Source organism: Thalia democratica, chromosome 7, assembly GCF_965202585.1.
Source record: "Thalia democratica chromosome 7, ktThaDemo2.hap1.1, whole genome shotgun sequence".
Lineage (NCBI taxonomy): Eukaryota > Metazoa > Chordata > Thaliacea > Salpida > Salpidae > Thalia > Thalia democratica.
Genome location: NC_139171.1, coordinates 31,812,221 through 31,884,309, shown reverse-complemented (window position 1 = coordinate 31,884,309; position 72,089 = coordinate 31,812,221). Strand labels below are relative to the sequence as shown.

At 27.7% G+C, this 72,089-nt stretch overlaps 3 protein-coding genes across 3 annotated transcripts; 1 reads left to right on the top strand and 2 right to left on the bottom strand.

The window, feature by feature from the left end:
- The first annotated feature begins 18,853 nt into the window (after positions 1–18,853).
- On the top strand, positions 18,854–37,617 carry LOC145840172 (uncharacterized). The gene is made up of 22 exons (XM_082947324.1): positions 18,854–18,898; positions 20,114–20,225; positions 20,728–20,785; positions 20,841–20,881; positions 23,217–23,277; positions 25,807–25,942; positions 26,478–26,532; positions 26,884–27,038; positions 27,233–27,311; positions 27,831–27,936; positions 28,502–28,805; positions 29,099–29,602; positions 29,784–29,936; positions 30,174–30,257; positions 31,419–31,499; positions 31,924–32,084; positions 32,510–32,622; positions 33,062–33,256; positions 33,540–33,742; positions 34,068–34,181; positions 34,685–34,753; positions 35,909–37,617. The coding sequence occupies exons 1-22, from the start codon at positions 18,866–18,868 to the stop codon at positions 36,470–36,472; spliced, it is 3,381 nt and encodes a 1,126-aa protein (XP_082803450.1). The 5' UTR covers positions 18,854–18,865; the 3' UTR covers positions 36,473–37,617.
- Positions 37,618–47,756: 10,139 nt separating this feature from the next.
- LOC145840168 (lariat debranching enzyme A-like) lies at positions 47,757–60,587 on the bottom strand. The gene is made up of 11 exons (XM_082947320.1): positions 60,296–60,587; positions 55,913–56,115; positions 55,202–55,314; positions 53,196–53,347; positions 52,533–52,623; positions 52,067–52,218; positions 51,294–51,470; positions 50,505–50,682; positions 49,790–49,886; positions 48,647–48,685; positions 47,757–48,386 (listed from the first exon to the last, which is right to left on the bottom strand). The coding sequence occupies exons 1-11, from the start codon at positions 60,569–60,571 to the stop codon at positions 47,882–47,884; spliced, it is 1,983 nt and encodes a 660-aa protein (XP_082803446.1). The 5' UTR covers positions 60,572–60,587; the 3' UTR covers positions 47,757–47,881.
- A 109-nt stretch (positions 60,588–60,696) lies between these two features.
- On the bottom strand, positions 60,697–61,547 carry LOC145841772 (ADP-ribosylation factor-like protein 2). Its single transcript, XM_082949128.1, has one exon. It carries the CDS (start codon positions 61,521–61,523, stop codon positions 60,969–60,971), a length of 555 nt encoding a protein of 184 aa, XP_082805254.1. The 5' UTR covers positions 61,524–61,547; the 3' UTR covers positions 60,697–60,968.
- Between the last annotated feature and the right edge of the window lie 10,542 nt (positions 61,548–72,089).

The window sequence follows — 72,089 nt, the reverse complement described above, 5'->3', positions numbered from 1 at the left end:
AATAACTTTATATACTTTATTATCAATACAAAATTAAATGTTTAACACCAAGTTTGTTGATATGACAGTTTCAAAAATTTAAAAAGCTTATATAGCTATTGTAGTTAAAGTTGATAATAAAAGTAGTAAGCTTTTAAAAATACAAGAACTAGTATCAATAAGATATTTAAATGCTATAAAAAATGATACATAATCAATTATTTTTAAAGCTACGAACTTTACATGAAGAAATAAAACATTATTTGTTTTTGAAATTTCATATAAGATATAACTGATAAAAATAAATACTTTTGAAAATGAACTTGCTACTATCGACATTTAAAATTTTGCATTTTGTACAGTCAACAGAAGTATATATGTATCTTACTGTATTCATGATTTGAAGACTTTAAGGTCATCAAGTAGAACAAGGTGTTTATTTCTACAAACAAGCAAAAATCCTGTTTTAATCGAATGTTCAATCAATACTTTATAAGACCAAACAGAGAGTTTGAAATCAAAACAGTTTAAACTAATTTAAATGACATATTTCATATTTATACGAGCATTTTTGAATACTACTTTCAAATTTTTTGACAGTTGTTCATTTTCATCAATTTAATTTTTATGATTATCAAACTTGAAAAAAAACATAGATGTAGAACTTTTAAATTAAGTTAACTTAGTTTTTATTTTTTAATTAAACAAATTTCTAGATTAGTTACGAATAAGTTCGCAAGGCAACGTAAAATAAATAGATACACTTATCTGATATATTTTGGTGTTTCTCTATTAACTTATTTGTTTTGCAAATTCAATCTCAACTTATTTAAATTAAGTGTTGTTAAATATAGATAAAAAACTTTTTTTACGCCATAATACTGCCTCACCAGTTGTCAATGGCTTTATCCTACTTTCAAAATTAGTATGATCCATTTCTTGTGAATCTTAACTGTTGTCAAACAACCAGTAAACTTTGAAGCTTAATTTTAAGGTTTTATAAATTATTGTGGTTTGAAAGTGCATCATGACTTTATCTAGTCAATTTCATAGTTGCTTTTTTAAAACTACTTAAATACTAAGTCAGTTAGGCATATAGTAAAAGTAGTCAAATTTAATAGGCATACAGAGTAATAAGTACTTATAACTTATATGTTTTTTTAAAGTCTACTTTCAAAATGTAAGTAAAGCAACGGATATTTTGTAAACATTTTTTTAAGTCGAATTATTTTTTTTTTGAAAAACGACTTAATATCAAATTAGTTAATGATAAATAATATATATACCTTACGAATCTTTGTTTCCAAATTTAGTGTTAAATAAATAAACAGTACGCTAAGTATATCAAATAAAAGTTTTTTTTCTTGTTTTTTACAATAACTTTCTGTTCTAATACTAAGTTGACTTAAATAATTTAATGGATTTTCAATATGAAATGTTTTGGCTGATGTTGTATATAGTGTTGGTAAAACAAAAACATTTTCAACCTTACCTTATTTTTCTTTAAAGTTTTATGCAGGTTTTTAAACAAAATACTTTTGATGTTTTGCAGTACCAGAAATGATACTTATATAACTATCAAAAAACTAAATTATTTACAAAACAATACTTAACAAAGTAGCCCTTGTGTTTACCCAATACCTTTAAAGCTACCTTCAGAAAATCAAAGTTTCACCAATTTACAATAAATCAACCTTAGAGAAGCGTACCTCACGAGTTTATTTTTTGCATTCTTTTTATTTTAGCAGTTGTTTTCACAGAAAAAAATTTTAAACTAATATCCAACCAATCCATCGAAAATTAGAATAAGTAATTATAGTCTAAAACCAATTGATTATAAATAGTATGTTGCGAACAAGACGCCAACAGTAAAAAGTAGTAAGTTATAAGAGTCAGGGGAATGCAGTTAAAAACAAGATAAAGAAAAGTTTTTATTTTAAGGTAAAAACACTTTTAATTTTTAAATGTTTAATTCATGAAGTAGAAATACTTTGATTATATATCAAACCAGGGGTCGGTAAACTGCGGGCCGTGAAAATACAAATTTGGCAAATAATTTTTAAAAATCACACTACATATTCTGAGGTTCTAAAAAAAATTTTAAATGAAAGTCTTAAGTATAACTTACAGGGTATCCAAAACTTACATTAAAGATTTTGGACCTGTTATGAAAATTAAGAAGTGTAACTGCGTCCTACAAAAATTATATTTTCTGAAAATTTTTGCAACCACCAAATACCTGGTGACCCATGTATTAAATTTTAAGGATTGCACATAAACTGAAAATTAATGTATACTGTAAGCATGAGTACCAAAGGTAAGACATTCTGTGCAAAAGTAATTCTTGCTAAACTGATACTGCGTTTAAGATATAATTTTACGTCGGACATTTGGTTGTATTTCACGTGAAAAAACTTCACACAAAAAGTATTAAATTTAATTATTTTAGTTAAACACAATGCGTTAAATTTAGTAAAATTTTGTTTTTAAGCTAGTAATAAATTTAAGTTTTGTAACGTAACTCAATTCACCACTTTGTCGGTTATTAACAATTTATTTCACACAATAATCTTAATTTTTATTTAGTTGAACATATATGTTTATTATTTTCTATCCTTCATTGCATTTCTGGCAGCAGCAGAATCCTTCATTGCGTTTCTGGCAGAAGCAGAATCCTTCATTGCATTTCTGGCAACAGCAGAATCCTTCATTGCATTTCTGGCAACAGCAGAATCCTTCATTGCGTCTCTAGCAGCAGCAGAATCCTTCATCGCGTTTCTGGCAACAGCAGAATCCTTCATTGCATTTCTGGCAGCAGCAGCAGAATCCTTCATTGCGTTTCTGGCGACAGCAGAATCCTTCATTGCGTTTCTGGCAACAACAGAATCCTTCATTGCGTTTCTGGCAACAGCAGAATCCTTCATTGCATTTCTGGCAACAGCAGAATCCTTCATTGCGTTTCTGGCAACAGCAGAATCCTTCATTGCATTTCTGGCAACAGCAGAATCCTTCATTGCGTCTCTAGCAGCAGCAGAATCCTTCATCGCGTTTCTGGCAACAGCAGAATCCTTCATTGCGTTTCTGGCAACAACAGAATCCTTCATTGCGTTTCTGGCAACAGCAGAATCCTTCATTGCGTTTCTGGCAACAACAGAATCCTTCATTGCGTTTCTGGCAACAGCAGAATCCTTCATTGCGTTTCTGGCAACAGCAGAATCCTTCATTGCGTTTCTGGAAGCAGCAGAATCCTTCATTGCATTTCTGGCAACAGCAGAATCCTTCATTGCATTTCTGGCAACAGCAGAATCCTTCATTGCATTTCTGGCAGCAGCAGAATCCTTCATTGCATTTCTGGCAGCAGCAGAATCCTTCAGTGCGTTTCTGGCAACAGCAGAATCCTTCATTGCGTTTCTGGCAACAGCAGAATCCTTCATTGCATTTCTGGCAGCAGCAGAATCCTTCATTGCATTTCTGGCAACAGCAGAATCCTTCATTGCGTCTCTGGCAACAGCAGAATCCTTCATTGCGTCTCTAGCAGCAGCAGAGTCCTTCATTGCATTTCTGGCAGCAGCAGAATCCTTCAGTGCGTTTCTGGCAACAGCAGAATCCTTCATTGCGTTTCTGGCAACAGCAGAATCCTTCATTGCATTTCTGGCAGCAGCAGAATCCTTCATTGCATTTCTGGCAACAGCAGAATCCTTCATTGCGTCTCTGGCAACAGCAGAATCCTTCATTGCGTCTCTAGCAGCAGCAGAATCCTTCATTGCATTTCTGGCAACAGCAGAATCCTTCAGTGCGTTTCTGGCAACAACAGAATCCTTCATTGCGTTTCTGGCAACAGCAGAATCCTTCATTGCGTTTCTGGAAGCAGCAGAATCCTTCATTGCATTTCTGGCAACAGCAGAATCCTTCATTGCATTTCTGGCAACAGCAGAATCCTTCATTGCATTTCTGGCAGCAGCAGAATCCTTCATTGCATTTCTGGCAGCAGCAGAATCCTTCAGTGCGTTTCTGGCAACAGCAGAATCCTTCATTGCGTTTCTGGCAACAGCAGAATCCTTCATTGCATTTCTGGCAGCAGCAGAATCCTTCATTGCATTTCTGGCAACAGCAGAATCCTTCATTGCGTCTCTGGCAACAGCAGAATCCTTCATTGCGTCTCTAGCAGCAGCAGAATCCTTCATTGCATTTCTGGCAGCAGCAGAATCCTTCAGTGCGTTTCTGGCAACAGCAGAATCCTTCATTGCGTTTCTGGCAACAGCAGAATCCTTCATTGCATTTCTGGCAGCAGCAGAATCCTTCATTGCATTTCTGGCAACAGCAGAATCCTTCATTGCGTCTCTGGCAACAGCAGAATCCTTCATTGCGTCTCTAGCAGCAGCAGAATCCTTCATCGCGTTTCTGGCAACAGCAGAATCCTTCATTGCGTTTCTGGCAACAACAGAATCCTTCATTGCGTTTCTGGCAACAGCAGAATCCTTCATTGCGTTTCTGGCAACAACAGAATCCTTCATTGCGTTTCTGGCAACAGCAGAATCCTTCATTGCGTTTCTGGCAACAACAGAATCCTTCATTGCGTTTCTGGCAACAGCAGAATCCTTCATTGCATTTCTGGCAACAACAGAATCCTTCATTGCGTTTCTGGCAACAGCAGAATCCTTCATTGCATTTCTGGCAACAGCAGAATCCTTCATTGCGTCTCTAGCAGCAGCAGAATCCTTCATCGCGTTTCTGGCAACAGCAGAATCCTTCATTGCGTTTCTGGCAACAACAGAATCCTTCATTGCGTTTCTGGCAACAGCAGAATCCTTCATTGCGTTTCTGGCAACAACAGAATCCTTCATTGCGTTTCTGGCAACAGCAGAATCCTTCATTGCGTTTCTGGCAACAGCAGAATCCTTCATTGCGTTTCTGGAAGCAGCAGAATCCTTCATTGCATTTCTGGCAACAGCAGAATCCTTCATTGCATTTCTGGCAACAGCAGAATCCTTCATTGCATTTCTGGCAGCAGCAGAATCCTTCATTGCATTTCTGGCAGCAGCAGAATCCTTCAGTGCGTTTCTGGCAACAGCAGAATCCTTCATTGCGTTTCTGGCAACAGCAGAATCCTTCATTGCATTTCTGGCAGCAGCAGAATCCTTCATTGCATTTCTGGCAACAGCAGAATCCTTCATTGCGTCTCTGGCAACAGCAGAATCCTTCATTGCGTCTCTAGCAGCAGCAGAGTCCTTCATTGCGTTTCTGGCAGCAGCAGAATCCTTCATTGCGTTTCTGGCAACAGCAGAATCCTTCATTGCATTTCTGGCAACAGCAGAATCCTTCATTGCATTTCTGGCAACAGCAGAATCCTTCATTGCATTTCTGGCAGCAGCAGAATCCTTCATCGCGTTTCTGGCAACAGCAGAATCCTTCATTGCGTTTCTGGCAACAACAGAATCCTTCATTGCATTTCTGGCAGCAGCAGAATCCTTCATCGCGTTTCTGGCAACAGCAGAATCCTTCATTGCGTTTCTGGCAACAACAGAATCCTTCATTGCGTTTCTGGCAACAGCAGAATCCTTCATTGCGTTTCTGGCAACAGCAGAATCCTTCATTGCGTTTCTGGCAACAGCAGAATCCTTCATTGCATTTCTGGCAGCAGCAGAATCCTTCATTGCGTTTCTGGCAACAGCAGAATCCTTCATTGCATTTCTGGCAACAGCAGAATCCTTCATTGCATTTCTGGCAACAGCAGAATCCTTCATTGCATTTCTGGCAGCAGCAGAATCCTTCATTGCGTTTCTGGCGACAGCAGAATCCTTCATTGCGTTTCTGGCAGCAGCAGAATCCTTCAGTGCGTTTCTGGCAACAGCAGAATCCTTCATTGCATTTCTGGCAACAGCAGAATCCTTCATTGCGTTTCTGGCAGCAGCAGAATCCTTCAGTGCGTTTCTGGCAACAGCAGAATCCTTCATTGCATTTCTGGCAGCAGCAGAATCCTTCATTGCATTTCTGGCAACAACAGAATCCTTTATTGCGTCTCTGGCAACAGCAGAATCCTTCATTGCATTTCTGGCAACAGCAGAATCCTTCATTGCATTTCTGGCAGCAGCAGAATCCTTCATTGCATTTCTAGCAACAACAGAATCCTTCATTGCGTTTCTGGCAGCAGCAGAATCCTTCATTGCCTCTTTGGCAGCATAAAAATCTTTAACGGCAGCAGCATTTCTAGCGTCTTTTATCGGCATTTTTTCAAATTTAGATTCTATGTTCGAAATCTTTATGTCTTTTGTTTTCACTTTCATATTTTAAGTTTTATTCGACTTTTTGTATTTCTTCTTCTTACGATTTTTGTCTGTTTTATTGTTTTGCTTTCTATTTGATCTTTTCTTTTGCTTCTTGTTTGACTTTCCTAACTGGTTTTTGTTTTTATCATTTCTACGTTTACCGCGTTTTTTCTCCTTTAAAACTTTATCATTAGGAAACTTTTTAGCTGGCATGTTATCAGCCACTGCGTCTTTTCGCCAATTACTTGGAATTTTATAACCGCTTGGTACTTCGACCAAAACATTATTCTCCTTTCTACCGTCCGCCTGTATGTTGTATTTTCTCCTGTAATACTCGGGAATGTCGTTGCCGTAGACATGTTTCAGTGCCACCAGCATTCTGTCCCGAGGATCTTCGTAAGTTGAAAGTGAGGACCCGATGTGCTGATAATCTCGGCTTTTATGATCTTTCATTCCGTCAGCTGGTTTGGTTCGAACTCGGAATGATCCGAACTTTTTCTTCGTCTTTCCATCGTCCTTCCACGGCATCATGTGCAAGTAGGAATTGTCGATCTTGGGAGCCGATCCGTGATGAGGAAAAAGATCAGGTATCGGCTTCAGATAACTGTTTTTTCGATCAATGATTAGCTTCTGGTCATTTCGAAGATCGAATGTGTGCACTTTTTTGAGTCGAGGTTTCGCGCTTCCGGCCCTCATTCGGTTTTTAAACGCCATTTTGTTCGGCTCCCCGTGCAGCAGGGAAGCCCGCTTGTCGACGTTTCCCGCTTTTTTTTCGTGCTGCTGCAGAAATTTTCTGAACTCTTCAACGGTGGGAACTCTGCCAGCCGGCAAACTGCACGTCATAGCGGTCAATGAAGCGAGAAGGAGAAGCAATTTCATATTAGGGAAATACCTGTGATATCGTTTGTAAAATTATTGACGTTTAGTTTAAGTGAATTAATTTAAGTATGTAAACATTTGCTTTAAAAGTTTTCTTTAAAATATAAAAATTTCTTTATTATAAGTTAACACTCTTATATTTTAAATTTGCATATTAAAATGATAATTAGTAATCTAGCTTGTTAAATTTGTTTAAAATGATTTCAAAACTAAAAACAAATTTCGGCAACCAAGGGTTTTTTAAATATTTTTTAATACTTTATTTTTAATGTTAAATATTCTTTTTTCTTTTATACTATTTTATTTATTATTCTGATCTATTCTATCAAAGCATGAAAAAAGAAAGCAAAACTTTAAAATTTTCTATCAAAATCAAATAGAATACTTAAGAAATATATAAAGTGTCTTTTTTTACAAAGTTTCTTTTATTTATATTTTAATTTGTTTATTATTTACATTTTCAAAAGTAAAAAAAAATACGTGGGTGGAATATTCAAAACAAAATTTTGAAACTTATATAACTTGAAATTAAAAAAACTATAGTTATTTAAACGAGTTTTATTATTTTAATTAAAAATAATAGGTTATATTATATTGTTTCTTCAACGACAAAAAACGCTCAAAAAAATTGGCCCAAGGACCTGGTGCACGAAAAAACCTTTCGGTTACAGTGTCGTACACTAGAACAGTTTAATGTTATGCCCAGCTTAAGCTTCACAATATAACAACAAATCTGTTATTTTAACTTTGTTTATTGAAATATGTACTGATATAATACTGAGTTGACACTTTGTTACTAAAAACATATTTAAAAAATTCGAGTTTTCAAAGTTTAAATGTGTATAAAACAGAACTTTTACTTTTAATGATATTAAGTTTGTTCCACATAAAGCCTTGACGTAAGCATTAATTGACTCTACTTACATACTATAATTTAGTAAAAATTAGTAATAAATAGCTTATTTTTCTAAGAATATCAAATTAAATTATTTCCCAGATATTTTGTAAACTAAATACGGAAAATGCTTGCAACTTATTAATAACATTTTCTCTAAATCTAACAACTTTTTATGTTTATTACAAGTTTAAACTAACTTTTTTAGTTAATAATCGTAAAATTCATCAAAACACTTTTAATGTTATGTCTAATGTTTTGTTGACACATAGCTTAAACATTTAAATAACAGTTTTTTTTTTCTTGTTCGTAACCACAGTTCTTCTCATATAAACAGTAAACAACAAACTTAAATTATTGATTTTGATATTTAATTATAAATGCTTTAATTTATACACAAATTAAAAATAAGTTGCTAGTTTGCTGACAAGTTTTTATTCATTGTTCAAAAAGGTTTTCGACTTACTTGTGGAGCTTAAAAACTTTATCCGTTTAAAAATTAAAAGTATTTTTTTTAGTAACAAAATATTGATTTAAAAACAAAACATCTTTAAATAACTTATACTACTTGTAGAACAGTAAATATAGTCTTAGTAATAAAACAATAATGAAAACAATAATAAGTAAATGTTTTCTATAACACTTTTATTATAACCTATAAACGTATTCAAAAACTTCTTTGTCTTTTTGTCTAATATATTGTTCACGTTTAAGAAATAAATATTTCATATAAAGTCTTCTAAAAGGTTTTCTATTAAACATTGATGACTAACAAAGAAAGTATATATTAATATCAGTTGTTTTTGATTTGAATAAAGCATGGAAGCTTTTACGTATAAAAAAAAATGTTAAAAAATCTTCTATTTTCACTTAAATTTATTTATTATTGTCTTATTGAAAATAAATCAACATGTGGGTAGACTATTAAAAACAAAATATTAAATAATTACATAACATACAGCTTTTCGTTTAAATCAAAAAATACTTGTTACATTTTATATAAAAATTTTTTAAGTTTTTAGAAATATTTTTCAAAACCTACCTGCGAGTCTGCTTAACAAAAGTTTTTAGATTTTAGTTTGGACTTAATATTTGAATACACTTTTTTAATAGTAAAAACTATTTAAAGAAAGAACTTAAGTTTTGAACCTTAAAACTAAGTTTTATTCTATAACTAAGAATTCGAAAAATTTATAAGTATATATAAAACATTTTAAAGCATACGTCTAAGTTAAGAGTTTTAAATAAAACCAAGACTATTAAATTTAGAATTTCAAAAGTAAACACAAAAATGTTTTTAAGTTAGAATGATAAGTACATTGCTGATAGAGACACCCTGTTAATGATGTTTATTTTTTACTTATTATAAAAACTTGATGAAAAATTAGTATAACAAAATATTTTTTTTTCGGTACGTAACTTTAAACAGCTCGTTTAAATACTTACCAACAATATACTTATAACTTTTAATAACAGTGCTTTTATTTTAAAAACTTACTAGTATCAACTACTTCTTGTATACTATTTGAAACGCTTATACTTTTTATAAAAACAGAACATAGTTGTAGACGAGACAAAGTTATGCTAGTTTTTATAAAAAATAGATAGTACATGAACAATTATTTATTTACTTTTTGCAAAAAAAAAATAAATAAAAGTTATAAATTAAAAAAAGACATAAAAATATAAATATAAACAGAAATTATCACTAAATATTTAAAGTTTTTTTTTTTTAAGCAAACAAAAAAGTTTTAATGATTTTTTTTAGGAAAATTAGTAAATTATTTATTATTGAAAGAACAAAAGTGTTTTTTTGATTAAAACAAAAATTAAATAGGTTAAAATTAAATATTAATATGGAAATTACTTTTTATTTTAACAAAAACAAAACCAACAAAAACTAAGTCAAAAATAATAATACATAAAGTTTACCGTAAACTTAACTTATGTAAATAAAGTAATATACACAAATTAGAAGTTATTAGCTCATTATACTTGCATGTTTTCCTATTTCAATTTTTTTTTCTTTTTAATAGTTGAATTGATGTATAAAAGCTACCATAAATATATACAATGGAGACGTAAATAAAATAGATAAAACAAACATGATTAGTTTGCAAACATTTTAAGTAAAATATAATTAAATTGGGTAGCTGTCAAATTTTCACGAGGGGACAAAATGCACGAATATACTTTTGCACGAAGACACTTTTGAACGTGCAGACTATTTTGCGTAGGAGAGATATTTTCACGAGTTAAATTTTTTATTAATCTCATCTATTTTTTATCTATAACTGTTACCCCTAACCCTTACCCTCGGTCGGTAACTTTTTTTTTGATTAATTAATTTACAGCTTTTTATTTATTATTTTTTTATGATAACTTTTATCAGTCATTTTTTTTTACTTTAAACTCGAATTCACGTTTATTATAACTTTAAGTACATACTTAATTAAAATAAATAAAATAATAAAACGTCTACCCCAATGCACAAACGTTGCTAATTAAGCTTGCATTGAAAATTAAAATGAAAGTGTTATGTTCTTTTTGAAAACAAGTACAAGTTATTGTGAAAAACTGTTAAGTTATTTAAAACATCAACATAACTTTTTATAAGCACGAAAACAATCGTTATTTATCACGTAAGCTAAACTTTTGCACCTTTACTTGAAATGTGTATTTTGTGGACGGGTCAAATATGCACGAAGACACTTTTGCACGAAGAGTCACTTTTACATAAAGGGTCATTTTTGCACGAGATTAGAATAAATAAAACAAAAAGAAATAAGAATAATTATAATTAAAACTATAATAAAAACATCGACAAATTGGTTAAGGTTAGGAGAAACAGTGAAAGTGATTGAAAAAATAATAAGAAGAAAAAGTAGTTAATATAAAAAACAAAAAAATAATAAATAATAAAAATAAATTAATAAAAAAAAATTTAAATGAAAACGCTTCAACTATTGCAAAAGCGTCTTTGTTCAAAAGTGACCTCTTATGCAAAATTGAAGTCGTGAAAAAGTGTCTTCGTGCATATTTGACGCCTACCCGTTTTTTTGCAGATTGTTAAAGACTTTTTTTTTATTAGGCTTAAAGTTATACTAGCTCGTCTGTTTGCTAAATAATAAGTTCAATAAAGAAAAAAAACTAAATAGACGATTAGATATTTATTATATTGCTTAAAATACTGTTTAAAATAAATAGTGATTAAAGTTTTTTTACATTTTTATAAAGAAGCTTTTTTCAATTAATTTATACTATATTTTAATCAGAATATAATCAAAAACTTTTTATAATAGTTTAGTTTTAACAATAAATATTTTGTTTCTATAAATAGTTTGTTAACAAATTAACTCTACACAAAGTTTAAAACTTTAAGTTATTTTTTTATAACTTAGCTATACCACAGTTGTTAAATCTTGCTACAAATTTCATTAAAAAAAGTATGAACTCATTATTAGCGAAATAAAATAGAAGCTTTAATTTACACGTACTAAATAATTTAATATATTTGTAAGGTATTGTTTTACTAATAGCCTTTCATGAGTTTTACTGTATTCAGAACAGATAATAAAGTAATAAAACAATTTTAAATTCCTTTCACGTAAATAATAGTCACTTTCATTGTCGTGTTATAAATAAAAAAATAAAAAAAAGCTTAGAAGCAAATTGGTATAGTTTAGATGGTAAAAACCTTAACAAGACGCTTGTTAATCGCATTTTGTACTCATAAAAATGAGTTTAGTCGAGGTATGTGCTTTTAATTTGTTGGTTGCAACCTTTCAGCATCGCTGTTGGGGAAAGCAATTAAAACTAATATTTTCCATGAACATGTTTGAAATTGTGTCTATTCTGCTTTTATGTTTACAGTCGCTCGCCATCACAGCCATAGTAGTTTTAACGAATTTAAATTGAAAAACAGTGAGTTCCCTTTGAACAATTCATCCAACAAGAGTTAAAATTCAGAATAAAACAATACTAACACACCGCTTATAGAGTCAGACAGCAAAAATCAATATCAGCTCAAAAACCGGTCAACACACTTTTTATTTTGCTCTGCAGAGTTCTGATCGAGTTTGTACTTGATTTCAAGAAAAAGTTGACGTTTAAGAAAGTTTCTTTTTATTCCAAATCAGCTTGAGTTTGAGTCGTCTGCGTTGTCATTGTAACTTTCTTAGCCGCGGTCCTAGCGCGTCAACAATATTTTTTTAGAAAATTAATCTCCATGTATTTATCAGATTATTGATTTGATATAACTTAACTTGCGAAAACTTTATAGCTTATAGAAGTTATACTTTGCTCTCTCGTTACTTTCAATCCTTTCAAAATACTCAACAAACAGTCTTTGAAAGAGAGAGGAACTACGTAAAAAGAATGAAGTTCTGCATTATTGACGTCCTTCTTATCGCAGTCGTCACAATAACGATAGCTTAAAATACGTAGGGTCGAGCGCCATAATTGTCATATATCGTTTCTCAAATTGAATTTATTTCACCTTTTTCTTGTGCACCTACAGCAAGTGGAAAAACATATTTACTTTGTATTACTTTTAGGATAAATCTGGTAAAAGCTCGAGTAAAAAAGCTGGTTCAACTGAACTAAAAAAACAATATTTTTATAACACTTTTAAGATTTTTTGACGAAACTGTAAATACTGAATCGTGTAACACAGATATTTCATTAAAAAATAAAAACTGATAGTTCTAAATAACAAATTGTTCTTTAGTGATTTTTTAAAATTAATACATTTGCATTCATTTCTTAAAAAAACTGTATTTACGGAACTTATAAAAGTAAAGTGAATTAGTAACTTTTTTTATTTAGAAATTTTTGTTGGAAAATACTGTATATGATAATATTGTTTAACAGATACAACAAAAACTCTATAACCTATGTTTCAATTTTAAGAGTTTTTATTGAAGCTTAATTATTTTGAATTGTAATTGAATTATACAAATTTAATTTTTAACCGCTCTTATAAAATAAATCAAAAGTTAAATGTATGATTTATTATTCTTAGTAATGCTGTTTTTATAACTGTCTACAAACAATGTATTAAAAAATAAATTTAATATATTCTTTATGTTTTTAAGTTTTAATACATTTTATAGCAAAATACAACGGATAGGCTATACTTTTGAGTTTCACTATGATAAAAATAAAACTTTATATTTTATAGAAGCATAAAAACTTGAAATTTTTATGATTATAGTTAAGATTTTTTTTACTATAAACTGTTATTTTAAACGGTAACATATTTTGTAAAATAAACAAAACTGCTTAATTTTAATATAAAACGTATATTATCAAAAATAATTTGCTTACTTTTAGGTATTTTGTTAATTTTATAGATTTTTTTAGTTTTTTTAAGTTTTTGTGTATGTTTTAATATTAGTAAACAAATAAGAGGTAACTTATTTGTTATAAATTAAAATAGATAGAGTACATATTTTTCTAAATTTATAAATTTTTTAAGCTCAATAGCTATATTTTTCTTTATCACAAGATAATAATATTTACTTTTTACAGCATTCTTTTGTTTAAGATGAACTATAATATATGAGTAAATACAATCGTATTGTTTTTTTTGTGTTTTTTAACAATGAACGTTATAAAATACTCAACACAAGCTACAATTAGTGTTTTATTATATAGATAAATTAGTTGTATATTGTTAGCATAACCTAGTAGACTTTTTAAATTTAGTAAATTTAGTGAAAATTTTGAGTAGAAAAATGGTTTTAATTAAACCTAAGATGTTTACTATCTTATTAAAATGTTATACACTATAATCTAATTTTATAAACCGATAGACCTCTTTTAAAACTCGCTGAGTTAAACATCGCAAGATCAAACCACATGCCCGACGCCGACACGTATACAAAAAAAAACTTAAAAACAGTGGTTCACTCTAAGAAAATATAGTTTATTACCAAATGAAAAAAATAAAAATGACCAAAGAAAGACTATAACTATGTTATATGAGGGTAAACCCCTACCTAAAGCTGTTATATTTGTAAAATAAATATCTAGTATATGAGAAATCAAATTTCCACAAATTTTTACAACTTTAAAGCTATTTAAATTTCTATATATCAGGTGATTATTCACAGTAATTTTTTTTTATATAAGACAAACCTGTTTTGATTAGGTTAAAGTAGTAATTATATCACAAATCATGTAATTAGGGCAGGTGGAATAACACATGATGAGCTCAAACTCACTTGCTTGACCCTTAGAAAACGTTTATCTTTGCAGAGGGGAGAGTGAGTCCTTCTGATGTTTTTCTACCTTAAAAAAAATATTTTTTTTGTATGTTAGTTTGTTAATTTTAAAGGGGCATGAAGAATTACACGTCATGATGTAACTTACTTGCTAGAGTTTTGTAAAAAGTTTATTATTGTAGATGGAAGAGAAATAATGTTTTCTATTTTACCATAAAAGATGTATGAAGTAGTGGGTTTGATCTTACAACACTGCTGCTTTAAATGCCTTTCAAAAAATATTAACAAGGTTAAATTGCAAAACTTAACTTACTTAAATTTTAAATAAGTAAATATTATAATTATTTTAATAGTTATGGTAATTTTACAGTAAATTTTTTGGTTGTGACTGGCTTATAAGTTTCCATAATAATAAAACCCAGGTCTCAGTCTATCAAAAGCTTGTAGTTTAATGATCAATATCAAGTTGGTATCAAATCAAACCTTTGCTAACTTGAGCTTGTCACATGGCATACAAAGCCCATGCTTACACTCTGTAGACTTTCAACAATGTTTTCTTTGCTCACCCCAGACTAGATGGTAAAGTTACAGCAGGGTTTCTTAAAGTGGACCAAGTGCGCTCAGATAAGAAGATACTCAGCGGGCCATGAGCAGCAAAGGGGCCAAAGGAGGAGGGCATGTACAGTTAAGGAGCCACAGAGAGGCCAGGAGGTCATAATTTGAAACTTACACTAGATTTTCTGAAGTTGTTGAGTAACAGCAAAACAAAACAAAAAGGTCTTAGGTGAATTTAATTGTAGTTTTGAAATTTACACTAGATATTCTGGAGTTGTTGATGAACAGAAAAAAAAGGTCTTAGGTATTTTTAATGGTAGTTTTTTGAGTAATCTCCTTGAAGGGGGCCATAGCTTTTTTAAATTTTTTAAATGGGGCAATTTGAAAAAAAGTTTAGGAAACCCTGAGTTAAACTCTATGGTTGATTATAGTTCAGTAAGCATAAAAGCTTTGTATTTTTATGTATACAAACTGTTTCATTTAAATCTAAATGTCTTCTTATAATTAGTGAGATATGATACTATTTTTAGTATAGCAATAGTTATAAACTACAATAAAAGTAATAATATCTTAAATCCTAAAGATATGAGTAAGAAAAGCCCTATTGAACATCAAAACAAACTGTTATGTACACAAAATAATTCGTTTTACTAGTTTACTTTAAATGGTTTAGAAATATTACAATTCCTTCCAAAACTGACAACTTTTTTAATAGACCAAAATTCATGATACCACAAAGAATTTTTAATTACTCAACTACTAGAAAATTTTAAAAGAATTAAGGTTTTTATGTGATAGTGTAGTAATAAAATAAATGCAAGTATAGTACAGGGGTTGGCAAAGCACAATGAAAATCTTAGGCTTGCAATTAACTTTTCAACTAAAAACTTACCTTTTTAAGACAACAAAGAAAAGTTTTTGTCTTAAAACTTACAATAACACTTTTAAATTAATATTTACCGATTAATAGTGTGTATTATTTCTTATTTTAAAGCATTTTGGTTAAAAATATTTTACTTTTAATGATTACCACAGTCATTTAAATAAATACTAATTTTTTTAAGAAAACTTGCTCAGGAATTACAAAAAGTTTTCTTGAAAATATCGAACCCATCATTTGTCTAACTGAGAAAACTGGTCAGGCAATTAGTAATTTTGAATTAAGTAGTTTGGTATATTTATGTTTTCAAGAAAATAGTTGTATTATCTATAGATAATATTCTATTGCCTGTTTTGTTTTATAATAAAAATAGTAAAAAATATGTTTTTAAAGGTTTTAAAATTGCTCTTTTTTTGACCCCTGACTAAACTCATTTTTAAACAGCATTTATTTAAAAAAAAACAGAAATGCTTTCTGAAAACTTCAAGTCTTTAGTAAGTTTTTAAATTTAGTGTAACTAGTCAATACATTTTTGTATAATTATTTGGGGTAAGAGTCTAATATGCACGAAGGGACGTTTTTAACACTTTTGAAAAATTTTCAAATAGCTTTTTTATATTATTCTTTTTACTATAACTATTACCACTAATCCTTACCCCTTGGTCGGTAATTTTAATTTTGTTTATTATTTTTTTTATAATTTACTTTTTATTAATTTTTATTTCTTGTTTTTTTTTATTAATAAATTTATTAGGTTTTTTTTATTTCTTATCTATCACTGTTACCCCTAACTCTTACCCTTGGTCAGTTACGTTTTTTTCTATTTTGTATTTTTACAAAATTATCTCTTATTTTTTAATTTTGTTTTTTTTACATTCATTTTATTTTATTATTTTTTTACTCTTGTGCAAAAATGACCCTTTGTGCAAAAATGACCCTCAGTGCAAAATTGTCTTGGTACAAAAAAAATGTCCCTTAGTGCAAAGGTGTCTGTTTAAGAGTATTTGACCGTTCGTGAATATTTGAGCTCCCAATAAATTGATTATACCTCAATTAATCATATGTTCTACAAAAAATGACTTATAATTCATATTTTAAACTTTCATGTAAGTACTTTTTACAACCAAAGAACATTTTTTATGAATTAATTTGAACTTTGAATAAGTATAGACTTTTTAGCTTTAATTTTTTTTTGCATTATAGACTATTTTTTTGGCATTTTTAAATTAACAAAGTATGAGTATGTTTGTCTGCTACCAAGGAATTTAGTTATTTAGAAATAATAGTTACATTAACATTTTTTTTTTATAACTATAAAACTCATGTAGTTTTTCTAACGTTTTTTATGTTTTTTAGCTTCATTAACTTTTGTAAACACTAGAGCCAACTTTTCATAAAGGGTGCCGAAGTAATTTTAACTACCAAAAATGTTATTATCTCTTTATAAAAACATGCAGTCATCTAAAAACTGCAAAAAAAGAAAGAAACATATAGCTTGTAGAGATATTGTACTTAAGATAATTAATGTCCGCTTGCTATGAAATGGTCTGTCACAGCAGTACACTAACTTTAACATTAATTTTCAAAATTAAAATTCTATTAATTGTTAGATTATTTTACTTTAGCATAATCGAAGCTAATAAATAAACTTTAAGTTATTTGAAATAAATATTCTATGAAAATTTATCAAAGTGCTGGTTTTGGTGTTTCCAATTGGAAATTTACAAATTTAGATTGATATACAATAAATTGAAATAAAATGAAATTTTGATATATATACTAAATTTTTTTAAATATTTTAAGTTTAACCAAATAGAATCATATATATATTATTTATATCCTTTGAACATATGCTAATTACACTTTTTTTTTTTCAATGTACATTCAATAATAAAAATTTTGTTAAAATATGTGTACTCTATGACTAAAATATTTGAAAGTAATTGTACTAAAAAGTGTGCTACACAGTCTGTACAAGTAATTTTTTTCTCTAATTAAAATATTTTCATTATATTTGAAATGTTTTTTAAAATATTAATTGACATATTCTGTACATTAAATGTGTTTATTAATTTTTAAAATGTTGTATAATGTTGAAACCTTATCATGGGGTATAGTTTTAATTTTATTAATACTACTTTCCAAATAAAGTTGTGCTAAAAGTAAACTGAAAGCTTTTAAAGTTAATGTTTTCATTTTAATTAACAATTAAAACAAAATATAATCTACCTAAACATACAGTTAAACTTATTACTTATGTATTAGATTACTCTTAGTGTAATTCAACACCATGTTCTTTAAACATTTTTCAAAAACCTCTAAAATAGTTTTAAGTCTTAATTGTTTCTATTACAAAGTCTAAAAATTAATTAACACTTTCAATTAACTCAAGAAACATTCTTGCTAAGTTTTTTAAAAGTAAATGATAGTTTCATTTTGTTTACTTTAACTGTAGTTAGAGTTAAATATAAATTTCAAAACATAACCTTAACTTATTTATTTGAACTATAAAAGAAAAAAACTGTTACCCAATTATATGTGTTAAAGTGGTATTGGTTTTTGTGTAATATAAAAATGATATCTTCTCAATATTTTGTTAATTTTACTGACATAAATAATATTTTAAAAAATTATGGTATAGTTTTATAGTAGTTGTTTTTTGAGCATGAAGTTATAGTGGAATATTTTTATATATTGTTCTTAATTACTTTGTTTATATGTAAAAACAAAGTGTATAATTGTACTATTCGTATATTTTTTAAAGCAACTTCAATCCACTTTAATTATTACTTCTGCCATCAAACTATTTTACTTAAGAAAAAAAATATTCAAGTAATTCTTTTAAAATTATTTTTATTGAAAGAAATGTTGTATATAATATAGTAGTTTATTAATATTTTTGATTTGTTTTTACTGTTTACTTTTGTTGTACAGCAATATTGAAATTATTTTTTTAATAATAGCTGTTTAAAATTGTTTTACAGTCAGATGTCTAGTGTCTATACTTGAGTGTATATCATAAGTAAACCACTTTTTTTTGAACTTTTTAAAGAATAGAGAAAGAAAAAATTTTAAAAACAATTTACAGTCAATTTAAGTTATTGTATAAAACAGTATTTTGAAATTTGGATTAAACTCATAAATAGATTTTTTAATAATATTTTGCAGTAGAATAATTAGTATAATGCGCAAGTCAGAACAGCAGCATGATGGGGATGTAAGTAATTTTAATTTTATTTTTTCATTTCAAAAATGTTATTTGAAAATTTTAACTTTCTTGTATGTTCAAGCATACCAATGAAGTTAGTGTTTAAAAACTTGTTGCCATGCAAGCCTCTCATCATCTACTTGAGCTGGTTGATGTCTAGATTTTATCAATTTATAAACTATTTTTTTTGCAATTAAAAGACTTATTTTGAAAGATAATGTATAATAATATTATTATTGGTTATTCAAATTATTTAAATAAAATATTATAAGTGTTATTCTTGAATATGTCAAAATTTTTAACTTTAATATTGGTGTTTAAAACTTTGAATTTTTCTACTAGTAATAATTCAAAGTCCTTTTTATTTTTATGCTCTTTCAAGTCAGAGTAAATATTTTGAAAAGTTAATTTAATACATTTAATTTACTTTTTAAACTTAAATAGTGAGTTTGTAACTAATATAATTTTTTACAAGTTGCTATCATAATACTTTATTATACATTTATGTTGCCTTTTGAAATTGGTAAAATTTTCACCATCTTATGTTAAACATATAATTATTTTCAAGTTAACTCTTCTTATATGTATTTGTTTTTGTATTCAGTTACAATTTAAAAAAATCTGTATTAGAATTTTTAAAAATGACAAGTTAAAATTTTCTAATATTTTTTTGTGCACAAAATATTTATATTTTTCTTAAAAGATAGGAGTTATAAAAATAAATTATAAAAGAAATAATCATATAAGTTGCTGATATTTAAGTAGAAATTTCTACAACATTCTCTTTCAATTATGTCATTGTTTTGATATTTCAATTAAACCAACACTTCAAGATGTATTTTTCTATAACACTAAGTTTACTATGAATAAGAGGGATAGGATAGATTTTTAAGTTTTATACAAAATGTTGTAAATAGAGTTGTGCAAATTAAATATTTTATTCATGACCGGTTTCAGTGGCAAAAAATTGAGACCTTTTCAAGCAAAATAAAATATTAAAACTATTAACAATAACAAACTTATCAAACCTATTAAACAACTCTATTTAAATAAGCTCTTTTCATTCCAGTAAATTGAGCATTCTTTTTTAGTTAAGGCAAATAACTGTATACAAAATGTTGTAAAAATAAATTTTGATATTTTTCGCTTGCTTACTTTAAATTAAAAATATGTTTTGTTTTGTAAAAATATATATATATATAAAATTAAACTTTTTTTAATTAGGTCTCAATGCAGAGTTGTGATGATTTCTTGCACGTTTTAGAGCAACAGAGGGCTTTTGATGACCAAAAATACCAGACCATCAAAAATGAGAGCACTAATAATTTGCACCTTGGTTAGTAAGCTTTAAATTATATATATTTCCAAGTTATTTTTTGTAATTTTTATTTAAATAGTGTTTATAGAACAAAATTTTTAAGCCTTTAAATTATACAAAAGTTAGTTAAAAAGTTGTTTTAGTAAGAGTTTCTCCACAAAACTTCAAATGTGATCAAATGAGTGTTCATCTTCTAAGTTTTTTTATTGTTTTTTTTTTTCAAAATCAACAAAACTAAAATGTAAAAAAGCATTATATTTTTAACTGTTCAATTTTTATTTTTGAAATTAAGTTATGTTCATTTAGAATTACACATAATGTACATAAATATTTTATAAAATTCATCAAAGCATGCTAGTATAAAATCTAATAACTTTCATGATAACTTGAGATACTTAAAAAACTATAAATAAAGAAATTTGAAAGGATAAAAAAGAATATTTGTTTACTGTTCTTCTGATTTTTGATCATACTAAACAAATTCTGAGTAATAATATAGTAATATTTTCTAAATTTTTAGTAGGACAACAGAACACTGGAGATGACACACCCATGGATTTGAGCGTTTCTTTCAGAAGGTTTGTAATTTATTTCATTATAATTAACTTTTTTTTATAAGTTTTTTTTTTGCAGGTCTGTAAACGATGCTGCTAGGATGAGAAATAACATTCAAAGTTTGTTTTTTGTTTGTGGTAATGAGTTTGTAAAAAAAATGATACATAAAATATAATAATTAGGCTATTGTGTTTTCAAGTTAAGGTATAATAAAAACAGAATTGCTGTTTTAATTAGACATATATTTTTCAAATAAAACTCAACATTAACTGTGAAACAATGTGAAAACAAAGGTCTTCAAAAGAAGACCAGATCTAATTTTACTTTGATAAACAAAACATGTAAATATGTTTCAACCTTATATATACAGGGATGCCAAAAAACCTGGAATCCTGAAAAACACTTTAAGTTTGACAATTTAGTCTAAAAAATCTGGAATTTGAGAAATTTGGAAAAAAAAACATGGAATTTCGAACAAAAGTCACTAAAAAACCCAAAATTTTGAACAAAATTACTAAAAAACCTAGAAATACCTGGAATTTTAAACAATTTTTACATATTAAGTTGTAAAATTTTGATTTCACACAAAAAATCTATCATATAGATCAGGGGTCGGCAAACTGCACCCGCGGGCCACATTAAAATATTTATTCAACTAGTTTAACATACTAATATTTTCGAAAAAACAAAAATAAAATTTTAGTGGTATATTTAAAGAATATGCTATCGCCTAATTTTTTTTTGTCCAAAAAAATTGTCTTTAAATATGTTTTTTAAAGCACATAAAAAAACGTTCCTTTTTGACCTGCCGACCCCTGATATAGATAAAGCTTTTTTGTGATCATCAAAAAATTTAAAAATAACAAAACACATTTAAAGAAGCTTCAAGGTATCTTTTCAATGTTGTTATGCTATTGAACACAGTTTTTTACCTTAAAATTAATTTTAAACTAAAAATAGACCTTAACGTTTAATTTTGAAAACCTAGAATAAATTTAGAAAACCTAGAGAAAACTTGCGAAAACTATTTGGCAACCTATTTGGCAACAAATCTATTGTATACATATATATATATATATATATATTTATCAGAGTGATTATTTTACCTGGAAAAAAAAATCCTTTGACTTTTTTTTGAAAAAAACTAGGAAGTCTGAAACTTTAAACAGTTTTTATAATTAAAGTAATGAATTTAAGACTAGAAAACAAACATCTTTTATATACAATACAAAAGTTATAAAGCTTTTTTTTTTTTCTACAACAACTCAAAATTCTTTAAAAAAAGTTTTTATTGTGTTGTTAAATTTTAGAAATAATTGGTTAAACAAAAGGTATATGTTTTATAATTAAGTGTTTTTAAAGTTTTTTTTATTTTTCTTTATTAAAAATATTATTTATAATTTTTATTATTTAATCTTTGTATGTAAGTTAGTAAAATAAATGTATACAATTTATACTAAACTAAAATATTAAGTTTAAAAATACTAGATATAAAACTAAATTTTAACTTTGATTTAGTTAATTGTTTTAATGTTTAGTTTTTTGAAAGCTAAGTAGTCCATAAAAAAAGAATTTCTGTACCAACTTTACAAAATAGTTAATCATAATGTATATATAATTTTGCAACTTGGATTAAATAACAACAAACACATAATAATCATAATAATTTTTTTATTTTTATAAAATAGATATTTAAAAACACCTCAAAAATTTCCACATCAAATATCTACAATGAGAAACAACTACATAAATAATTACATTTTATGCTTAAGTATCTGAGAAGGTTATATTTTATTAATGTTTAAATTAGTGAAAAATTAAAACAGACAAAAGTAAATATCAGCTTTTTGTTGTATAGTTTATTTAGTTTTTTTAATAAACTTTAAAACATGTGATCATTTGACTAAAAGTTTAATTGTGGTAAAGATTAAAGTAATTTAACCTTATGTTGTTTATTTGTTAGTTGTATTAATTATAAATTTCAACCCATGTGATCATTAAACCACAAGCTTAATTGTACTAAAGACTTGAATATTTTTTTGTCAATCTTATAAAACTTGTTTAGGGTTGCAAGTATTAAGCATAAGTCATGTATTGTTTATATATAATGCAATGTAATAAAAAAAGGCTTTTAATGTACAAATTTTAGTTGTTCTAACTGTAGATGAAAATTTGTAAATATTTCAGAAACTTAATTCTTAGTTTCTTCTTAGAACTTAATAAGTTTAATAATCTATATATTAGTAAAACAGTTACACAGTATTTATTTTATGATATTAGAATATAAAACCGTTTGGTTTTTTATTATATTACTCTCAAAAATTATTTAAATTTTTGTTACACCATAAGTTTTTCAAACAATTAAAGCTTGTAACTTATGTCAAGTTGTGTTTTTAAATAGAATAATCAGAATATTTTAATTTATTACAACTTAAACTGTTAATAAAATTATAGATATGCAAAGAGGAAGTAATCAAGTTAGCAGGAGTAGTAGCAACAGACAACGACCTAGCTCGTTAGTTATTAAACTTATAAAGGAAATAATACGGGAAGCTGTAGTACCTTCAAATAACTTTAATACTATTTATGCTTCATTGTTAAAATTAATATTTTTAATACAAAATTAATTGACATATCGAAGGTATTGTGATTTATATCCATAAAGAATTTAAGTGAATTTATTTCCTTCATTATTTTAATCATCATAATTAATACAATTAGATTATTTATCAAGATTAGCCTATATATTATAAATTTCAACCCATGTGATCATTAAACCACAAGCTTAATTGTACTAAAGACTTGAATATTTTTTGTCAATCTTATAAAACTTGTTTACATATTATTTAAGTGAATTTATTTTATTCATTCTTTTAATCATCATAACATACAATTAGATTATTTATCAAGATTGGCCTATATATTGTTATTGTAAAGTTTTACTTTGTCCTTTAGACTAAAACTAAAAAATAATTTTAGTTATGGTTAAAAATTCAACATTGACTTTAAAAATTTGTTCTTTGTATATCTTTATGAGTATATTTACATTATACGATATCTAAGTAGATTGTACTACATTTTGTTTTTATATTTTGTAGTATTTTTGTTTTAATGTTTGGTTTAAAAATTTTAGGTAGTAATAAAATAGGTTAGTTTAGAGTTAATCAAAAAACTTTTGTTGTCGAAACATGTTGTTGTTCTTGCTTGAATTAAATGTAAATGAATGCATTTAAAAAAGATTTACAATTATTTTAACTAGTTTCCTATATTAAAATGTTGTACATTATACATTTACAACTATAAGCTTTAAACATGGGGTTAAGTACATGAATAAAATAATACAATTTTTGGAAAAATTTGGACAGGGGCCAAGGGTTAAAGTTATAAGTTATATTGTACAGTATTTTAAAGTAAATATAAAATTAAATTCAATGACAAATAAATAAAATACTCTATGACTAATATTTGAAAATTTCATTTAGTAGAATTTTTTGATTTAATAAAGCTGTTTCAAAGTTTTCATAGATTTTTTGTCTACATTTTTACTATTTATTATTTCAAAAGCTCTAACTTGTCTACTTAAAAACTCTGTTTCCTTACAACTTGAGGTCTTCAGCTCAAAAGACTAAATATAGATAGATTTTAAGTGAACATTGAAATTGACAATGAAAACATTGTGCTTCATATTATAGTGATGGATTTTTTTTATATTTCTCAAAGTATTAAAAACTTTTTTAATTCGTAAAAACTGACTTATAATTTGTATTTTAAACTTTTATACAAAATTTGAAAATTTAGTCTTTGTAAAAAATGCACCCCTTGTCCTCAAGTATTTATTGAATAAATGAAAAAGGCTACAAACTACTTTAAAAACAATACAGGGTTGCCACAAATTGAGCTGATAAATTCTTGAATTTTCACAATCAAATTTTTAATTTTTACCGATTCAACAATAAATATTAAAAAACTTAAAAGATTTTAATTTATTCCCAAAAATTCAATTAGACATGAAAAAAGATGAATATCAAAAGCAAAACGCAAGTTCTAGTGATAATAAACTTTCTCATTAACTTGTTTGCATCAAATTTCCCGGCTTTTCCTGACATTTTTTTATAAACCCCAGTTTTTTGCAGATTTTTCTGACTTTGTGGCAATCCTGGTAATATGTTTCATGTTTACATCTAAAAAGTTGTAACATTAAAAAGTATATAAGTTTGTCGCAAAATTGCTAGTCTACTCGATGCAAAAAAAAAAAAAAACATTTTGTTTTTGTCTTAAATAACATACAAACCCTATCTTTATATTTACTTTGTAAGTATGTTTATAAATATTATGCTCATAACCTACATTTTAATTTATGCCATAAGATGTTTACTCTATATATTTTTCTTTGCTTATGTTAATTGAAATGAATGATGTTAAAAAAAGCAAACTGTTATATTATTTATGAGATTTTGTGTTTACAACAGTTAGATTAAAACTTTTTAAGTTGATTAAAAATTTACCATAAGACTTTAAAAATTAACAACATTTTAATAGTAAATTAAGTTTTAAGTTGTAAAATGAAACTTACCCGTTTAAACAAGTCACTTGCTTTTAAGATTCATCCGCGCGAAAGTAAAGCCATGCAGACTTTAAATTTTCCTAAAAGACTTTCTTTTCAAGTATTTTAATGTGGAAAGCATGTAACCAAACATTAAACTTCTTTTAAAAATATTCTTACCAAGTTTAAAGTTTTTTGCCACTTATGTGATAATTTGTTACAATAAAAAGTATTGTTGTTTAATAAATATTATGATTATGTATATCTCTAACAAATATATTGGTTGATAGTTGCCATATAAAATTTGCTCGTAGCTGGTTTTAAGTTAGCTCATTGTTCTTTCAAGAAGTATTAAAAAAAAACTTATAAAACGTGATGTTAAAATTTTATTATGATGCTATGTGGTCCAGGGAGACAACAATCGCGCGTAAATATATTTGTTAGAAATTTAAAAAAAAGTATAAAAATTAAATTTTAAAAATTATAATTTCATCAAAACAGATGCTATGTGGGCCAGGGAGACAACAACCACGCTTACAACCAGATGATGACCAGCCCCCACCTGATAAACGGTGGTCAGTCCGCCAACAACAACTCAAACAACCACAATCAGATGCGAAATCATGCGGATCAACAGGTATTTGATATTTATATTGTGATTTTGCTTTAATAAAAACAACAGTTACTTTTTCAGAAAATTTTTAAAGAATACTAAATTTTAAGTTATATTAAACTAATGTTTTTCACTTTATCAACAATGTTTCACTTTTTTTAAAAGATGATCAGGATTTACATGAAAAAATAAAATAATAAGATAGTTTAAGATAAATACAATTGGTTTAACTTGTTTAGTAATTTTTTTCTCTTGTTTTATTAAACATTGATTAATTAAATTAATTGTGTTTTTTGTTACTGTATAGAATACTTGTGTTAGTCTTTTTTATTTACTTAAAAAACTGATAAGTGTTATAACCTATTATATAGTGGTATTTCAGATAGTTTTTCTTTTCATAAAGTTAAATTTTAAAAAGTTTACCATCTTAAAAAAATATTAGTTTTATTAAGATCTACTCTTTCAAACTTAATTTAAATTTCTAGTCTAAGATTTTAAAGTTTTATTATTTTAGCCCTTAATGTAATTATACTGGTTATAACTAACATTTTCATTTTAGGCTGCAGAATATGGAATTAGAAATGTTTATGGAAATCAAGAAACAGTGATAAATAGTTAGTTATCAAACTTTTAGTAACACTTATAGTTTAAGCTTTAGGTTTTCAAGGATTATCTTGCTTAATTTTAACTTAAACACCAGCTTGAATATAAGAAATTAAATTTAGAAATTTAGTAATCAAAAGAATGAGACTTTATTTTAAAGGGCTAATGTTTTGAGAAGTAGTTTATGAAAAATAAAAAACAATGAAAAAATATTTATGTAAATAAGAAAATTTATTAATTTTCCATAAAAAATGAAGGGTCAAAATTTATATTCATTATTGTTATATATAGTTATAGTAGTAGACTAAAATTATTAGTAGGCTTTAATCATTAATTTTTGTACATAAAAAATATTTCCGAAGGGCCCAAAGTGGAGGCGGTCAAGCGTAGAAACGCAGGAAACAGCAGGAACATGGGAAATTCCCGGCAGCGACCCAACTCGTGCTACGACCCCCAGCGGATGAACGAATTTCAGATGAACTCAAGGCATTTCAACCCACAGCAAGTTGTTAACCAGGTTTGATTTTATTTAATTAATTGATAATAAAATATTTTAGCATTTTTACTAACTGTAAACTATTTTTTTATATATTAGTCAGGTGTGTATATTTTTTTAACTTTTAATGTTTTTTTTTGTTTGAGACCTTACCGCTTGCTGCAGATCTAATCTTGTAGTCCTTTTATATTTTCAATTAATGTAAAACTCCACAGGTTCAGTCAGAACAGAAGAGACCGGATTCGTGCGGTCATTTGTACGGAGACAAAAACATACAGGCTCAATACAATCAGGGTAATTAGTTTAAAATTTTGGTGGCGAATTTGTATATAAATTTGTAACACAACTTTAACCTGGTTATTGAATTGAAAAGCACGCAGTAGTAAAGTTTTTTTTTACAAAAATTTGATAGTGTTGTAAAAGAGTTGTTGTTTTTTTTTGTTACAACAAATACTTCAACTTCTATTCTTAATCTAAAAAGTCTTTAATTTTTGTTTTAGATCTTCACTTAAATAGTTTTATTTGTTATCCTAAAACAAGTATTAACATCTAATAACTACATTAATTTAAATTTAAATTGTTTAAAATATTTTTGAAAGCAAAGCAACTAATTGTGTGCTAGTATTATATTGAAAATATGATATACTAAATCTTTTATTTGTTTGTACTTTTTTAAATAATATTTTAAGTTTAGGCTTCATCTACTCAAAAGTTAAACTTGTACAGAGGTACAAATTATTTTCTTTTCAATATTTCTGTTGGTTTAAAATTATATATGTGGTTTTAAACTAGTATATTGAATTATTTTTGTAGCCTTTCACGAGCAAATGGCGCAACACAATCGTAATATGCAGATGGAAGCAAATTTCAATAACTTCAATCAACCCCAGGTTTCCAATCACTCAAACTACAATAAAAGGTTATTTAATATTTGATTCATGTTTTAAGATTAAAAAAATTGTAGTAGGTAGTTTGTTTGTGGATGCAAGTCATCTGTGTGACTTCCGCACTCTTAAACTAAAGCCCCTAACTTTTTTGCAAAACTTTGATATGAAATTCTAAAACTTTAAACTGAAGCACTTGCTCCTCAACTTTTAAATAAAAATCCAAAGTTCTAACCATAACTAACAAACCCAGTAAATTCAACTTTAATATTTAAACGCTTAATCTTAGCCTTTCTTCAGCAACCAATTTTATCAGCTGCGCAAGTTTCAACTTTTTAAAGTTTACCAAATAACAAAAGTCTGTGCAAAAAAGACATTTAAACTTTCTCTCTTCAGCAATGAAATTAAATCTAATTAAATTAAAAAACACAACTAAAAACAATAACACAGAGACCTTCTACCATACCTATTTGGAGGAAGTTTTAGCATTGTAAAAAAAATAGTACATAACTGTCAGTAGTTGATAGCAATTAAATAGTAGCTGTGATGCTGCCATAAATATCCAAAAAAAATATTTTATCTTATATTTATTCAACACAGAGACCCTCCACCGTACCCGTTCGGGTCAAGTGGTCGTCAGGACAACACGGACGTGGACTCGATAGTGATGCAGGTGAGGAGCAAGCCCGCCTTCACCAACATGGTCAGCAACATGGGTCCGGTCCCCGTGGAAATCAGCACGCCCCAGGTGGTTACCAGTAGCAACCGGAGGACCCCGCCGCCCGCCTACCCGGACACCACCCCTCCGCAGACCCCGTCCCAGCAGGAGCCGCCTCAGTTCAGGGGTCAAGTGAAGATGAGGAGGCAGCAGGGAAAAAAGCCCCCGATGAACGACTACCAGAAGGTTTTTTTTTATAATAAAAATTCTTTTCTTAAAAAGAACTTTACTTAAAATAACGTTGAGAAAGTAATACTTTCAAACAAAAAAAACTTTAGAACTTAAATTAAATCAATGACTTTACAATTAAATTAAGCTCAAATGAAAGGCATTTAAAAAATTAAAAATCTACAATGAAAATTGACTAATTCAATTAAAAAAAAAAGAACATTTATAAAAATATTACTGCAAATAAACACTGTACAAGTGGTGGCAAAAAAATTAAATTTATAACTTTTCATGAAAATGTTACTTAACAGGCGGTGGCGTTCGTTGAAAAGGGCAGGTTGGCGTTCGACACGAAGGAGAAACCTTCCGCCGAGGAGGTGGCCGCCATCCTGCAGCGCCAGAACATCAAGGTGGGCGGGACGTACCAGCCTCAAGCCAACCTGAAGCGGCAATCCGGGTCGTACTCGGCAGCCCCCATCCCCAAGCAGCAGCGCAACGCGGATTACCACGGCAACCAGCACCTGCCGTCGCCAACGGGGAAGCCCCACGAAGGCAAGATCAGCCAGATCATGCTCACCCCGAAGTTTTTGCGCAGAACGGGGAAACCCCTCAGTTTTCCGCTGCCGGCCGTGCACGACCTGGAGTGGGAGACGGTGCCGCGGGAGGAGGGCGGGTTGCCGAGGCGACCGCGGAACAGGAGGGAAACCACCTGCAGCGAGGTTGTTTTCGCCCATTTTGTCGAATTGAGGATCGAGCACAGGGAGCAGGAATTTATGGAGAGGAACAAGAAGATGATGGAAGTCGAACAAAGAATTGTTTGTTGTTTTTATTTTAAATATTATTAGAAATTATTGTATATAAATATTTATGTAAAATATAATAATTAATGTATTTCATTTTTTGAGAGGAATAACTAAGGGTAGTGATCAGATTAACATGAAAACCTTTTGTAGTCCCTAAGTAACTTTTTTAGTTTTCAAACAAATATTAATACAGAGGAGTATGGAGAACACAAGCGAACAGATGAAGCTTCATCTTTTGCACAGGTTCTACGCCGCGAGAACCGCGGAACTTAGGATGAAGAGGTTCAAAATTTCACTGAGAGATTTCATGCTGAAGAGAATTGTCGGTGTCGGAGCTTTCGGAATGGTTTGAAATTTACAACTTATTATTGTTTAGTGTAATTTTGCTTAAATTAATATTTTAGGTTAATGCCTTTCCAAAAAGTTTATGTATATATATATTTTTCAATATCGGTCGAAGACACAGTCAAATTATTCATCTGGAGAAGAAATTAATTTGGAAATTAAACTTTTAATGTGCAAATACAACTTTATCAACTTTTTATAATAAGAATCTTTTGATCAAATATTTTTATTTTCTCAGGTTATTTTAGCCCAGTTGAAAACGAACGGACTGAATTATGCTATTAAATCCATAAAAAAATCCGACGTTCTTACAAAAGGACAGGTTTGTTATGTTACTAAATCGATAATACATACTAATTCGAAGTTATTCATTCGAAGATAATACATACTCAATTATTTTTAAGTTGTTTATGTATTATTGTAAAATCATCATAAAGATTAAAACTTAAAATAGTAGTCGTAAATAATATTTATTAATATTTTTACAAATCAAAAACTAAAAAACTGTTTTCCGAATAAATTTTGTATAGACTTTCTATTTTTACTCTCAATTAAATTTTAAGTTTATTTATATACATGCATCATTGTGTAAACCTAATGCAGATTAAATGCTTTGCTAATTTTGAAAAGTTTTATTTATGGCACCGATTCGGTTGAATGACTTTTTATAACTTAATCTGTGTATTTAACATGGAATTATCTAGAAGAAGTTTTTTTTGTTCTGAAATTTAAACTAAGCAAGCGTGATGAAGTATTTTTTTTTATCGAATATAAGAACTTTTTGTAGGTCTAATATTTATTTTATTTATTAAATTTTTAGTTACTTTTGTTAAAATAGGTCTGCAGTGTATATAAAAAATATTGATTTCTTTTAATTTCCAATGCTTCTAAACTGCTTTAAAAATGCGAAAAAACAAGTTAAAGAATAGAATTAGTTTTATGTTTAAACATGCGTTTAATTTACAGTAAATTAAAATTCTAGAAAATATAGTTTGATAATTTTTATTATTTTGTCAATTACTTCTAGAATGAAGAATTACCTTAGCATTTACTTTATTTCTACGAATTTTTTGAAATTTCGTTTGTCAACTACTATTTTAAGTTTTAATTTATATAACGTCTTTACGTTAAGATTTATGTTTAAATATTGATTTCTTTTATGATAATAGTTTTTTTATTGATTTATAGTTTTCTAGAATGCAGCAATATAAACAACAGAGGTATAATTTAAAAGAAATTATTTTTTTAAGTATTTTGTCAAACATAATGATTATTAGGAATATTTAAAAAATATATAAGTAGTATATATCATAGATAATTTAAACATTGTGTAAATTCTTTGTAAAATCATTCTAACAAATAAAAGCTAGTTTATACTCAGTTAATAAAAACATATACAAATTATGAATACAGTAGTTCTTAATAAATTTTAACTACAAAAATTATTTAAGTTATCAAAAACTTCAAAATATTTTTTTTTCAGACGGGCCACATAATAGCGGAAAGGGACGTTTTGGCCGAGTGTGACAGTGAATGGGTGGTTAAACTGTACCACACTTTTCAAGTTTGTTTTTTAAATGTTTACAGAAAATAATTTTATTATTAGAGAAGAATAACAACAAACTCTTATTTCTTTTTTTACTTAATTTAATGTTTACATCAAGTATGATGAATGGGTGATTAAACTATATTACATTTCTAATTTGTTTTTAGTTGAATATTAAAAAAAAAATAATTAAAAGAAATATTGTATAAAGACTAATTATATTTTTGTAGCTATTGTATATTATCTTTAATTTTTTAGTTTAGATGATTTCAAATTATTTTTTTAATATTCATATTTAATGTTATTTGTTACATAAATTTGCAAAAGTTAAACTATTATTGTGTCACATTAATCATAGGACGAAATTAAGTTGTAATTTTGATTGACTACTTTATTACATTAAATATATTTTTTATTAATCAATAATATATATTCAACATAGGACGAAGTGAACTTATATTTCGTCATGGAATACATCGCACACGGTGACCTGATGAACTTGCTTATAAAAGAAGGACAGTTCAGCGAAAGTGTTTCTCAATTCTTTGTTGCTGAAATATTATTAGGTTTGGAGTACGTACACGCTAAAGGATTCATTCACAGGTTTGTTTACATTATTTTTTATTATAATTTTAATTTAATCAAGGTAGTATAAGAACTTCTGATTCTCTCAAGCAACGTACCTGTTTAGTTCTTGTAATTATAAAACTTTTTTTTTTGATAAATTTTTTTATTAGTTATCCAAAATGACTATATATATTAAACTACATATGAAATTAATGTTCGTATTTTTGCTTGTTTTGCCATTAAAAATGTAATACTTAATTAAAAAAGAAAGATCAAACATAGGTATTACATTACTAAGTTTTTCACAGATTTACATCTTTTATTGATTGAAAAATTAAATATTTATGTTGTTTATACTTATAGATATTTTTCGGAAATGGTCAAGTGAATTACTTATTATATCTACAACAAATATAATACTTATTACAATATGCAAATAATATTTATTATCATTCAAACAGAGATTTAAAACCGGACAATATAATGTTGGACCACACCGGACACATAAAACTCACAGATTTCGGTTTGTGTACAGGATTCAGGTGGACCCACGACTCAAAATACTACAAAGCAGGTTTGCTGATAATTTAAAACGCTTTACTCATACTTGTTTGTATAAAACTATGCATACTTTTTACTTAAAAATAAAGTAGGATGTTTATAAAATTAAACACAAATGATTTTTACTGATGGTAACTTTATATTTACTTGATCATAAAAACTACACATTGTTTTTGACTTTAGAAAAGCATAATTTAAAGAACACTTGATAAATTTTTACCCGAGGTTTTAAGCGTTTTTATGATAAGAACATTTAAGTCTGTTGAGGTAGTTTATGTTGCTTCTTACCTTTAGTTAATGTTTCTGTAGTACAAGTCAATTTGTTTTTTTTTAAACTTTAATTATTAAACAAGACCAGATCATAACTTAACAATCCAGACACCCAGTCAAATGTGATGTATTTTTAAATTATTTTTTCACAAACAAGTTCAAAATGTTTATTATTCTCTCAGAAAACATCCAGCAAACGGTGTTCCCGATGTCGAACGGGTACAAGCGGTCGGAGAACTTCAAGGAGGCTCAGTCGAACGAGGGGAGGGTGAAGTTCAGGGAGAGGAGGAGGGATTACCAGGCAACCAGGAGACGGGTTGCTAAGAGCCTGGTGGGAACCCCCAACTACATCTCCCCCGAAGTGTTGAGCATGGAGGGTACGTGATGTTTTATTGTGTTAAAAACATATTTTGGCTGTTTAGTTTTTGTTAAAAAAATAAGAATTATGACAAGAAAGTTGAGTAGTTGTGTCTATTTGGTGAAGTTTGAAGTTTTGAAAATTAGGTGTTTATTCAATATTGGTGTTTTTAATTGATATAGTTCCAATTCCATTCCGCAGGCCACACGAAATGCTGTGATTTCTGGTCACTAGTTGTCATCCTGTTCGAGATAAAATAAATTATATAAAGCAGTAAAGTTAATATCCAACAATTTTCACAGGCCACACGAAATGCTGTGATTTCTGGTCACTAGGTGTCATCCTGTTCGAGATGGTGTGCGGTTTCCCGCCATTTCACGACAACAGCGCGTACCAGACGCAGGTGAAGATAATGAACTTCCGCAAGAGTTTCTCCTTTCCCTCCTACGTCCCATTGCACGACCTCACCAAGGACTTCATGCGGAGACTGATTTGCGAACAGAAGGTTTTTGATAATTTTACTATTTTTTGGTTTATTTTCTGCTTGAATGATACTAATTCATTTTACTTTTTTTAAATTCAAACAAATATTTTGGATACTTTGTTTGTGAATTGACATAAAACATTACTTTTATTTTTTCCTGAACTGCGAACAATAATGACATCATGGTCATAAAATGTTGCTTACTGCTTACTAAAAATTTCGTTTAAACTATTTTTAAAACCGCATAATAACAAATTTACAACTAAGTAGTTTTTAAACTACTTTTGACAACAAATTCAAAAGTATTATTAGTAACCTTCCTATAGTTTTATGTTATCAACCACAGGTTAGGATGGGTAGTGTGTACGGAGCTAGGGAGATCAAAGATCATCCGTGGTTGAAGCAGATGAAGTGGAACATTCACAACATGAAGAGCCTCCGACCACCTTTGATACCATGTGTGAGTTATCGATGATATTAATGATCAATTAATATAATATATATTTACTAAATATAATTATTTTTTTAATTAAAGTCTCATCTGTGAGTTGTTTAAACTTATAGTGATCAATAAAATATAGTTATACAAATTTAATGGCCCTCTTGTGAGTAGTTCATATTGTGCTTTGATTTTTTGCAATTCCTTAACATTCGGGTATAGAATTGCTTGTTGATAAATACCTGAACTTTGATTTGCTCTTATGTTATGCCTTTCTTAAAATTCGTTTAGATTTTAAAATTCGAACAAATACTTTGAAAATTTTGTTTATAAGTTGACAAAAGTATTTTAACTATTTTTGTATCTAAATGATCAAGAATAAACTCATAAAAGTGTTATATACTGTATTAAAATAAAAACTATTTCAAAGCTTTTTAAAGTATATACAAATGACAAGCATTGATAACATATCCAAACAAACGTGTTGACATTCATTGTTTTATTTCTTACATTATTATTCGCAGCAAAAAGACGAGGCTCGTGAAATGTTTTCAAATATCGACGTTCCAGCAGAAGGGCCCGAGTCAATACACGTGAGTTTACTATCTAATTAAATATTACCGTACAAATTTACTCCATTATACTTTGCAAGAAAAAAAAAGTGAGTTTAAGTATGGAAGGGAACAAAAAAATTGTTATACAGCTTGTTGTTTTCATTAATACTTAAATTAAGCAGCAAAGTTGTATAAAAGAAAAAATAAATGTGTACTGGGGGATGAGTGAGATATTATACAGGTCATCGATTAAGTAAAGAGTGTGGTATTAGATTTGGAGAGCCGAAGTTTGCTTTCTAAGGACTTGATTTAAGGATACTTTTTGTATATGGCCAGTGTCTATACAGTACCTATGTAAGTGCTTTCACAAGTCAAGGGTTGGGTGATAAAACTTAGGGTTGGGGTATATTGGAAAAATAAAAATAACCGTTAAAGTTAATTTTGTTTTAAACTATAATTGAAAAACTAAGTTTGGAATTTACAAGTTTTTATTTAAACCTTCTAAGACTTCGGGTTTAATAGTTTAGATTATTTGTCAAAGTTCTTGGCTAGAAGATGAGGGTTTGAGTTGAAAATTAAGGAAATAAAGAGCTGTAATTAAAAGTTTGGAATAGGATAACAATGTATTATTGGCAGCCTGTAGATTAGTAGAACAGTACAATAATACTAGTTTTAGTATATTAATAATTTTAACTAACACCCCCAAACTGTTATTAATACTTTAATCTTTTAATCTAATAAAAAATTAAATTAATCCTTTATTTTCTCCCTATCCTCTCACAATTTTTTTCTTAATTACTTGTTTGTGCACCAGTATATAGTTACAAGTTATCAATCACTAACCTTGGTCATCTATAACTACTTCATTATTAAAAAATTACCCCTAAAAAGAGACAGCTTCAATTTTAAGCTTTATCTTTGAAAATTGTTTCATGTGAAACATATTGTAACTGTCCTGAATAACTGGACCTGTGTTTTTCAAAGTGGACGATAATGACCCTTCGAGGTGGTATCGGTCATCAGGGAGGTAATAACCAGTAAGGCAAAAAATAACTGGGCAATCAACTGGTAACTGAGCGATATATGATAAAGTTGGGCGTTTTTTTCAAAATTTTCTGTGATTACGAAACTTAGTAGGGAAGTATCTGTTAAGTTTTACTATTTTCTGTTAACAATTAATAATACTCCACACAGAAATTGTTGGAGCTGCAGAGGTACCGGCAGTCCATCCACCCCACCACCGACCAACCCAACCTGGGGGCGCCCCAGAACCACCCTGGCAACCAAGGAGGCGACAGGCCGCCCAACTCGGACCTGGCCAACATGAAGCTGAGCGACAAGTCGGGCGCGGGCAAGCGGGGGGAAGTCCCCGGCAGTCACGCCTTCCTCGAGTTCACGTTCAAGCGCAAGTGCAACTCGGAGCTGGAGTCGCAGACGCCGTTCATCCTCAAGTACGACTACGACCAGGGCAAGATGGTGGCCGACCTGCCCCAACACGTGGGGGGAACCCCCAAACACGACCTGATCACCAGGAAGATCCTGCAGTGCATGCGCTCCGACGACTACCACGACACCGACCTACCCATGCCCTCGCCGCCCGCCTACCCCGACGACCGCGGCGTCAAGATCGGCGCCATGGGCGAGGGCGAGAGGGTGCGGATGGAGGAGGAGGGGGGTTACCCCCGTTACCGCGGCAACCAGCCGGCCAAGGTGGACTACACCAGTATGCGGGTTGTTGACGAGGAAGTTTATTTTTGAGGTTTTTTTCGAAAAGGTTATTTTTATTTTTTGTCGCCATATTTTAAAATATTTTCGAAGAAGCGGTGTCGAAAGTAAAACATCAGAAGTTTTTATGAAATGAAAAAAAAAGCGAAATTGGTAGTTTTTGTTTTTTAACTTCATCTGTTCCACAATTTCATTTTGTTCAAAGCAAGATAAATGAGGACATAGTTGAAATTTTGTCTTTCTAGACTTTTTACATTAAATAGTTTAAACATTTGTGTAAAACAAGTCAGAAATTCTTTGAAGGAAAATAGATAAAATTCCATAGATGAAATATTTATTTTATTTTTTTATTGATTCTTATAAAGGGTACACGGGGTTCTTTGAATATTTCTTAGTTTCTTAGTTTTATATCATTGGAGCTTTTTAAAATACGTTTTTAGAAAGTAAATAAAGTTTTACTATAACTGATGATAGTAATGTATTAACTTTTCACATGGCCAACTTTGATGATTTCATAGAAACTTGTATTTTTTATAAACTTACATTTTTCTTAAAAGTCTCTTTATGTACTCTAAGTATAACTAAAAATAAAAACGATAAAAAGCTAATTTAGATTAGTTGGTTTTCAACTGTTTTTATTCTTTCACCAAATATTAAACTTTTTTTTATATGTTTGACAAGGTTTTAAGAGTAGTATAAACTGTATTATAACCGAGAAACAAATCTAGAGTTTAAAACCAGACTTAAAAAAATATATTAAAAAATTTCAAATTAAGGAATATAGTATTTTAAAAAAATTGTTCTTTTTTGGTGGTATGTTCTTCTATTTTATCTTATATCATGTAAATGAAATGTTGTGGATTTTTTTCCTATTAGTTTAATTTTAAAGCTTTGTTACAAGTTTAAAGTCCCAATTATATTATTTACAGCATTCGAGTGTATTTTACAAAACATCAAAAAATATTTGAATAATCAAAACGATAAAAAATAAATTAAATGCCATAATCAAGTTAAGACTCGTATAATTACGCTATCATATGTAACCAAAAAAAAAAAGTTTCTTTATTTGATACTCCTATATAAATAGATTTTTGATAATAAAGTTATTTTTATTTCAAAATGTTTGGTCAATAAATGAATTAATTTTTATTTTAATCAATCAGTTGTTAGTCTTTACCAAAGTCATTTAATTTTCAAAAATTACTTTTGCTTTAAAATGTCTCTTTCTCAATTATGTCCCTTTTTTTAAATTACTTTTCAGCGCATTAAATGGAGAACATTGCAATTTGATTTTAATGTTTAAATAAATTTCAATTAATAACGTTTTAAGTGTCTTTCGTTAATTTCAATAAGTCTGTTTCAGTTGCCTTTTTTGATAAGTTAAAAATTTTAAGTGCCTTTTAATTATTTACCTTAACTTTGAATTATTTGTTGATAATGTTTTTCAATTGTACATTTATGATGGTCGATTAAATTTAAAATAACCTTTTAACATTATAACCTTTATGACTTGTCTATCCGCAAATAAACTATTAAATTTGACAATAGTGTTGTTTTTTTCAAATAAAATTTTCAGTAAAGCTTGTTAATATTTTTAATATAAATTAAGACTTGTGTACTTTTTTTAAATAAATTTTACTTATTTAATTGCAAAATAGCCAAATGTACAAAGCATTTTAATTTTTTGGTTCATGATAGTTGAATACTTACAACAGGGTTTCCCAAAGTGGGCCAAGTATCACCCTCGGAGGCTATTAATTAAATTTAGGTGGCCATAAGTAGTAAAGGGGGGCAATGAGGCCATAACTTACACTAGATATTTTGGAGTTGATTAGGAAGAGCAAAAAAGGTCATATACATTTTAGTTTGAAAACTTTTACTAGATATTACGAAAAATTTAGGGGGCCATAAACTGTAAAAGGGGGAGCTACAAGGCAAGAACTTGAAACTTACGCTAGATATCTTGGAGTTGATGATGAAGAGCAATAAAGGGTCTTAGGCTTTTTAATAGTAGTTTTTGAGAAATCTTGTTAGAGGGCCATAACTTTTGTTTATAGGGGCCTTTTGAAAAAATGTTTGGGAAACCTTTTTAACCAATTAGGTTATTTTATTGGTTTTTATGTTTTATGTCTTAACTACGTGGTCTCCAGTAACCTACTGACTGCTATACTTACGAGAAGTAAACAATATACAAACAGTATAAGTTACAAAACTATTTCCTAAGTTATGAATAAAACACACTTTGAATAAATGCAATTTACTTTATTTTCAATAATAATTCTTAGTTCTGAAGAAAGAAACTATTAAATCACGACACAAATAAACTCTATAAAAAGTATCAACAATCGTAAAGTTACATAAATACTAACATCAACTCCGCGATGTAGACGTTTTCTTGATTTTCGATAATTGAAGTAAAACGTTAAACATAATCGTAACTAGATCATACCGCGGAATAACTTTGCAACTCACTTTTTACGCGTATTTGAAAGACAAACGCCGATATATACGCGTCGGAATGAAATTAACTCCTTAAAATAATAAAAATATTTGTTTTTTATAAAAATATGTTTGTTTTTTTTAATACTAGAAGCACGTCACAAATATCTGCGCAAAACACTCCACAACATTCGCTTTTTAATACGAAAATGAGATGTTAATATCATTACACCTTTACTAAGAAGTATAACAAAAAATGAGTAACTAAAGTTTTTTATTTCATAAAATAATTTGAAAAAAATCAGTATTAATTTTAAACAGGTAGCAGAATTCATACTAAGACCCTTTAAAGGTTTGACAACAGTTTTTATTCGTAATCTACTTCAGAACAACTTTGTTCGAATGCTTTTAATATTTAATCTCAATAGTACCTGTATGTGTTCACTAGCTAGAAAATAAAACACTCTTAACTTAATACAAATTGAAATTTTTTATTAGTTATTAGCTATTTTTATAACAGTTGTGTTATCCTACACAATTAAAAACAAAACACATCAATAGGTTATTATAAATATTTAAAAACTTTGTGTTAATCAAGTTTACTGCTTGACGAACATTTTAATATTAAAAATAAACTTTTTTGCACTTAAGAAAAAACTAATAAAATTGTTAAACAGTTGGGTATATAATTATAATTCAAAAACTTTAATACTTATTTTTTAACAAATACAGTTAAAGTCTTAATAAAAAATATATAAGATTACTATGAAAGTTTTTAACTAAAAAAACAAAAACTAATCAGTTAAAGAACGTTTGAAAAATTATTTCATAAACGTTTTGTAAAAAATACTGCATTTACCAACTTAATTTAATATAAAAATATTATTGTTTTAAGCAACGAAGTTAACTTCATTCAATTTTATTAGAACTCATAAGAGGAAACAAAATATGACGGCAATATCCTTTTGATATTTTGTAAAACCACAAACTGCATTGATATGAGTTCAGTATCCCCATTAATACTCCGATGTAATGTTTAGTCCATGAAAAACTGTATTAATTGATTTAATTTTACAAATAATCAAACGAAAACTACTAATATTATAATAACGTATAGTTTTTATAGCATTAAAATATTAAATGAGTTTATTTATTTTAAATAAAAACTTACCTTGATTTAACAGCTTGAGCTTGAATAGTATACATATCAACCCAAAAAGTTATCTTCAAAAGTATCCGAGTGACGAAATAAATAGTAACTTCTAGTGTCGCGTTATAAGCATAAAGCTTCGTATTTTGAAGACCTATAGTCTTTAGGTGCCACCTTTGTAAAAATATAGAAATAAAAACCAAAAAATAGTATATTTTTTTAAAAAATGAATACAATTTTTTTGTTGTATGGTATGCTCAAAAGCTTTTTGAATGTGTAAGTGTAAAATTGTATACCTTAGGTTAGTAAAGGGCGGACTTAATTCACATAGTAGCAAGTACATGCATAGGTACATATATTTTCCTGTCCACAAAATTCCTATGTATGACGTAATAGCCGAGAGGTGATGTAACACATTACCGGAAGTGTAGCCCCCTTTTTCTTTATATACTACCATCCATAATATATCTTGTGAAAGAAAATTTAATTTAGTTCTAGTTAACAGTTTTAATAAAAATGATCAAAAATGTTATGAAAACTTAATTATATATTATGGTACCAAAAAGTAAAAAATTGTATAAATAACTTATGATTTATTTTTAATTATGTTTTACTGAAATTACTTCTTATGTTATTCTTCGTACAATTGAGAACTTACCAGTGATCATATAAGCCATGCTGATAAAAAGGACATAAACTGATGTCGGTGTTCTATAGCTATAAAGATTAACAATCATTAATTAGATATTAATAAAAGTTTTTAAACTTGTCAGTAACGAGGAGTAATATGCTACAAATACTTTTAAGTTCAAGTACAAAATGATCATAGTACTTAATCATAGAATAAAATAATTCAACTAGTTAGTATTCGGGTGTAACATGACCCTACAACTTTCAAGCTTAAAGATAATAATATACTTATGTAAACTCATGTTAACAATGATAACAGTTACTTGAAAACTACTTACTTCAAAATGTCTGTTGCATCTTGGCTTTCATACAAAACAAAGTACAAGACACCAGGCAACACGAATATTGAGTGAGCAGTTGAGTTGCAACTGTTTTTGTTAATAAAAGTTAATGAAATTAGTTATTTGTTTAAAGCAGTTTAAGATTACTTTGTACAATAACTAACGAAAAAAAGTATTGATAAAAAATCAAACAAGTTAGTTTTTCTAAAGTAACTGGTCAAGTATTAAATCGAAAATTTAATTTCAAACAAAACTAAATTATTTAATTTGGACTAAAAACTATTTTTTGAATAAAATAAATTTAATTTAAAGTAATTTTTTTTTACTATAAATTAAGAAACTAACAAACTTTTATTTTATTATTTACAAGTACAAAACTAAACTAACTAGCCACACCACTCTATTTTTTTGTTTTCCGGCACTTTTTTGAACATGCTTGTTTTTGAAAATAAAAACGGGTAAGCAACCCTGTGCAGGAAAATGTACAAAACCGTCCAAACCAGCACGTGTATCGTCTCATACATTTCTTTGTAATTTATTTGAAAATATAAATAAACGTTTTAATCTGTAATATGTTTTATATCTTGTTGTAAGTCGTAAAATAGTTAATAAGTTTACAAAGTTTAAACCAATTTCAATATTTTTACTCCTTCTAAAATACTTTTTTTGCGGTGCTAGTGTTGAATTGTTTTTTAAGTAAGTAATAGTAAAATATGAAACAGTACTAAATTATACAGTATAACAAGCAAAAATAAGTTTAGTTCATATTTTTTTATTCTAATTTGTTTTTAAAAGTTAAAACACAGCTAAAACAAACTCTTAGAGGTAAGTAAACGTTAACAAAAAAAATTAAACAATTATTACTAGGTAAAATACTTATAGATATTTTTGAATATTTATTTTTTGTTCTTATATGGATATCAAAACTTTAGTTCATGAGATTTGATAGTTAATACTTTTTTTAATAATTCTCTATAAAGTTGATTAATATACTAGAAAAAGTTAAATGTATCTTTAATTGCCTTGTTATACAGCTATTTTTTAGTTATTCAAATCTACTTCATTTCATAAAAAACAAGATTAAACAAAAACCAAAAATTGATTTATTTATTTTCATATAAAATGTAAGTGAGCTATTATTTTTAAAATATATAAAACAGACTAAACTTTAAAAATCTCGTTTACTGAATAAAAGTTTACTGAATACTGATAAAGTATTAAGATTTTCCAATCTAAACAATTCTTTTCAAGCTACAAACAATTCATTCATAAAAACTACTTTAATCTTTCTAAACAAATTTAAACAGTTGTATAGTAATCAACGTTAAAATAACACAAAAACGTTTCAAACTATCAATTAATTTTGCAAACAGGATGGAAAAAGCCGCAGTCACTCTACTATTACTAATAGTTTGTAATAGATACAATGTTAAACTGTGGTACATAAATTATGCTCAAAAACGTAGTTTAAAAACCTGGTGTAAAATATTATTTTCGGTTATCAACATATACACTACATACTGACTTTTTTGATATAAAAGTAGTAAATTGTTTTTTAAATATAAAAACTCAATCTTCGAAAAAAGTAAAATGTTTGTTAAAAAAAAACTTAACTAATAATTCATTAGTTTATTAAACGAAAAAAAAAAGCAATCAAAACATTTGCTCCTAAGACCTGGTGCACGAAGAACCTTTCGGTTATAGAGTCGTACACCATGGATACCTTTTAACGTAATTTCCAGGACAGTATTAAGTAATAAAATTAAATCATAAACAATCAATTTATATTCAAATGGTGAACAAAAATATATCAGCCGTAAAAAATTTAATGATAATTTCATTAGTGCTAAAGTATTTTACCTAAGTTTTCTAAACGGTGTACGACTCGATAACCGAAAGGTTCCTTCGTCTATCATTTCTTTACACCAAACTTTTTGAGATATTTTCTTTTACCGTTTAACAAACAATAACAAACTACTAATTTTTAAAACAGTAGATAACTATCTAAATCTAAAGTTTAACTTACAAGAAAATAAAAAACGTTCAAGGAAGAATAACAATTCAGATAGTGTTTTATCTTCTATACAAAAATAAAATAAATTATTTAAAATTTTACGTTTTATCAGCATTTTTATTAATGATTTAACCATTCAACTAAATTGATGAATTCAGATAAAAGTACATTATAGTTATTCTACAATTTATTTTTTTTTAATAAAAACAAACCTTGTTAACTTGCTTTAACTTCTAAAATAAACAGATAACAGTATTTGAAAACTATGCGCATAAACAAAACAAATTTCTATCTTATTGACAATATAATTTTTTACAACTGTAAGAACATATCTAGGAAAAAAAATTATCTATAACGAAATTATTCAACTAAAACGGTATTTAAACAATATTAGTTTTATAATAAACAATGTATTTGTGTCTGTCATAATAAAAATAAAAATACTAAGGTTAGTAACTAATAATCTTAGTAGTAAAACTGAAATTATTTGCTCTTTTTCTCTTAACACTATGTTTAAGCACCACTCTGTAGGCATACAAGTCTTCTAAAAAAACAAAAAGACCAGTATAAACTTTTACTAATATTAAATATATAGAGTGAAAACATAAATTACTTTAAAAACTGTCATAAGACACTGAAAATTTTGAACTTTGAAACTCAACATACTTCCTTAAAGAATATTTAAAATTAAAGATAATACACTATGTGGGCTTTTTTAAATTAACTTAAAAGCTAAAAAGTTTTGAAACATGAATGTTTTCTTTTTTTTACAAGTTTTCTTATTTTGTAAGTAAAATTAAATTGTTTGATTTAATTAAATATCCTTAAACTAAGCTAATGTTTTTTATAGTAAAAACATACGTCATACTTTTTGTCGATTAGTCAACTTCTAAAATTATAGTTTTTTTTTTGTGTTATAGTCGTCATTTAAAACTATTAACTAAAAAATTGTTTATTTATAGAATAAGTTTTTTAAAATAATATTAAAAGTATAGTCAAAAATATTTTTAAAATATTAACGACAAATAGTAATAAAAAAAATATCAAGCTTTGGTATATATCTGGTTTGAAAGAATAAAAACTTTTAGAGATAGCTAACTTAAATAAAAAATTTTATAAAAGGTTTATTTTCACAAGTTTAAGTGCAATACCTAAAAGTATTTGTGAGAATATATATGTATTTTGTCTAAATTGTGTATGTAGGATTTACAGTGTAAATTTTACACTAACTTTTTTTCTCATAATAAAAATTTACCTTGTTTAATGATCGATCATAAAACTGCAAGTACTTTCACTTTTGTAACTTGAGCAACTTGTTAATTTAACAGTTTTTTCGTTATCTAATGATTTATAAACAGTCAATTACTATCCACGTTTTTTATGGTATAAGGAAATACTAAAACAAACCTTTAGCTTTGATCGAAACTAAGTCTATCTCAAGTTATTTTTCTAGAAAAAAAAAGTAAATTTTGTGTTTTACATAATATTTTACTTTTTTTTAAATAAAACATGTATTTGAGCAAAAAAAACTGTTTTATTTAAGTTGGTGTCATAACTCTTAACAATATTATTTACAGCTATTATAGGTTTATTTAGAATATTTAATTCATTTCGCCAGGCAACTTTCGTTGCAGAGTTTCATAAGATATGTAAACAAAAATCTAGTTTTAATATTTGTTATAATAGTTATATCTAAAAAAATTAGTCTCATAGGTTTCATGTAAATTTTAAATTTAAAAAGGTAATACCAAAGATTTTGCATGGACATAAAAGTCGTTTTGAAAACTTTAAAACGATTTTTTATTATTTGTTTAAAGCATGGTGTGCTAATATTTTTTTATAAATAGAGTTATTGAATTTTAAGCTACAAAAGTTTTTTTTTTTGTATTCGATTTAAACTAACTAAAGCTCTTAAAAATGTTTGCAATAAACAGTCAAGTTTTGTTTAAAAAATAATTTCAATTGAGTTTTTAAATATTTTTAGTTATAATATTTTTTAAAGTGTTGATTTAGATAATTACTACATTTTTTTGATATTTTAAAAATCAAAGCTACATTTAACAAACATAAGGTTTATCTATTTTATTAAGTCTTTTAAATATGACAGTAAGTTATTTAGTTTTTGTGCAACTTATTTTTAACTTGTTCAATAACTTAAATCAACGGAATACCCAAACTAAGTTATTAAATTTGTATGATGCAGCCGTTGTTAAATAAAAGTAATCAGTTACAGTTGGTTTTTACTGAAATTTTCTGTGGTTGTAACGTTAAGTAAAAGTGAGATTTTTTGCAACTTGAATAAACGTTGTAACTTACTTTATAACATTTTAAGAAGTTTTTATATCTTATTATATATCTTATTGTTCTTATAAACCTGGTAAGATGACAAAAACTTTTGACTTTATTCAACGATATGTATAGTAAATAGTCTTAGAACTAAAAAATGTGTACTAAATAAAACAAAATACAGGTGTGTAGAAATTTTTTTTTCTCAGTTATCAACTTTGTTTAATTCTCTTAATTATAAAAGTAATATTAATTTTATCAACCGAACTTTAATATAAATAGCTGAAACTCAAACGTTACCAGCATCTACAGCAGAGTTTCCCAAACTTTTTTTTGATAGCCTCTTTAAAGAAAATTTAATAAGCTATTGCTCCCTCCAACAAAACTATTATAAGTTTCAAAATTTTTAATAAAAACACCTAAAACCGTTTTTTTTTTGTTCTTCATTAGCAACTCAAGAATATCTAGTGTAAGTTCCAAAATTTTTAAATCGCCTCCCCCTTTACTAATTATTGCCACCAACTTACTAAAATCGTCCCCAGGGGCGATATTGCCCACTTTAAGAAACCCTGATCTACAGACCGGTTTTAAACTAACATGTTAAAGTGGGGATTTTGAGTATATTACTTTGAAATTAAAATTAATATTCCTAACAGTTAAATATTTTTATTCGAAAAGATATAGATACTTGAGTGGTCAGAAAAATATTCATTATGCTTTGAAGTTCTTACATAACAAACTTTTTAGCGTTTGATATCATTGGAAAACCTAATAAATACTTTTTCTACCAAAATTCATCATACGCTGAAATGTTCTACATAGTTCAAAATATTTAAATTGCTTTACAAGAACAAATTTAGTCTTAAATCATAACTAATAAATAAGTTAAAAGCTTTTAACTTGTTGAAAAAGTATATGAGTTAGTACTTATATAGAATAGATTAACCTAAAAAGAGTTGTTTTATATTTAACAATTCTTATGGATAAACAATAAAGTTTCATAACAATTAGAGATTGATTTATGTTTTATAAAGTTACTTTGCGGTTTTCAAGTTCTATTACTACTTGCTTTAACGTTCTTATACTTGTGCCGAATAAAAACAAACACTTAGTTAGCTTAAACACAAGTAGGCCGTTTTACTTTTTTAATATTCATTTAACAGTTTATAGTTTCTGAAACGGTTATTTTTTGTACACGGAATCAGGATAAAAAAGTTTAGTTCTGTGAAATGTTATTTAATTGGCGTATTTGGAGTAACAACTTGAATATTATTTAAAGGTCTCTGCAAACATCTAATAAAAACCTTTATATATAATTACAAGTATGTTTTTAACTTAATATTATTAAACTAGTGACGATTAAATGATCATTTCATTAAAATGATGCCTTGGAACTTTTTTTTTAATTAGGTCGCCTGCAAAAACTTTTTGCATTTTTGCTATTACTTAAAAAATTCTGTCACCCTGGTCTTATGGTTATTTTAATATTAGTTTACAATTATCAAAATATTTTTTTTTCAAAATGAGCACTTAGACAAAACAGTGTTCATATAAGTGCATTTACTGTTCAAATATATTGTGGTTACATATTTTTAAATTAGGTGAATCTTTCAGTTTGATAAAATAGGCTGTTTTTAATAATATTTTAATAACTTGTACATTGTATACTAATTATAATATTTATAATTTAGTGAAAGTCGAAACTTAATTTAGTAATAATTATTCGTACCAAACTATTATTTTTTAATTCAAAAATATTTTTAATTGTATTATTTAAAAAACCAAAAGTTTTCTAAACTACTATTTAACCTATAATAATATTAAATTGCTAATAATAAATAAAGACCTTCCCATGAATTGAAAATTATCAAGATGTGAGCTTCAAATATCGATGCAATTTAGTTAAGTTGTTCGAAATAAATTTTAAAGATGTATTGAAATAAAGTGTTTTAAAACTTTAAATCGAAATTCAAAAATTTAACAACATAGTTATAATTGTTGATCAGTGCAGTGTTTTAATACTTGATATCGAGACAATTTGATAATAAATTGTTGTTATGTTAAATTTCAATTCAATATTGAATTATACTTCTTAATGAATTACATCAATAGACACATTTTTATTATCTAATTAGTAAGAAATTAACAGTATTTTTTTTGGTATGTACTGAACAAAAATAAAAATGACTCAAATAAATAATCAATTAATATTAAAAATCAAAAAGACAATTGTTCTATGATTTTTAATGAAGTACAACTAAAACTCAAAAGTTTTTAGTAAAAACAAATATTAATACAGTTTTGATAAATCTTTTAAATTGTTAAAAGATGTAATCGATCAAAACTAAAACAGAATTGTATAAAACCCATATTTTTTAAGAGATGGATACAATAAAACTAGTTAGTCATAACGATACTATTTTAAAACAGAGTTTTGTCAGAGTTAAAATTTTACTAATAAAATTAGTAAATAGTACACGTCAAAACGTAAAGGCTATTCAATAAAAGATTAAAAAGAAAATTAACTACTTATTTACACTAGTTTAAAATTATCTAATGTTTTTTTATTTATATTTATTTATTTAATCCTCGTCATCATTCGTGTACAGAGCGGCATTTCTCCTTTTGAAGACTCTTTTCTTCGGCTTGACAACTTCGTTGCTGCATGGAGAAACGTCATTACTAACCGTAGAACTGTCATTAGGAGTTTTAGTTTTGTCATCACCTACTGTAGATTTTTCATTACTAACAGGAGATTTTTCGGTTGAAATCGGAGATGTGCCGTTACCAACTGGAGATATGTCTTTAGGAGAATCGTCATTAGTACCGTTAGTCGCACAAGCATCAGTCTTGTTGTCTACTGAAGAATTGTCATTATTCTTCTTATCTACTGAAGAATTGTCATCAGTCTTCTTATCATCAAAAGAGATGTCATCTGTCTTTTTATCTTCTGAAGAATTGTCATCTGTCTTATCCACAGAAGCATCGAAGTTTAAGTCGAGTTTGGGCGATGGCAAATTCAAACTTCTGTTCGGAGTAGGTAGGCTCAACCGGGACCTTTTGCTATCTGTCGATCCAAATTCACTGCTGTAAACATAAACTTTTTTTATTTTACACTAAAATTATCTTAAATTTAAGTTTAACACAGTAGTATACTTGTAAATTTTTTGTTCTTTAAACTTTGGATATAAATAAGCATTTATAATGGGTATTAATTTTTACAATTTTCTCTTGAAACACACTAAAGTAAAACCAACAAATGAAAAAAAATAAATACATACAAAAATAAAATTCATTAGAAGTGTTAACAAATTTACAGTTATTTTTATAAAAATAAATTAACCAACCTCGATTGTCTTTTCACACTGGGCGTGCAATTTTCGTTGCTAAAAAAAAAATAAATGAGGTTAAGATTGGATACATACAGGGTTGCCAAATGTTTTTGGCAAATTCTCTCCAAGTTTTAAAAATTACACGTTTTAGGGTGTATTTTTAGTTTAAAACTGAGGTTGTGGTAAAAAACTGTGTTATATAGTACAACGACATTGAAAAGATATCTTTAAGCTTCTATAAATGTGTTTTTTATAAAAAAAATGTTTGATGATGACAAAAATGATTTCATCTATAGATAGATATTTTGTGTCAAACCGAAATAAGACTACTTAACATGTAAAAGTTGTTAAAAAATCCAGGTTTTTTAGTGATTTTGTTCAAAATTCTAGGTTTTAAAGAGATTTATGTATAAAATTCCAGGTTTTTTTTTTTCAAAATTTCTCAAATTCAAGGTTTTTTTAGCCTAAATTGTCAACTTCCAGGTTTTTCCAGGATTCCAAGTTTTTTGGCAACCCTGTATATAACAAATTTAATAATTAAGGCCATAGTGGAATAGACTTTTTATTTAGTTTCATGTTATAACTAAGCTATATGTTGGTTTATGCCTTGTTTTATATTAAAATTTAAGATATCAAAGCTTGAGAGTTATGTAGGTTATTTTTGAAATGCCGAAATTAAAAACACGAGAAACTATTTAGAAATATATCTCCTATAATTTTTTAGCAATCGTTTTAAAACTTCCCTTATCTGATCTTTATGAATTATAGAAAAAAAAATTAAAACTTCTACGGTTTTTTCTTGAAAAATTAACAAAGAATACTGGTTTTAGATGATAATCTATTTTTAAACTAAAAAAAAAAGTTTTAACAGATTATTTTAGACACAGCAAGTAACTTTTCCAGAAAACTTAAAGATTCTAGTTTAAAAAATATCAAGGTGGATAGGTTTGTATTAAAAGCCTTTTACAAAATGTCTAAATATCTAAATAAATGAATATACATTTTAATCAGTGTACTTGTACTTCTAATTACTTTAAAAAGAAGTAAATGATTGCAAATTAATATCTCTTAAATCTATGTAGATACTTATAAAATATATTGAAAAAACTAAATGTTTATATATTTTTAAAATTAAAAAGTTTTAAACAATCTTCAAACCTCTGCTGTTTTTTCATATTTGGTGTGGAAGTTTTCATATTTGACAAATGCGCCACAACTTTTATGTTTTCACATTTCACTGCAGCTCTAGTACATTCTGAAATAATATTAAGATTTATAATAAAAAATAGTTCAAACATACTGAATAAAGCAGATAAAAATACTTTGCATTGATTGTTATGCTTACTATCATATTTTTGATATTATAGACCACAGTAAAGTATTCTTCTAGATATAGTAATATAACAATAAAAGTAATATAGATAGAAACAATTGATTAATAATACTGAGCTTTAGCAAAAAAATACTGGAGTAATAGAACAATACAAACTATACACTAATAACACTTACATAAAAAAAGAAAAGAAAAAGTCATTAATATCAACAAGCAATACAAACAAAGTATAAATAATAAACATAATAAACACAAACCAAGTTCTTCACAATCACTGTCATCATCTAATTTTTTTTGTTAAACTGATTACCAAAACAAACATCATAATAAAACTGAAAACTAATCGTAAAAACAATAAGTCAAATTTTTTTTGAAATAAACAAGTAATACATATCATGAATTAACAAAACTAGGAAAAATCAAAATACTACTGGCATAAACAAGCAATGCAAACCATATACTAATAACAGTAAAACAATAGAAAATGTTATTAATATGAACAAGTAATACAAACAAAGTATAAACATAACAAACACAAACCATGTTCTTCGCAATCACTGTCATCATCTGAATCCGACATGAGTTTTATTTCGTCCAAGTTGCTTGTGGTGTTCTGTATTTCGCTGTCTTGAGTGCTGTCCACTATAAAGTCGCTGTTGTCGAGCATCGAATTCATGAATGACGAATCGTTCAATTGGATCTCTTCGTCTCCTTCGTTCTGTTGAGTAAATTTTTGATGATATTTTATTTGTATATTTTATTCGTTTAAAACTAATTTTTGAAAGTATATCAAACTTTAATGATAAGTTATACTTTAAAAATTAAAAAAAAAGATACAACTTGCTTATTGTGTTTGTTTTTATTGTACGGTTATTAAGTAAAAATTTGATGAGTATGTTTTTTACAACTTAAAAATTAGCTTAAACTTTACTTTGAACTGTATGTGTTTAACAAAACCATTTAAAACCTTTTTTATGCTAATAATTTTTTAAGAAATTTAAACAACTAGATTATGTAAGCAAACAAACTCTTCTGGCAGTCAATTAATTTTAATACAAATATTAAAATTAAAAATAGACCTGATTTCTTAAGCAGTTTGATCAAATTTTGCAGTTTATGACGTTTAAATTCACTAAAAAATAAAAAAGACTATCAAACAGATCAAAAAGTTACGAAAAACTGTTGCTAATATGCTGAGTATATGTTTGTTCTCAATTTAAAAGTACTGTAACATTCTACTTGAAATAAAGTATTTTATATGTGTTCTAAATTTCAACTACTTAAAGTGCAACATCAAACTCAATTTTTTTTTTCAAACATTTTTCCAACCTGTTGCATGAGTAACATCATGGGGTCGTTTATTTCAAGTTTGGCGCAAATTTCAGTTGTCTGGGAGTTTATCTGGTTGCTACGGGGCTGCCCCTTCTGTCCCTGCTGGAAGAAAAGCGTGGGGTCCTCCTTGAAACTGAGGGGTACACTCATGTCGTTACCGAATATTTTTAATATCTGTTTAAATAATAATAATAAAAGTGAAAATTATTTTTTTTATTTACTACCAATGAAACCTGTAAATTAATAAGATAGATAAATTGTACTTTTGTTCTTTACTTTACAGTAAACTGAACAAATTTTTTAGCTAAAACAAAAAACAATATTTGAAACTTTACGTTATTTCTTTGTTTGTCATGGCTGGACTCTAAATTATTGAGACTGTAAATAACAAATTATACTGATAGTTTTTTAGTTTGCTATATATACTAAACAGTTTTACTTGAAACGCTTCAATTAAAAACTGTCTGTCTATAAAACAAGTCTAAGTCAAGTTTAAAAACAAGTCTGTTATTAAAATTATGCATAAAAACTAAGCTTATATTTTTACTTCATGATATTGACTTAGATTTGTCAAGTTCTGATTTAAAACAACTTTAAGTTGATAGTATGAGTTGAATATAACTTGAAATATTTCTACAAATACATAAGTCATCATACACTAACGATAGCAAATATTATTGCCAATCAATTGATCAAAGAACGTTAAAGCTTGTACATAAAAATAATAACTTAATTAAACTTTTATAAACATAATAAATAATTCAACGCACATTATTAATAGCAGGTTCGTTGACGCTGTAATTGAACTTGGCATCCAACCCAGGTGTGGGAAGTCTTGTGTGACCACGGTTGATGGTGGTTAGTTGGTTTGTTTCCTTCAATATTGCCAACCATTCGGCATCGTACATTAGTTTGTCTGGTGCTGTTTGTATGTTGATTGGATTGTAATTTTATTGTTTTATAAACTTTTTCTTAATAAAATATGTTTATCACAACAAATGTAAGTGAGTAGTAGTTTGTCATGCAACTGCAATTGTGTATTCATTTAAACCTCAATTATTTTTTTTTTGCTGGAAGCAAGGAGGTTTTTGGTGTTAAATAACAAACTAGTCATTTTCAAGAGAAACTTTGTTTTAGTAAAATAATTAATTAGTATAACTTTACAGCCTTTTTTAAACTGTCAAAATTTGATAGTTTTAGTTGTTACAAGTTAATAGTTAAGATTTTCATACATACCATTTGGATCAATATCGTCTACTTGTATGACTTGCAAAAAGTCTCTTCTAGGAAGGCATTTGTCTAATGCTAAAAATTTTGTTCTTGTGTTCTGAAATATTAATGAAGTGAAGTTTTAAATTTTTTATCAAAAATATCTAAGAAAAACATAGACTAATAAGCTATTAGATGCTTAGACAGAAACCATAAAATGTTTTATATGATAGCTTTATCAAAAAGTTGTAAAAATTAGTACATTGAAAAGTAGTAAAAAAATTATTTACAACAAATTCATACTAACATACTTGATTAAATATTTTTACTTAATAGCATACATTGATTGTGTCTATAACTTTTAAATCAATAATAATACAAAAAAAATCTTAAATATTTTTCTAATGAGCATAATTTCTATACAATTACAAAACAATAGACAAAATAGTTCACTTAAATAAATATAAATTTTTATATGAACAAAAATGTACTTTAAACATGTGAAAAAAAAATACAAACCTAGTGATAGTTGGGATTCTCGCATGGCGGGTGATCGACAACAATATTTTTTTTATTGGACTTAATGTAATACGTAAAAGAAAAATGAGGAGACAAAAGTTACAAGATATATACATCATGTTTTTTAAAATCGCAATCATGTAAACATTTTTTTCAACTTTACACACCAACCTGAATGTGATCGTTGGGGTCCTTGCACGGCGGGTGATCAACAACGGCGGGAAATTTAACGTGGAGGTGGGCTGAAAACCAGTACTTGGGCCGCAACTGGCACAATATGTTCCACGCAGGTTTGCTGCCCAGCACCCCGTTGTTTATGTCCTCTGTTGAGTGTTTGCTTTATTAGAGTAAAATATTAGCTTAAATTAATATACAAAAATACAAAAAATTAAAGAATTTTTTTTATAAACTGCTGTCAGGGTTCGTGCGCGATTTTTTTTTTATTTAGCCTGACTGAGACCAATTTAGCCTGACATTTTTTCAAAGTAAGGAAAATCCCTTTTAGAAGTCATTTTAGGTATTGGGGGGTCTTGATTAGTACTATTGTAGTCTCTAACTTCAACCAGCTTTATCTCAAAAATATTTTGAGCTTTAAAAATATGCAAAAAGCAACTCATAACTTAGTTACAACTCAATAAAATAAGACTAAATTGTAAAAAAGGTGATTGACCCCCCCTATGCCCTTAACATAACAAATTCAGTGATAAGTTTTAAAATTAGTGTTATATCTAATCTATTACTAGTGTAAAAAGTTAATATATATTACTAAACACAATTGTTCACTAAGTACAAAGTAAAAACATTATAACCAGAAGATTTATAATAAAACGACGTGCATTGTCGTGTTTTCTTAAAACTTAAAATGAAACGCTTACACGAGTGTTAAAATAAGTAAAAAAAAATATTATAGCATTTTGACTAATGCTTAAAATTGAAACACAAACATAAATCCAAAACATTAAATTAATACAGTGATTGTTGATGTCATATCAAATTTAAAAAAAACCCTTAATGTTTTGTTCTTGTAAAGAAAAATTATTTGTACCTAAAATTTGTACGCCCACAAAACTTAGTACTTATATCTTAAAGCTAAGTTTTAGTGTTATGAATATCTCTAATAACTTTAAACAAACAGTAAAATATATGAATAAACTGCTAAGAGTATTAATCTAAAAAGTATTTGGTATAAAGCCTTTATATTAGAAATTAAAACAGTTTAACCAACTAAGCTCTGAAAAACAAAGCTCATGTAAACAAATTCAAACAAACAGCTAAGTTGTTGAACTAAACTGTAATGTTTAAACTGTACCTTTTTTATGAATTTTCATAATGACGTATATAATCTACTCAAAACAAAACAAGGAAGATTCTTAAATTTTTTTTAAAGATTCAACAAAAAGTTTTAAGCATTTATTTTTACAAATACTGACTTATTTTGTCTTTAATCACTAAATCTTTATTTTTAACTAATCTTAAATTAAATTCACATCTCAATTTGATCTTAAAAAGATTTCTCAATTTTTTTAATCGAAAATTTCAAAGCATTTGAACTGAGAATAACAGAGATTCTCAAATTTTTAAATAAAAAAACTGATTTAGCCTGACGTTTTTCAACTTTTTTCAAAAAAACTGACTTAGCCTGATTTAGCCTGACGCGCATGAACCCTGTGTTGTGTTTTTTATTAAAATATGTACTTTGTCTAGAAATCAGTTTACAAAATAAAATGTTTAAAGATATTGTTTTGATAGTCTGGCGCATTGTCAGAATAATAAGGTGAAAATGTGTATACTAAAATTATTTTACACAAAATATGTAGAGAAATGTAGACATCGTCTGTTAAAATAGTGATGTGTGTTTAATAAGGGTGACACTCTCGTTTTAAACTAATTTCAATATAAAAATTATTGAAATATAATATTTTAATCATTTTCAAAAATAAACTTGTCAAGTTCAGAAACCAAACACTTTGTTTCACTTAAAAATATTAAAATAGTTGTAATATTCATAAAACTTATTTTCGTTTATTTAATAAACTTGTTATCTTTATATAGTTTGAATAAAATAACTTAAGCTTTTAAAAATATAATTAAATTTTAATTTAAAACTACAGCAAACTATACACAACATAAATCTTTTTATAATCTTAGTTACAAAAGCACCAGCTAACTATTAATACCTTCAAAGAAGCTTTTCTGTCTCAACAATTTGTCACAATCCCCATGCTCCCATATAGTGTTGGGCCAATCATGAGAGAGCATCACATCCATCGGTTTCTTTATTTGCTTCAATCTGTAAAGTTTTATATAGGTTGTTTTCATGTAGGTGTATAGATTTAAGAAAATAGTATCAAGATGAAGATTCATATATTGAAAAATATGTATTAGAAATTTCAGGCACTATAAGTACTTTTATATACACTCAAAATTAATTATAACATAAAAATACCTTAAGATATACACTTGATTTATTGGATATTTAATTAAGCCCTTATAGTTATAACACCAAATAAATTTCAGAATATTTAAGTAAAACCTGAAAACATAAAGTTTTTGGATTTGATATTTAATTTGTTCTCTTACTATATTATAAATTCTAGACAAATTTAAAGAAGCTGTAGTAAAACAAACGCAAACTTAACATATTATTATTTACTATAGTCACAAAAAACATGTAGTCTTTTTTTTTTCAATTTAAAATAAAAGCTTACCAATTATACCTGAACACGTCAAGCACCCTTTTATATGCAACTTGTAAAATTCTAAAACACTTTCACAACAGTAAAACTAAAGGCAAACTTACATAATAATAATTAACAATTATAGTCATAAACTAAATTGGAAAAAATAAATAAAAACAAAATTGATCATAAGATAATTCAAACAAACACCTGAACACGTCAAGCTGTCTGATGTGGTAGCAACTCCTCATTGATGACTTGTCGTAAGGTGCTTGCTCGAACCTTCCCTTTGTGTAGTTGTGCTGCTTAAATATGCCTGACAGTCCACCTATTCTCAACCCCTTGTACTTGAACACTCCAGCGTATCCCATGTAGAATATGTTGGGCGCCACCCATCCACCGTATGGAAGTTCCTGTGAGATTGTTAGAATTTACGCTAGCAATGAAAAATATTGAGGTTGATAATTTAAAGTGTTAGTTTGAAATTTGTAAGTTGTTTTAATTTTGTAAATGAGAAATATAATTATCAGAAGTTTTTTTATTAACTTTGTATACTCAAGACTTTTTTTTAGGTATATATAAAATTTTTGTGATTTTTTTCTAGATATATATAATGCAGTCGTTGGAAGTAGTTTAAAAAAAATTTATAAGAAAAATCTAAATTTAGAAATCAAAGTGGTGAGCTTATGATATTAACTTTATATAAATAGCAATCAAGACTGGGTATGAAAGTTTATGTGAGAGATAATAAGAAGAACATACTAAGAGTTTCTTGCTCTAATACTAAGATGTTAATGAGATCGATGTTCCAATATGATACTATTCAATTTTCTTTGTTGGCATTTAAAACTAAATTCTATAAAGATATTTCAATTTTAAGTGAACAAATATGTTTGAAAGCTACAGAAATTATCATTTTTAATTTTTTTGCGAGGGTTCAAATGCTAAAAGTTAGTGTTAAAGTACAGGGTTGCCACTCATTTTTTCAAAAAATTTTTCATGTTATCAAATTTCTTCCACGTTTAAAAAAATACATATTTTGAATCTATTTTTAGTTTAAAGATAAGTTTAAGGTAAGAAAAATGTTAAATAGTAGAAAAACATTTAAGAGATACTGTAAAGCTACTTTAAATATGTTTTTAAATAAAAAAAATTTTGATGATGAAAAAAAATGTTATCTATATGATAGATTTTTTGAGTCAAATCGGAATTTTACTGCTGAACATGTGAAAATTGTTAAAATTCAGGTTTTTTTAGACATTTTTATTCAAAATTCAAGGTTTTTTTTACTTTTAAAACTCCAGGTTTTTCCAGGTAAAGTGGCAACCCTGTAAAGTAACAAGTAGATTTATTTTGTAAAAAAAACACTTTACAGTTGCTTTTTGAAAATTTTAAAATTAAAGCAGTATATCAAAAACAATATGTATACAAAAACCAAACTTTAGAGTTTATGTAATATTTTCTAGAAGGGTTTATAAAAGGTAATTAAATTTTCTATGTTACAATTGTTATTTAAACAGTAAAATCTAGTTTTTAAGATATAGAAAAAAAAAGTTATGAGCTTTTATGACTGTATACTAGAGCAGTGCTTCTGAAATGGGGTTCCGCGGAACCCTAGGGTTCCGCGACGCCTCTCAGGGGTTCCGCAAAGCCTTTCGAAATTAAAAAGAAAGAAAAAAAACATAAATCATAAAACTTCAAAAACAATGGAACACATAAAATGGAAAACATATATAATTATAGCATTCATTGATCTGCTTAGTGTCTATCTAGCGGTGGGACTTTTAATGGGTATTCATTATTAATAGGTGTCCTGGTTGCCCAAATTTTTTGAATTTCTATTTTTAGTGAAGTCATGAAAATACTGGTATTATCACTAAAGCAAACAATGTAGGAGCAATCAAAACAAATTCTAAATGTTTACACAACAAAACTAAATAACAAATCTTTTTTAGAAACTTATTTCTGGTATATTATATTGTTCCAAATGCTGTAAAAATGTTTAAAAAGATGTCTATTACCTTGATTTAAAATTTAATATGTATAAAAGCTTACTTTTTACTTAAAAAATGCTACTATAATTTTAAAAAAATCTGGCCAGGCCTATAAAATTTTAACAGAAATTGAATTTTAAATAGTTTTTTTTAAACTTACATGATAAAAAATGATACTCTAATTTTTAAAAGTTCTGGCCAGGTCTTTAAAATTTTAACAGAAATTGAATTTGAAACAATTTTTTAAATTTACATAATAAAAATGTTTAAATGTCTGTGTGTTAGCAAAGTTTTAAAGTTTGTTATTTAAGTAATTGCTTTTTCTGTTTAATTATTATAACTCGATGATATTTTTTTTGATTATCATTTATAAAAAAAACTTCTGTTGAAGTAATAAAATGTATCGAAAATTATTTCATCAGCAAGGGTTTAGAGTGGAATAAATGTGTCGGCATTTGTACTGACGGTGCAGCGTCTATGACTGGGTCCAAAAATGGTGTAGTGAGGAAAATGAAGGATAAAGCAGTTGAAGCTAAATAAATACATTGTTTTTTACATATAGAAAATTTGGCAACAAAACATCTTCCTTCTTGTTTACAAGAAGTTCTCTCAGCGTCGTTAATTTTATAAATAAAAGTGACACAAAGGCCAGATGTCTCAAAGACCTATAAGAAAGTTTAGATGCTGACCATCTGCGACTTCTTAATCACAACGAAGATCGCTGGCTGTCGAAGAGGCGGACACTGGTTTGTCTTGTTGAATTAAAGAAGCAGGTGTTCATCTTTCTTAAAGATTAAGGCTCAGAATTAGTGAAGTTCTTTGAAGATGATGTTTTTTTTGGCCAGGCTAGCTTATCTCACCGATATTTTCGAAGAATTGAACGCTTTGAACTTAAGCATGCAAGGGAAGCAAAATTCCAGTTTTGCCATGACAGACAAGAATGAGGCGTTAAAAAATAGAAATAATTTTTGGAAGAAAAAGGTTAGCAATGGTAATTTTGCGATGTTTCACCGGTTTGATGAGGCCCAAGAAAAATGCATAAAATTCAACTTCTCTGACGAAATATACAACCACCTTGATCTTTTGTCTATAAGGTTTCAACATTATTTTCCTGAAGATGTTCGCATCGGAAATTTATGGATTTTGAATCCTTTTATGTGTGATATTGCTTCAGAAGAAGTGAATCTTCCTACAAATACAGAAAACGAATTGCTGCAACTATCTGAAGATAGAAATTTAAAATTGAGTTTCAAAGGGAAGGAGCTTTTAGATTTTTGGATATGTGCAATTTCAGAGTACCCCGTCTTAGCAAAGCGTGCAATAAAATTTCTTTTATCATTAATCTTTGCGAGTCCGGCTTTTCGCATGTAAGAAACATTAAAACATAGCAAAGGAACTGTATGCTGACTCCAACCTTATCTGCCTGTCTCCGTCTCAGTCTATCCAAAATCCAGCAGCGCATTGTCATGCTTGTTGCTAAGAGACAAGTTCAAGTTTCGCACTAAATGTTTTTTATTTATTTTTCGTTAAGCATCATACCCGTTTATTACGGTAATCTGTGAACTTGATTAGGTTTATGTTCATTTCGTTGTTGTTTGTAGCTCTCATTTTGTTTTTATTATGCAAGGAAAGATTTTTATGACGTTGCGATTAATCATGTTTGTTTTCGTTTATTTATTATAGAATCATAAAATACCTATTGCCTCTGGCGCACTTTGAGTTTGACTCGGCTTAATACTATTACAATTGGTATGATTTCTAACAATGATATAGTTTTGCTAAAAAAATCGTTTTTCACTGAAATTCTTTTGCTTTTGCAGGAAATATTATATTAAACATTTTATGTAAAATTAAATTAGGGGTTCCACGGAAAAGTTGAACTTTGGAAAAGGGTTCCGCCACTAGAAAAAGGTTCAGAAGCACTGTACTAGAGGATGTAACATAAGTAGAAAATGAGAACTTAGTTACAAATATAACTTGTTTCATTCTTCAATCAAATTGTTTAAATTTAAACAATGACCTTATAAACAGACATGCAAATATTTTTTGCAAGACATGCAAATATGTTTTACTTATTAAAAAGCTGCTTTAAAACATTTAGCTAGTGCTTTTTTTAATATTAATAATATAATTATAAACATTACTGCAAATCGAAAACAAAAAATGGTTATCGTAAATATTATTTTAAGATTTGATTGTTTTATTATGTTTATAAAGAATCCAAAAATCTTGAAAACAGGGACAACTTAATTTGATAATATTAAACAACTTACTGAAAAACACTTACTTTCAATAGCAAAACCATTTATAACAATAAATTTTAAAGTAAAATGATGAAGTAGATTTGGTGTTTAAAGCAGAAATGATAAAAAATACAAAAGTTTTATAGAAATGTCAGACTAAGAAAGTTCAAATATAAATACAGTTATTAACAGCAAAATGAAGTATAAAAAAAAGTTGATAAATACAAAATAAATTACTTTTATCATAAACACTTTTTATCACCTCAAAACACTAATTATAGTTATAATTAATCTAAAAACTATCAAAACTTTGTGTAAAGCACTTTAAATATTTAACTCTTATTTGCACAACTCACCTGCAAATAATTACTTGCTTCGTGGTTGCCCCCAATGAAAATTGTCAAACAGTGGGCCTTCTTAATACCCTGGTAGTACTGCCAGAAAGTCTGCATCTTCTTGTGCTTGTCGGGCACCGCCATGCAGTCAAGGTCGTGGCCGTTTCTCACCGCCTGAAAGTCCCCGCAGCAGATGAGCATTTCCACTTTCACCGATTTTTCTTTCTCAATCTGCTTTATCGTGTTGTAGATGTTGTCAAGCTCGCCATGGCAGCAGCCTTCAATTGCAATGTACATTTCTAGTTTGTTGTACTTTTTTATTAACCTAAAAAACCAAAAATCACAGTTAAATCAGGAATATTTTTGTGAAAATTATAAAGTTAAACAACAGTACAATTTAATTAATAAAAAAGCTTCGAATACTGACTTAGTTCATAGTAAAAATTTCATATAATTTTGTTTAAGTATAAAAATTCTAAAATCAAAAACTATTAATTTGTTTTAGTAATGTAGTATTTGATGAAATTATAAAAATCAAACTTAAATTTTGAGACAAAAATTAATTTAGTAGATAGAAAAAATTCTACTTGAAATGATACTCAATATTAATTTATAAATATTTTATCAATTTTGCTAATTTTTTTCCATATTTTTGGATGGAATAGTTTTAAGAAAAATAAAAAGTTAGTTCAATTTAGTCCATTGTGAAAATTCTGCTGGAAATGTCATCCAAGGTCCAATCGATGCCCTTCACCAAGTTCTTCCCGGTCACCGCGCTGCAAGGCAGTATGTGCCAGTGGTGGGTCTTGATGTTGTCCAGGTCCAGCACCTCCCTGATCTCCTCCGCACTCAGCGCCCCCTCCACGTCCTGCTTGTTGGCGAACACCAGCAGTGTCGCTCCCGCCAGCCTCTCTTCCACCAGCAGGGCGTGCAGCTCTTGGACGCAGTCAGCCAGCCTCCTCTTGTCAGTCGAGTCCACCACCCACACCAAGCCGTCCGTGCTCTCAAAGTAGTTTCTCCAGTAGGACCGCAGGGACTTCTGGCCGCCCACGTCCCAGATGTTCATCTTGAAGCCGCGGTGCTCGATGGTCTTGATGTTGAAGCCCAGTGTGGGGGATATCTTGGTGATGTCCTCCCCTATGAACTTTTTCAGGATGGTGGTCTTGCCGGCGTTGTCCAGCCCCAGCATGAGGATCCTCACTTCTTTTTCTTTCTGCTTCATCTTTTTGAGTATGGTCAGCAAGCCCATGTTTGATAATTAACTTTAATCAAGTTTTTCTAACAAAAATTGACAATAGTTAATTCTATAATCTTATATAATCTATAATTTTATGATATAATAAATTAATAGGGTTTCCACTATTTGGGAAAAAAGCCTGACTGAGTTATTCAAAACTATCTTAATTTAAACCAAAATCGTTTAAGTTTATGAGAAAATAAAAAAAGTAGTACAAACTAAACCTAAAAAAGACTACTTTTTGGATACAAAAGTACCAATAAAAAAATTTGTCTATATAAAACATAATATTAAGAAAAAAAAATCCTGAGTTGTACTGGGATTTAAATGAGTTATCTAGAGTATGTGGCAACCCTGTCTTTCTCAAAACATGCCCATAAATATTTCAAATCAAGTAATATAACTTTTTAGTCCATCTAAAAAGCAAAAAATAAAATAAAAACAAAATTTATACAGTATTTTTTTAAATTCTCCAAACTTATCCTTTTTTTTTTGTAAAACTGAGGTTTTCAGAGTTTTCTAGTGTAGAAGATCATTGTAAAAAGTGTGCATACAAATCAACTAGCTTGAGTCAGTCTTTGATTATGAGAAAGTTTTTGAAAAGTATAACGAACAATACCTAAATAAACTACTATTATTCAAGGTTATATACAGGGTTGACAATGGCATTCTTTGAAGCAAAAAAGCCAGCCTGCATAACCAAAAAGTACATCCATGTGGCCTGAGTAAGACAAAACTGAAAAAAATATACTGTTGAAAAAAGCTTAGGTACTTGAAAATAACAATGTAATAAGAATATGATTTAATAGAGATAAAATAATTATAAGAAAAAATATCATAGTTAAAAAGTCTAGGCTGAAACTTATGAAAAATAACCAAACCAGCTTGAGTTTTTCTAAAAACTCAAACTAGGCTGAGTTATCTCAGGTAGTTTAAGTGAGTGGCAGCTCTATACAATATAGTGAGAATTACTTTGTTAGTAATAGATATGTTTAGTTTAAAAAGTGCATTGTATACTTTTTGATTTTTTTTTCTTTGATTGTTTAAACTTTTAAAAGTGGTGTTTAAATATATTACACAGCTTTAAACAGTTGAAACTAATTAGTAGCTTGTAGCAAGTAATAGCTTTATAAAAGTTACAGAGATTAATTTAACCACATTAGGTCATAAGGAGCATAAAGCACTTTTCTTGTTGATCTTATTTATAAACATTTATATCTTTAACTTAACTAGCAGTTGGTTTTCACCAATTTGTAAAAGTTTTTAAGATATGAAGATACTAAGTCAGAGAGCTCAACAGGTTACTTATGGAAGTAACAAAGTAATAGAAACTATTTCGTAAAAATCTTATCTTAAGCGATTGCTCTGAAAGTTTCTCAATTTAATCTTACTAAATAAATAATAATTCTATTGTAGGATTTTATTATGAATTTCTTTTGATAGGACATTTATTATTGAAATTTTTATATAATATAAAATAAGTAAAATGGATTTTTTTGTTCACAAAATTCCAAGTTTTATTTTTCTTTTAAGTATTATAATAGGAAGTTTTCTATTAAAGCAAGGAACATTTTCTGAAAGTTTGAGGTTAATTGCTAAAAACTGAAGGATAAAAGAGAGAATTTTTGTATATTTATTTTTAATTTGGACAAAACTGGCAGTTAAGAATTTTTCCTTCATATGTTTATTTCAGAAATCTTTTACATAAATGAACATATCTCAAAACTTAATTTATAGTTTTATATTCTGTGAAAAGTTTCTTATTGTTTACAATTATAGCTTTCATATAATAGCTAATGATAATTTTTGTCAAAAAATTGTTGCACTCTTTCCCCTATGGCCTTGGTGGTAGTTAAACTTTAACTAAAATTTTACATTTTAATGTTTTTGCAATTTTAGCATAAACTGCATTTTTTAAATATTAAAAACAATAATGGTAATTTATGTTGCTCTGCACTCACTATGATGTCTCTGCTGTGTAGCTTGACACAGTCTTTTATTACAATCAAGTCTTATACAGTCAAGTCTTTTATCACAGTCTTTTCATTGTGCATAGTTGTGAGACCTTTTTTACTTTTTCTAACCATAATACAGGATTGCCAAAGGTTTTTCATAAATTTCTTTCAGGTTTTCAAAATAAAGCTTTTTGGTTTATGTTTAGTATAAAACAAACTTTAAGGTAATTAACTGTGTTAAATAGTACAACAACATTAAAAAGATACTGTAAACTACTTTTATTGTGTTTTTTAAGAAAAGAAGTTATGATAACACAATTTCTTATCTTTACAAAAGATTTTTAATTTTATCAAAATTTCATTACTTTACGTGTAAATTTGTTCAAAATTACAGGTATTTCTAGTTTTTTTTTTTTAAACTAGCTTAAGTTGTCAAATTCCAGGTTTTTCTAGGATTCCAAGTTCTTTTGCAACCCTGACTATAATTTACAGATAATATGTAATAAGATTATTCATCATAAGCATGTAATATAGGTTTTTTTTATAACACCATGTGATTTCAAAAGACTTTGTGATGACTTGCTAAAAAACATGATTTGTTATATTAAAATTAACTTTATCTAGGGGTAGGGAGTACAGCACATTTTTTTGGTCATGTTGTAAAATCCATATGAGGAGTCTTGATTTGGATGTGTTTTGGTAACATTAAGAAAAATTTTAAAAAAAATTAAAAAAATTCTTAAAAAAAAAAACTGCACCCCAAAAAACTGATCTGGAACCCAAAAATCACATAATTTTTGATTTTTTGACTTAAATAGTAATAAAGTCACTCATACACGTCCTAGACTTATATTTTATATCTTAAATGAAAGCTAATGATTATAGGCATACACTTAATGACATTTCAACTGCTTTTGGAATATTATGACGTCATAATCACACAAAATATGTAAATTTTATCTGTAAAATGGTGCGTTTTGAAAAATTAAGAAGCATAGCTGGTTGTCTAATCTAATTAAAACAAAATATTTTAAAATAAAACTTTGTAGATATACTTACTTACCTTTAAAATTTAGGTGATGTTGTATGTATATTAATGGGATATTTGATGTCATAATTCATTTAGCTTTAAGTATTTAAAAATAACCTAAGAATGTTATTCAATTTGCACTACAACAACATAACGAATTACAAAAAAGTTATAATTTATTATAGGCAACATAATGTTGTATGGCATTAAACATTAAGTTAATGATTGCAAAACAAATAGAGACTAGTATAATAAAGAAATAAAGAACATTGCATAATAAAACGAACATTGCACTGTATCATTTAGTATTAACACTTAAGATTACTGCAAAATGACTGATACTTTTAAAAATACTAGTATAAAATAACTGTCAAATGATTGATAAAATTCTAACTGACTATATGTACATAATACTCATAAAAATACATAAAAACTACTTTTTAACTTTATGTAAAAGACATCTGTTCTACTATTAAATCTATTTGGACATGGTTTCTCAGTGAAAAAGTAATAGATCTTTCATTAGAAACATCCCATTCCCCATCAACTTTACAATCAAGAATAGAATCTAAATGCAAGTTTAGCAAATCACGTTTAGGTGGGTGTTTCCACTTCGAATTTCTTCTGTCTTGAACTCTCATGAGGTGGTCCATCTTATAAGTCCCATCATCATTTTTACCTTCACACATAGCAATATACCATGTGTCTGATGACCCTTCACTAATTAATGTGACATAAAAATTCCCTTCCATAATATCTTCATTTTTTTCTTTCTGTATATTGGGGGAAGAACCCCCTACAATTAATAATGCATCAGTGTTTGTTGGTAAAGAACATAGAGAGCACTCATCATCTTCTGCAACAAGAGCACATAAGTTTAGAAGTCTTTCTTTGTGAGTATTACCATTAACTTTAAAAAGTTCAGGATTGTATAACACTTCAGATTTGTGAGACTCTCTAAAGTAAATTAACTCATTACGAACAATAACTTCATTGATTGTATAGGATGAGATTTTAAAATAGAACACAGCTCTTCCACGCTCACTACAGGCCCACCCCAACTTTTACACAGTTTGAGACGTTTCTGCACATATCGATCCCTTTTTTTCCCTTTTTCAATTTTTTCATTTATCTGTTTGAGCTTTAAATTTTTTTGATCTGCTACCCACCTTTGCTCCATCTCATTCAGAAATTGAACAACTTTATTAATTTTTTTTCATGTAAAGTTTGAAAAGAATCAGATATAAGTAATGTACAGTCATTTCTTATCCCTTTTGCTGTGAATCGTTGGTTTCTAAACTTTGCCACTGCTGCTCGCCTTCCAAAACCAGCAAGGTGTCTTTCAGATTCCAATTTGTTTGTTGGGAGTCCAACCAGTTCTTCATTACTTAATAGGTTGAGCTCAGTAGCACGTGGTGGATTTGACAAACAAAACTTTCCAAAACCATTTTCTCTACCTGTTTGGCGATCAAAAACTTGAGCGGCATGGAGACACATCTTCTTAAGAATTTTACAACATATCTCAGAAGTTGGGTTTAACACTTTAATATGTGGATAATGTACAACCTAGGCATCCAAAGTATTCATTATTCCATTGCTGAGATCTTCGTATAGTTTAGGAAATACTTTGAGAAGGTCTTGTTGAGAGCTAACCTCAACAAAGTGTAAAAATGGTAGTGTTACCTTGTGAGTAAAGTAAGAAAGTGCCTCAAGTTCAGTCATTTGAAATTCAGAGTCAAGCAGTTGTTTGACGACTTCCACATGCTGGTTGCTTAGGTGCGTTTCATTTATAAGCATGCGAATAAACGGAAGGCTTTGCAAAATAGATGAGGCAGAATACCCAAGTTTGGTAAACCTGCGTTCGTGATAGATTGCAAGGCGATTAACTTGGTTTTCTCTGTTTAAAATGTAGTCAAAGAGATCTGCTCGATTTGTACTGTGCGCTGACTTTTCATGACTGACCAAACTTAATATTGATGAAATTGCACACACAGTTATACTTTTTTTTCTTCGCAAAAATGGTTTAACCGATGGATTTAAAGCTTGAAGCTTTTTTCGAAAATCTAACTTTGATTCTATTTCAGCCAATACTGTCAAGTTAGAACGATCAAAGGCCTCCACTGGATGGGATTTGCACAACAAATGAGTTGGTGGTGGAACAGTTGATTTAAAAACTTTAGAAACTTCCTCCCAAATGGTTAAGTTTTTGCTAACAGAATCTGTCATGATCGAAGTTGTATTTTGTCAAAGCTGAACAGGTTTAACTGATTCTTGGGAAGAAACAGTTAAACCAGACAAAATTTGCATATTTTGTGTAATTATGACGTCATAATATATCAAAAGCAGTTGAAATGTCATTAAAGGTATGCCTATAATTATTAGCTTTCATTTAAGATATAATATATAAGTCTAGGACATGTATGAGTGACTTTATTACTAATTAAGTCAAAAAATCAAAAATTATGTGATTTTTGGGGTCCAGATCAGTTTTTTGGGGTGCAGTTTTTTTTTTTAGGAATTTTTTCAATTTTTTTTTTAATTCTTCTTAATTAGACCAAACCACATCCAAATCAAGACTCCTCATGTGTCTAGCAAACATCACCCAAGTACTCCCTACCCCTACTTTATCATGTACATAAATATTAAAACAGTTTATTTCTGCTGCAACAACAACTGTTTTCTAATTTGAGCAGGTAATATTACTGATTATATTACTCATGAGTTATATTACTGTCAATTTATTAACTAATACTTGATTAAGAAAAACAAATACTTTAAAATAAATGACAGAGATAGATTGTACAATAAAACTAACTAATTTGAAACATATTATGTACACCAGATTGAGTTGGGTCTCTCTTATTTTTTAATTGCTTGGTTAATCAAAGATAGATTATTATATGTTAATTTAAAATTATATAATCATGTCCTGAGCATGATGTTAAACTCTTCTGGTGTATGACTGCATAACCTAAAGGTTTTGTGTACACAAGGTCCTTGGACCAAACCTTCCAAGAGTATTTTTTTATTGTTCAATATTATATTTTATAATCATGTTTATATATTTTATATAATTTTTTTTATATAATAGGTTTTAAGATAGTTAAGATTTTTCCTTATTATTACAAGTTAATGGTTTAGGTTTATTTTAATTTAAGTTTTATACGTTAATTAATAATTATAATATTTGAATTAAATGTTACTGACCAATTTTGAACTTCGCTTTTATTTTATTTATTATTAATTTTTTTAATGAATATTTTTCATAACTTAAAACCATTTTTGTATAAAGCTACTACACAAAAGGATAAAAATTAGTAGCATATTTTATATTTTTACTTCTCCAAATTTTGGTAGATTAGTTCAGCAATTATTAAGTCAAACCAAAAAATCAAAATGGTTCAAACACACAGACTGAACTTTAAATTGATCATATTAAAGTTAAAAATTTACAAAGGTATTTTAGTGGAACTTATACAAACTTTTATAGCTATACCAAAAGTGACTTTGCCTAAAGTTCAGTACTCCACCCTAACTGCCCTCAATAAAGAGGTGTATAGAGTATAATACTTGGCAAATAAATCACTATTTAAGTATATTAAATCAGTTAAATCTATGAGAAAACTTATTATTTTTTTTTATAAAAACTTATTACTCAAACATTATTAATGATGTTGAGTATGGTTTTCATAATTAAGCATTATTTTGTATTATACTGGTTATTATGAAATGGTTTTTCAGATAGGGAATGTTGTAGTTTCTAAATTAAAATGGCATTTTCTATTAAAGTTTTTTTTAAGGAAGGGCAAGTTTTATAGTCGGTGGCAGGCATGGTAAAATTTTAAAACAACTATTTACAGCTGTTTCATTGCTATAGTAACCAGAAAGCTAAAGTAACAAAATATAGCTAATTTTTTTCTTATTTTTTACATTAGAAAAAATTACATAAGCTAATTGTTATTACTTTTGTTGTTATAAACTTACTAAAATGTTATATGACATATGTTTTAATTTACAATGTACTAAAACAATTTTTACACCTTGATTGTATTGTAATAAGTCTAATGTACCTCAATATTTTTTTAATTAACAAAATTTGAACTTCTTCTTATATTATTTTTGGCTTAAAGTTTTAGAAAAGAATAAAAAAATTTAAACATAATTTTTTTTTTGTAACTTAACCTTTTATTCAACATTATTATTTATTAACTTTTATTTTTTTGTATAAATTTTTAATAAAGTTGAATACATAAAATTTTCAAGGTACATTAGACTTATATGTTTTAATATCTTTATTAATCAATAAAAAGCATAAAAATTAGTTTTAGAGAAATAATTAATTTTTTTCCTTACAGTATACAAAAATAAGTTTTGATTTGTGCATGCTTTGTCCACAAAAGAGAGTTGTAAATTTTAGGCTGAAAATTGTTATAAAAAAATAACTATAAAGTATTAAACTGTGCCTATAAAATAAATCACAGGTTTAAAAGATAAAACTAAAAAGATTTTAGCTTAAATTACTTTTGATATTTTCAGAATGAAAAAACCTATCTTAAGATTAAAATTAATTTGAGGTTAAAACATCCTACTGAGGGGATTTTCTATAGTGATATATTATATTTGCGACGCTTGTTACCATGTCTGGTCGGTGGGCCAGACTAACCAGAAATGGTCATATCAGTAAGGCTGACCATGTATATTAATTATAAAAAAGTACTATATACAAGTTTTGAAAAATTCTGAATCATAATTGTAATGAGCTATTTGTTTTATAAGTACAACTAGATAGAGTACTGTATTGTATACTCAAAATAATTTAAATCGTAACATAGAGAATAAAGTCTTTATTGTAAGGTTTCATATTGAACGACAAAAAGACGCTCAAAATATTTGGTCCAAGGAAACCATTCGACGTGTGCACAAAGAACCTTTCGGTTATCAAGTCGCACACCACGGACACCTTTTAAGGTCTTGTCCAGGACATTACTCAGAATAAGTTCAACATAGAAGTAGCCTGTATAATGAAAATGGTTGACCGGACAACATTTACAAAATTTAAGTTAATCCGAGCCTAGAAACGTAAAACTGCGGCTCACGAGCATGTAAATCTGACCAGCTAAACAAAAATTTTAAATTCGACGTTTTAGGGTTTGAAATTTTGAGCAATACAAAAAGGTCTTTTAATCTTATGTCTATGGGAGATTTAAAACTTGAAAAAAGGTCACATAGCAAAACTATGTCAAAATGAATAATTTAATTAAGTAATATTCGTGAACTAAAAAAAATTGAAAAGCTCTGGTCCGCAAATGACTATTTTTTTCATATCTGGCCCACCGTCTAAAAAATTTTGCCCACTCTTAGTGTGAAAGCAAATTTAAATATGTTTGTATTAAAAAATTCCTAATTTTATTAGTCATGTTTAGCAAAAGAAAAAGGCAGGTCAGAGACTTCTTTTGGCTGATCAAACTCAGCCCTTAAAGTGTACGTTGCCCACCCCAGGCCTTATCACTAGGTATTTGCTGTCGAATTGTTTTACCTTTTATTTTAAAAATAACTACTTATTAAATTTTTTTAGTTATCGTTTTAGATTACTACAGTTCTTATTAAAAGCTGTATGTCTAACAAAAAAGTTTTCCTGAAGTTTTTATTTGATGTAACTTTTAAGTATCTATATATTGACCTTGTGTTACTGATAAAACATTTAAGTAATAAATTAATTAGATAGTGTAAACAGCACTTTTTCAGTAGTTTTAGATATTTTCAGCTATGTGCTTTGAAGTAGATAAAGACAGTTAAAAACAAATCAAGACAATTAGCTCTCATGATAATAAGTAATACTTGTTTTTTGTAAAATATAAAGTACTTGTTATTGTATTTAAACTTGTACTTTTTTATTTTGAACTTTGTTTAACATAGTTTACAGTTTTATACCATAGTTGTAAGGTTTTGATTATGACGTAAATCTACTGGTTGTAAATACTGCGATTTTTAAACTTATGTCGTCAAGTTTCTACTGACTTTATGTTTGCATTTCGCCTACAAAAAGTTACAAAATATAATAGTATAAGTGTCCATACCTAAATTTTAATAAAAACTAAAAGTATGTCAATATATAGAAAAGATTATGTTAAAATATTTTCTGACTTAAATTGTTTTAAATCATCCGTTGAAAAATTATGTTATGTAAAACCAATAATTAGTTTATTTCAACAACAATACTTGCTTGAAGTAATTTTTTATTCAGTTATAAAAGTAATACTAAGTGGTAACTATATAGTTACAAATTTTTCAGTTTGATTCATAACAAAATGTTTAAAAGCTCATCTTTAGGTCCTGTTAAAATAATATTTAAGTTTAATAATATTTAATTTAAGTGATAAGTTTAGACAAACAATTTGAGACTTTAACTTGTTTTGAGAGAGTCAAAGTCACCATAAAAACTCTCTAAATGATTTTAAACTATCTTAAACTAAAGCAAGGGTCGGCAAACTGCGGCCGGCGGGCCAAATGCGACCCTTTAAGTCAAAATCTGCGGCCCGCGAGCTCTTTTTTAGCCAAAAATGTACATTTTAAAAACATTAAAAATTAAAGATTTCGTGATAAAAACTTACAGTAAGGCTATTAATTCAATAAATTTCATTCTTAGTGCCCTAATATTGCTTAATTTATCATACTATTAATTTTTAATAGTGTTTTTCTACTGATTACTATAAGTTTTTATAAATAAATGCGGCCCTTAAAGGTTTTTTTTCTAAATAGTGCGGCCCGCGCGCGATTTTTCCTTGGAAAATTGGCCCGCGAGTTACATAAGGCTGCCGACGCCTGAACTAGAGGTTAATTATATTTGCTTAGCATAGTTTTATGATACCTCATTTAACCTTCACAAAACTGCATCAAATTCAAAACTATAGAGTATAAGACTATGACGTATATGCTGGTAGCATTTGAAAAAAAAAGACTAATAACCTTGGATTTTTAAAAAACGAAACAGTCAATCTAACATAAACTGTTTTAAATTTAAAACTTATGTAATTTAACTTTACAGTAATAAAACAAGTATTTAACGGCTTAAATTAGTTATATAAATTTTTATTTATAAACTTTTTTTTGACCTCTTACATATTTTTAAAACTTATTACTTAAATAAATAAATTTAAGATTCAGTCATGTTGCTTCAGACTAACTTTAAGTTTTTCGAAAATCAACTAATCAAATTATTTTAAAAACATATAGCGTTTTCTTATATAACATTTTTTAAGAGTCACATAACTGCTAACTTGCATTTAATTTAAAATTAACTAAAACTATGATTTTAAACACTAACTAAACCGATGTTTAATTTTTTTTTATTATTAAAATTTTTGTAGAATAAGACTGAAAATAAAGTTTGGTTTAAACAAGAATTATTTAAAATCTTAATTACAATTATAAAACTATAAACAAAATTTTTAATTATGATTTTATTTAAAAAATGCTAGTTTTGCTTACGTTTTTTTACATTTATTACCATAAAAAACACTTTTTGCTTATAAATTACTTTTAGTAGTCAAGTAGTTATTTTTTTAAATTCGTTTGATATAATTGACTTAATAT

Excerpts from the sequence above, each read along its gene's own strand:
- LOC145840168 (XM_082947320.1), bottom strand. The coding sequence starts at position 60,571 with ATGTACATTGCAATTGAAGGCTGCTGCCATGGCGAGCTTGACAACATC. Across the intron at positions 55,315-55,912 it reads AGACAGCTTGACGTGTTCAG|ATTGAAGCAAATAAAGAAAC; the intron begins GTGTTTGTTTGA and ends AAAACTTTACAG. Across the intron at positions 48,686-49,789 it reads AATATGAAAAAACAGCAGAG|CAACGAAAATTGCACGCCCA; the intron begins GTTTGAAGATTG and ends TTTTTTTTTTAG.
- LOC145840172 (XM_082947324.1), top strand. The coding sequence starts at position 18,866 with ATGCGCAAGTCAGAACAGCAGCATGATGGGGAT. Across the intron at positions 27,039-27,232 it reads CACAGCAAGTTGTTAACCAG|GTTCAGTCAGAACAGAAGAG; the intron begins GTTTGATTTTAT and ends AAAACTCCACAG. Across the intron at positions 28,806-29,098 it reads CGATGAACGACTACCAGAAG|GCGGTGGCGTTCGTTGAAAA; the intron begins GTTTTTTTTTAT and ends GTTACTTAACAG.
- LOC145841772 (XM_082949128.1), bottom strand. The coding sequence starts at position 61,523 with ATGGGCTTGCTGACCATACTCAAAAAGATGAAGCAGAAAGAAAAAGAA.